This window comes from Muscardinus avellanarius (genome assembly GCF_963383645.1).
Source record: "Muscardinus avellanarius genome assembly, chromosome: 4".
NCBI lineage: Eukaryota > Metazoa > Chordata > Mammalia > Rodentia > Gliridae > Muscardinus > Muscardinus avellanarius.
In genome coordinates, this window is record NC_137789.1 from 149,531,289 (window position 1) to 149,603,377 (window position 72,089).

Consider the following 72,089-nt stretch of genomic DNA (forward strand, 5'->3'; position numbering starts at 1 on the left):
ACTTAACTGAATCTATTAAAGTTCATGCATTACCAGTCAATCAAAAAAGGACTTATAGATCTCAAACAACAGAGAAAAAAATACCCATAGAGATCAAGGTAATAATGATTAGGTCTGATTACCAAATATTTCTGGCTCTCCCCTTTCAGACATATGGTAAAATTGCATTTCCTGACTCTCCTGGGGTTAGAATAAAGGTATTTAACTAGCCCCAGTCAATAAATTATGAACAGAAATAATGTGTCACTTCTAGGCTGGAAGATTTAACTAGAATCTCTAGAGAGATCTCTTTTCTTCTGCTATAGCAACTAATAACATTGCAAAGAATATCATCTCTGTCATCAGAGGAGCATCATCTCTGTCAACAAGGTCTTAGAGTAAGGACATGACAGAGAATAGGCCTCAACCAACCTGATATGAACACACAGCAAGGGAAGAAATAAGGGTTTGTTGTTTTAAGCTACTGAGATTTGGGGATATCTTGTTATTATAGCATTGCTGGAACTGACTGATACCATCCACGCTTTCTATAGAGCTCCCCAACCTAAGTATGCTGTTTGTCCTTAGGACTCCATCTGGTTTCAAGAGTGCACAAATCAATACTTTGAGATATCTAAATGTCATTGAACATCCAACCCATACAAACAACTCCCCTGGCTCTGATTCCAGATGCATCAAGTGCTCTTCTTATCACAATTAGGCATCACATATGCAATTGCTACAGAGAAAGGTGACAACTGTTTGGGGGCTGGCTAATATAAGATGAATCATCTCTTACTGGTGATTAATCATATCTCTGAGTCTGACAGAAGATAGATTAAGAAGAAAAGCCAACTCAAAGTAGAAGGGTAGGAGGAAATGAACCAAAGGTGCTGCTGACTGGCTTGATCTAAGTCATTGGCTGCATCATGGGGAAGGAGACTGGGAATCAGCTTGTGATTCTCCCCCAGAATCACAAGAAACCCCACTGGGAATTATTAGTCCATCTTGTTTACCGTAGCAGAATACCAGATCCTGAGTTACTTGTGAAGGGCATGAGTTTGTTTCTTAGAGCTCTGGAGCAGGGAAGCCCAAGGTCAGGGTTCTGTGTCTGGAGACAGCCCTTTTGCTCCCTTATCCCATAGCAGAAAGCAGAAGGCTCTTGACATTTGCAAGGGAGGGAGAGAGAGAGAGAGCAAGAAGGCCGAACTCATATTTACAACCAACCCACTCTGGGACACTGAACCCGGGCCTCAGTAATGGCAATAATCCACTCATGAAGGCTCAGCCCTTATCACTGGTCACCTCTTAAAGGTCCCACCTCAAGACTCTTGCACAGGGAATTAAGTTTCTAACATGTGAACTTTGGGAGACAAGGTCAAACCACAGCAAAGTTTGGAACATAGGCAATTTGCCAAAGTATTCTGTCTCCATGAGAATTCTACACTACCAGTTTGTTCTCTCCTGGTAAAGGCACAAGGAGAATCAGATGACCACCAATAGGAGCAACAGGTCACCAACATTCAATTATTTTTAGTTTCCATTTCTCCTATGCCCCATCAACCATGTCCCTCCTGTAATATTAGTGAACAGGGACTGTATCATGTGTGTATCATGTGTGTATCATGTGTCATGGGTATCATGTACTTGTTGACATGTTTCACATCTATTAGCTCATTTTATTCTCATGATAGCATAGTTATTTATTTTGTATGTAGGATTGGGGATTGAACCTCATGTATCTCTGAGCTACATCCCCAGCCCTATTTTATTTTTAATTTTGAAAAATAGTGTCTCACTAAATTATTGAGGTTCTCACTAATTTGCTGAGGCTGGCTTCCAACCTGTGATCCTCCTGTCTCAGCCTCCCAAGTACTAGGACTACAGATATGCAGCACCATGCCCAGCTATTTATCTCACTTAAAGGTGAGGAAACTGAGGGTCCAGGGTCTGAGGAATGCAGTATCTCCTCAAGGCTCCAGAGCTGGGAAGTGTGAGGGCTGAGATGCAAGTCCAGGAAACCTGGCTCTGATATCCACGGCCTTAGCTACTATGCTGGCTTCTCCATCTTTCAGAGTTGTCAGGGTATATAATTAGTCACAGAGAAGATGGTAATGGCCAAAAGTCACGGACACTTACTATGCGCTCAGCTCTGTGCTCAGCCCATGGAACATAAAGTTGTTCATGAGCAACAATACTACAGGGGTAATGGGGCTGAGGAAACTCGTTCAGGTCATGGAATGAGTTAGTGGGACGGCCTTGGGCTGTGTGCTACCATAATGCTCCATAAACCCAAAGAGTATATTCAGGAGAAAAACAGTAATTTTTTTGAAAAATTTTAAAAACTCACTGTGTTCCTCAGACCTGAAAGAAGTGATTTCTCCTCAGGTTTTAAGTGACTCATTACAGACAGAGAAGCAGGGTTAATATCTTTTCTTTCCCAGTGAGGAGTGTCTCATGACATATACCTGTTCAGTTCTGACTTGCCCCTACTGGCCAGGAGGGAGGGATAAAGATGATCTTTCCTCTTATCCTGCTCCTTCATCTGGCTACCTCCATATTCTATAAAATTCTTCTTGAATAGAAATATTCATAATATTCTTAATATACTTCTTGAATGGGAATACAAAGACATTCTTCCTAATATGATGTTTTGTAAAGTTCAGAAATGAAAGTTTCACAAATAGAAATTCAAAGCATAGTTTATAAGGTGAACCTTTTCAAATTCACCTTTTTTTTAAATGTCACTTTCCCAAACTGAGACTGAAACCACTCCAGACACAAGAGAAGTCACTGGAGTTTAATAAGAGAATCGTAAGACTCTCTGGCCCAGAATCTTCAGCAATTCAACCGCCCTGTTGTGAGAGAAGTTATTTTCTTCCTTAGTAGGATGACATAGGCAATCTTCCAATACTCAAGGCACTTAAAACACTTTTTCCCTACAGCGGCAGGAGTGATTATCATAAATGGTAAGTAAATTTGTCAGCATTAGCACACCAAAATAACTGCTATCAATCTGCACAAAGATGTGCCCGCGGCTGGAGGGCATTGCTGACGCCTGGGCCGTCTCTGGAGAGAGGTGTGGGTGGGTGCTGTCTTCTGTTTCTCCTCTTCACATTGCAAGAATATTTTGTGTAATCTAATATTTGCTAACATATTGAAAACTCTTTTTAATTGAATAAATTTACCGAAAAGCCTCATAGATTTAAATGGTCTTACGAGTCATTTGCTAGAAAAGATTGATTTCTTTAATAGGATCCAGCTGGAACTTGCCTTGAGAATTATACAAATTCTTTAGGGGAACTGATGATTTTTTTTTTTTTTTTTAGTTTTGTCTTTTGTCAGCATAGTTAAAATGATACTCAATAGCTCTATTTATCAGTAGGGAAAACTTGTTTAAACACATTCAGAATGCTGCTCCTGTTTTTATTGAATCTAATCCTTCTGTTTCCCTTGTTAAGAAGGTTTAAATATAAACACAATCAAATTTGTTCTTTGTGCGCTGTTAAAGCCTGCCAGTAATGTAAAGTGGACCAAAATCACTCCCCCAGAATTCATATTGGAGAGGTAATACTGATTTGGAAGGTAGGATGACAATATCCAAAGAGACCAAAAGGAGACTGAGGCAGAACTGAACACAATTAAAACTGAAATGATTGAATTTCAAAATCCTAGACTGCAAATTCTTATAAACAGATACCAAGTCTCAACACCTCCTCCTCCTCCTCCTCTCCTCCTCCTTTCCCTCCTCCTCCTCTCCTCCTCCTTTCCCTCTCTTCTTCTTCTTCTTCTTCTTCTTCTTCTTCTTCTTCTTCTTCTTCTTCCTCTTCTCCTCCTCCTCCTCCTCCTCCTCCTCCTCCTCCTCCTCCTCCTTTTTCTCTTCTCTTTGTCCTCCTTCTTTGGAAATTAAAGCCAGGGGCATTCTACCTTTGAGACACCCCCCCCCCAGCCCTATTTTATTTCTTTCTATTTAGAAACAGGGCCTCACTAAGTTGCTGGGACTGGCCTCACACCTGCAATCCTCCTGTCTCAGCTTCCCAAGAACTGGGACTACAGAGGTGCACCACCGCGCCAGGCTTCAACCTTATTTATAGACTAAGTTCCGGAATGAGCCGGGCTCCCTGAGGCAAATGGTGGCTGACTTATTATGGAATTGTGGCGACAGCAGTAAATAACGTATTTTCCCCACCATGAACTGCACATGGGAGCAGACAACTGGAAAGAGAAACATCAGCTTGACCGAAGATGAGATTAAACTAGAGACATGGCTGCATCGTGCTCCTACAGAAGGCTTCTTAGTCCTTTACTCTGAATGAGATTGAACTGGCCCCTGGAGTCATTCATATCTCTGGGCAAGCAGAGGTTCCTCTGCACAAGTCAGCCCACCTCCTGATCCCGCTGAGTGGCCAAGACACCCCGGAGGGTGTGTGTCCTGCGGAGAGGCCATCTCCTAGTCAGGGTGCCCAGCTTCTTCCCCAGCCCACCAGACGGGTGGGTCCAGCCTCTCCAGAGGAGGGAGGAGACAGAGAACTAGATGATCCCTTGTGCTCTCCCTGCTGGGAGAAGAATGGAAACTGTTGCCCGTCTATCAAGATACACAGCCACGGAAATGAAAATTTGGTAAAAGGGGGGGATGGGATTTTACAATTCTGTTTTGTTATTCTCTCTGGCCTTCACCAGGGCTGAAATTCTCAACTTTATTCTTGTTGCAGTAACCAGAAAGAAAGTGTCAGCAACATCCCTGCAGCTGACCTGAGTACGCAGTCCATCACTCAGACCCATGCTTGGACTCCACTCTCTATTCAGATTCAACTCTGCCACCGTCCAAGGAATTGCTGGATTGCACTCGTGCACATTTGCATTTCCCTTCTGTTCTCGGTCGTGATTGATCTGCTCCACCTTTTCTGTAACCTGTTGCTGGGAGACTCAGTAATCCCAAGCTTAGGCAACTATTTAAATTGGGAAACTGTTCTTTAATGACCTTAATTGGCTGGAAAGAAAAATCCTTGTTAGAGTGTGCCTTCTATTCTGTTTTGGGTTTCAGAATTTCCGGATGTGTGACAAATATTAAACAAACGAGCACTTTGAGCTGGCAGCTCGGGCCCAGATCAAAGGTAGCATCATCAAACACTTAGCAAGAGGTGATGAGACCAGGCTGGCTCTGCAGTTAGAATGTGGGTGGAGGCAGGGCCGTCCCGAGACGTCTGCAGAGGACTCCTCAGAGGGTTAGATCAGTAAGGAAGATTCCTCCACCGTGATGTGCAGCAGGTGTCTCCCTGTGCACCGGCCTTTGATTTCTCCCAGGTTCTTTTGATATCATTCAAGCCTTGAGTTCCACTCCTCAAAACCGAACTACTAGATTTGTGCAAAACTTCAACACCTCCTCTCTCTGTTTAAAGAGGTATTTTCTAAAAAATATATATATATGGGAACAATGTAAACAAACAAAAAACCCAGACCATTGGATTTTATAACCCTGGAGTTTTACGGCTGAAGGAGACTGCCTGCTTCCTTGTTCTGCCAGGTAAGGAAACAGAAGTGAGCAAGCCGTTGGGCCAAAAAGACTCATCAGTGAATAAGTCAGGCCCACGACTCTTTTTGTGACCCCCATCTGCCTTCATGAATCTCTGATGCTCCAGTGTTGGAAACTTTAGAGAAGAATGCCCCAGGACCAAGAGCAGAAAGTGATGTGAATGATCCCTAGTTCCGGGTATCTACATATTGTGCTAATTTGCCGAAGTGCTAAGTTCGGCAGTCAGTTGTAGAAACTCCCATGAATTCTGCATCTGTGGATTCAACCATGAATTCAAAGTAGTTTTTAAAAACACTTCAGTTCTGAACATGTACAACCTTCTCCTTGTCATTATTCCTTAAACAATAAAGTATAACAACTATTTACATGCCACTTATATTAGAATAGGAATTATAAGCAATCTAAAGGTGATTTAAAGTATACGAGAAGCCCAGTTTGGTAGTACACACCTGAAATCCCAGTACTTGGGAGGCTGAGATAGGAGAACCATAGGTTTGAAGTGAGGCTATCAACAACTTAGCAAGACTCTGTTTCAAAATATAAAATAAAATAAAATAGGGCTGGGGGTGTAGCTCAGAGGTAGAATGCCCCTGGGTTCAATCCTTAGCATTATACACACAAAATTAATAATAATAATAATAATAATAATAATATTAAAGCATATGGGAGGATGTATGTAGGTTATATGCAATTATTACAACATTGTATATAAGAAGCTTGAGTATCTGCAGGTTTTTTGTTTGTTTTTGCTCTCAAAGAGTTTATGACCTGGTGAAAGAAGATAATTTAGCAAGCTATACAAATTATTATTATTACTATTATTATTTTGGTACTGGAAATTGAGCCCAGAGGCATTCTACCTTTGAGCTATACCTGCAGACCCTTTTATTTTTTATTTTGAAACAAGGTCATGCTAAGCTGCTAAGGACCTTACTAATTTGTTGAATCTGCAATCCTCCTATCTCCTCCTCCCAGGTACTGAGATGATAGGTGTGTGCCACCACACCTGGCTGTAGGTTTTGGTTTATGAGGGAAGCCCTGGCATCAATTGCCCACAGATACTGGGGGATGACTGTAACGTGTTCTAGACCAAAGCACGACTGTCCCTTGGTTGACACAGTCGCCCAGTGCTTGGCAGCTTTCATGTCCCTGATAGGATATGCTATAGTATAGGCCCTGCACAAACAACTCCCTGTGACAGGTCGCACACAGTTAGATCTGAGACACCAGATCGGAATTGCTCCCTGAGGTTTTTCTTCCTTGCCTAAGTAGACCCAGAATAGAAATCATGAAACTAACCTGGAAAGTTTACATTTGTTCGCAGAGTTGTGTGCATGGGCCTAGGGGTTCCCATGGGGTGACAGGGAAGGGAAGGTGTGGGCATCGACTTCCACAGTGCAAACGTGAGGAGTCCGGCAAGGGTCTAGGAAGGGTGGGGAGGGCGGGAGCACGCTCTGCGTCACGCGGGTGGTCTCGCTAGAGAAAGTAGCCCTGGGGATTGAGTGTTCCCACTGGGTACCTGTGTCTGGAGAGGCACAGGGTGGTCTCACTCCGGCCTTCCTGCTGTCTGCAAAGACCATCAGCCATCCCATGACAGTCGAGAACTAGACACCTGGGAGTCCACAGGTGCATTCAGCGGACGAGGCCACAGGGCTGACAAGAAGCTCATGACAGCCCCTCGGGGAAAGGAAGAGAGTGTGTGAAGAGGCCCAGGGAGGAAGGCTGCCAGGTGGTGCTACTTCAGTCTAATTAGACAGAGGTGGGGCGGGAGGCCTGATGGCAGACACCTGGTGGGCGGGGGAAGCGAGGCTGGGGTGGGGGTCAGGGGCTACGGCGGGACCCCTAATGGAAACACCCCCAGGTCAGTCTCCAGCAGACCTGGGGGAGGCAACCGGGGACATGCCCAGGACTGCCCTGGCTGGTAGAATAGGGGATAAACGCTCAGTCCCAAAGGGCGGCAGGCAGGAGAGGGGCCTGATCCAGAGACCTTTGTCCTTCTCTTAATTAATTAATTTGCTCTAGCACTTCACTCAGATTTTGTGAAAGATAATTTTTCCCCTTATTTCTTCATTCTGAAAATTTTAAACTTTCAGAAGAGTTAAAAAGAAAAATACACTCTACCTGTACGCCCTTCCCTTGTGCGTGCAAACTGCTCAGTTTTGATGTATTTGCTTTTGTTTTCCAGCTCTATACTATTTTTTTGGACCATCTGAACACACATTGCAAACATCAGAACACTTCTCACTCCTAAGTACATTAACTTGCCATTTATTTCTTTTTCTTTTTTTCTTTTTTCTTTTTTCTTTTCAGTACTGGGGATGGAACCCAGGGGCATTCTACCCCCAAGCTCCACCCCAAGCCCTATTTTTTTATTCTTTATTTTGAAACAGGGTCTCACTGCGTTGCAAAGGGCCTCACTCAGTAGCTGTGGCTGTTCTCAAACTGTGATCCTCCGGTCTCTGCCTCCCAAGCACGGGGATTACAAGCGTGGGCTACCACGCCCCGCATAACTTGCAGTTTCTAAAACGGCTACTATGTCACATAAATAGTAAGGCACTGAGGACAATTTAATATATACTTCATATTCAGGTTCCTCAACTGCTCCCCAAATATCTTTTTCTTTTCCTAAATCAGAATCCAGTGATATTGGTACAATGCATTTGGTCATGTCTCTAGTCTATTTTAATCTGAACACTTTAATTGTGTATTTACTTATTTGTTTTTGTGGTACTGGGGATTGAACCTAGGGGCATTCTACCTCTGAGCTACACTCCCAATCCCTTTTTATTTATTTTTTTGTTTTGAAACAAGGTCTCGCTAGGTTTCTGAGAGTCTCATTACATTGTTGAGGCTAGCCTCAACCTTGGGATCCTCTGTCTCAGCCTCCCGAGTGTTGGGATTACAGATGTGCCACCATGCCTGGTTACACCTTGTTTATTATTTGTTTTTCACGACACTAAAGTGTATGAAGACAAGTGGCTGGAATGGATTATATTACAGAATGGGAGAAGACCTTTGCCAGCTACTCCTATGACAGAGGACTAATATCTAGCATATACAAAGAACTTAAAAAACTTAACATTAACAAACTAAATAACCCAATAAAAACGGACAGTTGAACTGAATAGACACTTCTCAAAGGGATAAATAAAATGTCTGGTAAATATATGAGAAAATGTTCAATATCATTGGCAACGAGGGAAATTTAAATGAAAACTACACTGAAATTACATCTAGCTCCAGTTAGAATGGCAATCATTGAGAATACAAACAATAGCACATGGAAGGATGTGGGGAAATAAGTATTTTTATATACTGTTGGTAGGAGTGTAACAACCACTGTGACAATCCATAGGGAGGTTCCTCAAAAGACTAAGAATCCTTGGTATCTTTCTAAAAGAAAGGCAGAATACTGTAGCCATCTGTGAATATCCATGTTCATAGCAGCACAATTAACAATAGTCAAATTATGGAACCAACCTAAGTGCCCATCAACAGATGAAAGGCTAAAGAAAATAGGGTACATACACACAATGGGATTTTACTCAGCCATAAAGAGCAAAAATAAGTCATTTGCAGGGAAATAGATGGACCTAGAGAAGATTATGCTAAGTGAGATTAGCCAGTATCAGGAAGTCAAGAATCATGTTTTCCCTCACATGTGGAAGCTAGAGAGAAAATAAAAAACAAAAGGGACTTCAATTAAATGAGGGGACAAGTGGATTAGAAGGAGACTGGAGGAGAAAGGTGGAAAAAGGCTCCACAAAGGAAACAGTTCAAATAATGCTATGTTCACATAGGAAAGCATCACTGCCAATCTCACTGATGTGTTTGGGGGCATGGAAGGGTGCAGGGTGGGATGTGGATGGCATCACGCCAAGTGCCCCGCGCACGCGCGTTCGGATCACATGGAACCTAGGATGTATGATAACAATGCACCAGCAAACGTATATTTTACAGAATGACACTGCGGGGGGAAGCCTGGGTGGCATGAGCCCTGGGTAGACCTAATTGATCACGGGACTATTTCTCTCTGCCCATCTTGTCAAGCTCTGCATCATTAGAAAAGTGCTTTGTTTGCACAAAGCAGCTCTTTAAACCATATTTGCTGAGTGGAGGGAAGGATGGATGAATGGATGGACAGATGGACAGATGGATGGATGGATGAATGGATGGATGGATGGATGGATATTGGAATGGACTGATGGGTGGATGGGAGAGCTTAAGAAAGCCTCATCAAGTTCTACAACCCAATCCCAACTTTTAGTGGATCCATTGACACTCACTATGAAATCTATTTACCATGCCACACGGAGCTTTTATGCTGGCCTTATTCTTCCTGATTAGCTGTTAATGAAAGACATGCATACTAAATATGGCACTGCAGTCAGGAAAGTATATCTTGCTTGGTGTTCTTATCGAAACGATATATTTATTCGCATCACGGTATAGCTAAAGACACAGATTTTATATCTAGAATTTCTGGAAGACTCCTTAACAATAGGACCGACGCTCTCCATGTTTCAATTAAGGACCGCTCTAGGTTTCTTTCTTTCTCATTAATTACAAATATAAGTCAAATTAGAATGGGAGCTCCTCCCTCAATCCGGGACAATGGAAAGTGTTTTATAATAACCATGGCTGCAATGTTTTAAAGTGCAGATAATTAAAATCTCAGCATGCTGCCATCCAAATCACACACAACAAAAAGTAAAACCTTCTACACTGTTTTTCAAAGGACCAGCCACTATGCTCTTCCTCCCTTCCCTTTTCCATTGTGTGTTTACCGAGGACCTGGGACGTGAAATGAGACCCATAAGCAGCAGGGAAGCAAAGGTAAGCAGAAGCAGACGTCTCTTCCTGTTCAGTTTGCCTGCAGTTGGGCAGGGTGCACAGACAAGTATGCAAATGTCTGCCACAGGATATGAGGAGCCCTCACCAAGGTAAAGGGAAGGACAAGGAAGCTCCTCAGCCATCCTCAGCAATTCGTGGTGGCTGCTGACAATTTTAAATGGATACTTGTTTCTCTTGTTCCCAGTTCATTAGGACACTGTTTTTTGCCTCCATCATTTGTGTCTGTGCTCCACCTCCCTCTGCCTGTTAAACATGCTCATGTATCATGTCAGAGGATGCCCCTGCCTCTGTGCACAGAAGATGCTCATAAAACCAGATGGATTTTAATGCCGTTTTTTTTTATTTATCCAACAAATATTTACTGAGTCCCAACAATATGACAGGCACCTAGTACATTTTTATAAAATAACTATAAGACTCAGAAACAAGAATGAATAAATGCATAAGATGGGAGTTTGTTAGGTCAGCAGAGATCAGATGGAGTGATCTGAGCAGAACAGCATGAGCAGGATTGGAAGCATTGGCAGATGTCAAAAATCTACTCCTCAGGAGGCCCCATCCCACAGATTACTTGAGATGATTTACAAAAAGACGTGTTATGGTTAGATATAGAATGTCCTCTGAAGAGCTCATGTTCTTCTTGTTGTTATTGTTGTTGTTGTTAGTAGTAGTAGTAGTAGTAGTAGTAGTAGTAGTAGTACTGAGGATGGAACCCAGGGGCATTCTACCTCCGAGCTACACCCTCAGCCCAATTTTTTTATCCTTTACCTTGAAACAGGGTCTCACTGAGTTGCGGAGGGCTCAAGTAGCTGAGGCTGTCTATGAACTGTGATCCTCCTGTCTGTGATCCTCATGTGCACCACCACGCCATGCTTGAGCTCATGCAATTAATGCACAGAGTTGATGTAATTGAAGTCATGAGACTTGAAATCTCATCATTAGAAAAATCCATTGTAACGGATTGACTGAGTGGTAACCTAGGCTGGTGGGTGTGGGTGGGGAAGGTGGGTCTGCGGGAGTGAGACCTCGCCAAACGTGATTTGCCTCTGAATCCTCTTGCTTGCTCTCTTGCTTTCAGGCTCCACGATATGAGAGCAGAGCCCTCTTCTCTCCCCCCACCTCCGTCTCTCTCTCCCTCTCTCCGCTCCCCACCGCTGTGTCCCAAGGTCCCCAGACCCTGGCCTGACATGGGATGAACTTGTAATCTCCAAAAACTATTATTTGAGGTAACTATTCCTCCAAGTTGTGTGATCAGTCTTTCCAGATTATCGAAGTGAGAATGACCGAGGCAACACACAATTCAAAATGATGAAATAAATGAGTAAGAATGAAGAGAAGATATGGGTATGAAAACACTAAAGACAGGAGAATATGTGTCATCTGGACATACATCAGAAATCCACTCGGTTACTAGGTGATGCCAAACACAGAAGAGTGATTCAGATGAAGCCTATTCAACGCATCAGTGTGCTCAACAGATTGGAAGAGCTAGGGGTAAGATAACTGGAAGGCGTTCAGAATGTGATGAACGGCCAGTCAGTGGGGATCAAGAGAAAGGAGAGTTGTAGATTTTATTTTAGTTGGACAATAATAAATACTTATGGAATCTGTGATAATATTAATAAAGGATTGGACCAAAGGTTGAAATCATATCCTAATATCCTAGCACAGTGACATGTATGGAATAAACAATCCGAAATTAAGATCTAACACACTGCTGTGCTCTTTTTATGGGTTTTGACAATAAAAAGGAGATATGTAACTGGGCGTGGTGGCGCACGCTTGTAATCCCTGCGCTTGGGAGGCTGAGACAGGAGGATCCCACAGGTTCGAAGTCAGCCTCAGCTACTTAGTGAGGCTCTCAGCAACTTAGTGAGACCCTGTGTCTAAATAAAGTATAATAGGGGTCTGGGAGTATAGCCCGGAGGTAGAAAGTCCCTGGGTTCCACCCCCAGCACTCCAAAAAAAAAAAAAAAAAGGAGATATGTATTGAGAGTTTAGGGGACACCCATGAATGGAGTCACTGTGCTATTGTACGACCAAGTAAGGAGAACTAAAAACACAGACTTTTTAATTCCAAGGGGTTCTGGTTTAGGCATCAAAGCATACGAGTTAAACCGTAGTTAGGGAAGGCACTGTTAAAGGTGAATCCTAGAACTGAGAATTAGAACCTGCCTCTTGGCCTGCTTGGGACCACAGTTTGTCTCGTGTATCCGTTCTGGCACGTTCTTATAGGCATCCTGAGAGGCCACAGCTCACCAGGTTGGAATAACAACAGGCCCACGAGGTAGGGGACACTCCTTAGAAACACCCACGGCAGGACGAGGGAGGGTCTAAGGAGCCAGGTGTCTACATGCGGCCTAGTGACTTAGGAAACCAGACTAACTTCCCCCCTCCCTCCCTTTCAATCCTCTATTTCCCGCTCTCATTTTTTATGGTACTACCAATTGAACCCAGGGACATTCTGCCTCTGGGCTACACTCCCAGCCATTTTTACTTTTTTATTTTGAAACAGGGTCTCACTAAGTTGTAGAGGGCCTCGCTAAATTGCTGAGGCTGCATTTGAACCTGCTATCCTCTTATTGAAGTCTCCCAAGAACTGGGATTACAGATGTGCCTGGCTTGCAACCTTGATTTTCAGTCTTTCGCAAGGTCCCTTGCTCTGAGGACTCACAAATGGCCTTGATGTCTCCCTATCCTCTACCAATTCCGAGGGAAGAAATAAACGTATAGCTACCATGTCCAACAGGATTCAAGCATCTTTCAAGACCTAGGATCTCACGGTCCAGCTACTGTACCCAGCTCAGTGCTCCCAAGAGGACAACAGAAGCACAATTTCAAATGGTATTAATTCCAGTGTTTTTATTTAAAGTTATCACTTAAAATGACATTTTGATGCCACCCCAGTATAGCCACTTGCTTGGAATAAAAAGAAAGCCTCATTTTGGGGAAGAGTTACTGCTAGGTTTCGGACCACATTTCTTACAATTAAAACACTCGGGTTGTCTCCATCACAAACTCTTCCTGAATATTTCATGTGTGTTGTTTTGTTTGTTGTACATTATCTTCACAGCGTGTGTATTATTCAAATATTCCTAACAGATGGTCTCAAGTGCTACATATTATATAGCATTAAATGAATAGCTTGGTAAACAAATGAGTCAAGGATTAAAATATTTGACAGCTTATAAATCATGAAAGATGTTCTATAACAGTATACTAATAAGGAAATCTTTAGGTGTAAACATAAAAACATTAAATGCCACTATTGGTTTAGTTGACTGTTGATGAGAAATTAATTATTTCCTTAAAAGAAGTATCTGCCCTGTAGGGTATTACATATTATAAGCTAAATCAATCTAAGGTTGATAGCTAGTTTTCCGGTGAGCTAGTTGGGCCTCCTATTCCCTTCTCAACTCTTGTGGTTTTTTCTTTTTCTCTTTTAATGGTGCTGGGGATTGAACCCAGGGGAATTCTACCTCTGAGCTACACCCCTAGCACTTCTATATTTTGTTTTTTGAAACAGGGTCTCTCTAGGTTGCTGAGGCTGATCTCAAACTTACAATTTTCCTGTCCCAGCGTTCTAGTACAGGGGTTACGGGCGTGCAATACCACGCTCAGCTCGTTGTTTATTTATTTATTTAGTTTGTTTGTTTTGCCATTTCCCCCATAAACACCTTCACAACTAGAGGAAAAAAGCCCATACGCCTATTCTGTTCTCTTAAGATTATCTTATGCAAAGTTATTCAGAAAGAGGTTGAAACTACAGGTTGAAATTGACGATTCTGAATTAGCTGTGTTTGATCAGGGCTTTCTAATTCACCGCTACTGGTTTTTATGATAGGCTAATCTAATGTTTGGCACTGAAGTTTTCACTGAGTTTGCGTGAGAAAAAACTAGAAAACCAGAACTCGATTCAGTATTTGCCAGTGTCCCCGCATCTTCAGACCCATCTCCCACTGCAAATGCTCTTGACACTGTTCCACTGACTAAAACCCAATGAGACACTCTCCAACTGGATGTCCTCACTCGTGTCCTTATTGAACCTGTTGCACAATGAACCTTTCCTTGTTATTCAGTGTCTTCACAATTGGATGCAAGACCTAATGTTAAAATTACATTCTTTATTTTCTTAGAAATGTGACCTTCAACTCAGTATATATATATTTTTGTACCAGGGATGGAACCAAGGGGCATTTCACCTCAGAGCTACACCCCCAGCCCTACTTTTTATTCTTTATTTTGAAACAGGGTCTCAGTGAGTTGCAAAGGGCCTCACTAAGTAGCTGAGGCTGTCTGCTAACCGCAATCCTGTCTCAGCCTCCCAAATGCTGGGATTACAAGCGTGCGCCTCCACGGCCAGCATTCAATTCAGTTTTGATTGCAAGAAGAGTGTAAGCTTTTTATGAACAAACCATTTGACAAAAGGATCGGTATCATACAAAAGCTAGAAATCACCCATTAAGTAAAACCTCCCCTCCCACAGAGAGTCACATGCTGGCTTTTGTGTGTTAATTTAAGACCCATTACCGTTTCAGGCGTATATTCAAAACTTTACCACGTTGCACATGGGCTGCGTTCTCTATTTCCTTTCTACACTAGTGTCTTCTACCTCAAGTAAGGTAGGGCCGGAGGATTCATTCATTCATTCAGGTGCTGTCCCTTAGGCGGCACTTTGAGAACCAGTGATCTAACTACCCATCTTTCCTAATCTGCCTGGGATCAAAAAGGGTAGTAGAATTTAAATGGCTAATGTAAAAAAAACAGACCATGGTTTAAAATTATTAAATGGAAAATCCCAGGAAAAGAATAATTCATAACTTTTATACTGCTCGCCATTCTAAGAAGTATGATAAATTCTCTCACCAGTCTCCTCCAACCCAGAATGTGAATTATCCTTGTCCAGGGTACGTGTGTGTGTGTGTGTGTGTGTGTGTGTGTGTGTGTGTGTACTTGCGTGTATGTGTGCATTAGGGTACACAAGTGCAAGCCACTCGCCCATCGGTCTCCTCAGGTCATCTGTCGTAGGGTAGAAGTGCTCGTCTTCAAGGAACTGCTATTTTACTTAGTAATGGTCCCAGAACACAAGGGTACTGATGCTGGCAATGATAGCATATTGTTATAACCATTTAATTTTATTATTGTTGTTCATCTCTTACTATGCCTGGTTTATAAACTAAACCTTATCATAGGTATGTATGTATATATGGGGGGAAACATAGTAGATACCATGTTTAGGATTATATGAGGTTTTAGATACCTACTACGGGTCTTGCAACATATCCCAGTGTTGGTAAGGGGGACTCACTATCTCTGTAATCACAAGAATATATTCATTTTCACAACTGAGCACTGTCCTGCATCTACGTGATTTCACCTAAAACAGCACAATGTTATGTAAACTGATCTTTGGGATACTAATAAAAGTCAGAGCATCCATAACAGGAATTCAAAAAGTCACAAATACCACAAAGAGAGTCTGAATCAGGCTCCAGGGTAACATTCTAAATTGCTCTAAACACTAGGGTAGTGGGTCTAGATGGTATCTATAGTTACCTGCTTTTTTTTTTTTTTTTCCTTCTTAAAAGCAACAGCACAAGCCGGGCGTGGTGGCGCACGCTTGTAATCCCCGCACTTGGGAGGCTTAGACAGGAGGATCGCACAGGTTCAAAGCCAGCCTCACTGGCTTAAGAGACCCTGTTTCCAAATAAAAATATAAAATGGGTCTGGGAGTGTAGCCCAAAGATAGAAGGGTTTCTAGGAACCCCAGTACCACCCCCCCCCCAAAAAAAGCAACAGCACAACCACTCAGGGACAAGCCAGAGAAAGCCAATTTTTAAAATTTTAATAAAATGTTTTTTATAGAATTAAAAACTTTTAACAGAGCCAGGCATGGTGGCACTTGCCTGTAATTCCAGAACTTGGGAGGCTGAGACAGGAAGATCACAGATCCAACACCAGCTTCAGCAATTTAATGAGATTTCAAAAATTTTCAAAATAAAAAATAACAAGGGATGGGGATACAGCTTGGAGGTGGAATGCCCCTGAGATCAACCCCCAGTTTAAAATAATGACAACAAAACATTTAATATGAAATCTAGGCGGGACGTGGTAGCACACACCTGTAAGCTCAGTACTTGGAAGACTGGGACGGGAGAATCACAGGTTTAAGGACTTTCCATAACACACCAGAATTGAAAGCCATGATAAAGAAGCGAGCCTGAGTGCTTCCCAGCGTAAGTGCTGGCTTCAGCATGACAAATGGTAAAACCAGAGAGCACCGAACAACCCCAGGTTAGGGTGTAAGAAAAAAGAACGTACTTGCAGTTCCTGTAATTATGGGTGTATACGAATACTGCTTGTATAAGTATTGACTATAATCATAAAATATGAAAGCAGGATTTTGTGTTACCATGTGAAATTTGAGAAAAATATGTAAAATGTTGGGCATTTAGATCACAAGTCCATTAAAAAAAAAAACATTTCTGACAGGCACTAAAATAAAACCTATCTGAAAATGGCCACTTTCAACAGAACAGTAGCTTTGCATGCCCAGATTGTTCTAGATCTTTGTCTGAGCAGACTAAGCAGAAAGGAGTATGTTTTCTGGGGATACTCAGAAAGCAGAATCATCTAAAAAAGAGGAGCGACGTAAGTAAAGGGGCAGGTCCTCCAAAACTGAGAGCAAGTACAGGACAGAAAGGTACTTGTCCCGAAGAAGAAAAACCCCTGGTTCCAAATGTGTCTGACTCAGACATCTACGGCTACAGATCATCATGTCTCATGATCCAGAACAAGACACCTGCCTGCTACCCTGCCACCGACACTACATCTACACCCATCTTAGACGCGCAACTCTGATGGACGGGCATGTGCTTGGGTTGCCTCGGCGAGGGGACTGGCTGTGTGTCCCACCGGCGGCCTCAGTGCGAGCTGGAGGATAAAGAGCGAGAGAGGATATGGGTTTGCCAGCCCGCTGTACCCTCTCTTGAGTGCCATGTAATTTCCATTTAACTTTCCTCCACATTTTCGTATGCTCCTTACCTTACAGGGCTACTATGAGGAGTAAATAAAATTATGCAGAAACAGAAGCCCACTCAGCAGAGGCCTTAGCCCACAGGTAAACACTCAGAGGTCCTTGTCTGGGAGGGCACATCTTGTATGAAGATGGCGCTCACACACCCGCTGGCAAACCTTCACTCCTCGCTGCTTAGAAGCTACTCTGGTGCACGACTTTCAGAGCCCTCGTGCTGGTGAAGGGTATGCGCGTCTGACAGAAGAGGTGCTACATAAGCCAAATGACGGGCATCCTGGTATTTCCTAACAGACCAGGAGCCCAGGAGCCATGGTGTCCCGCCCTGTAATCCCAGTGTCTCAGGAGGCTGAGGCAGGAGCTTCGTGAGTCCCAGGCCAGCCTGGGCAGCTTAGTGAGACCCTGGCTCAAAATAAAAAATAAAAAGGTCTGGGGTGTCAGCTCAGTGGCAGAGCAGCCCTATGTTCAATCCTTAGTCCCCCCAAACAAACACACACGACAAGGAGGACTTGTGCACAAATGTATTACAGGAACACTTTGATCTGCAATAGAAATTCTGACAACTGAATTAAGTTTAAACACTTTAATCAACTACAATAACTCAATGATCACATATAAAAATTCCAATTCATGCATCAGATTACATAAATTATACAATTGCCACATTACACAATGCTTACATATCTGAATTTGTACCTGCAAAAACGTACACAAGTTACTAGAGCCTTTACTTATGAAGGGTAACACCCTTCAGTTATAAATAATGCTTATATCATTCAAACACCTCCCGAGTATATACATTCTAGATCTGCAGCATTTACTTTTTTGTACCTCAAAATACAAACCATCTGAAAGCTTTGGAGATTAATAGGCCTAAATGTACCGTTAGTTAGACTTCGATTCCATTGTAACAGAAAATAAATGAGATAAAATGTCAACTCTAGTTTAATTCTTGAAGCACTTCTATACTTCTTATTAGATACATCAAAAAACCCTTCATATGCAGATTAATTAGTTAAGGTGCTACCTATTGCATATTAAATACTTCCAAAGATTGCATCTGGATTATTAAAGTTACAAATCTGTGAAAATGGGGGCTCTCGACGTGTGCCGACAGACCCTCGCGTCTGCCACCGCGGGCCGGCAGTGTGAGCCCTTCCTCCTCCAGAGCGGGCGCGTGATGCGCATGCGTCCCACCTGGCTCGCAACAAGGGCCGCGCACGCTTCCCACAGGAGTGCGAGGACTTGGAGAAAGCTTAGCTTGTGTTACAAACCCAAGGCCCGCTTTTTCTAAAAAGCTACGGGAGAAAATAAAAAGCTCTAGTGTAACAGTTACTACAGATATATTAAAAACAGCATTTTTTTTTTTTAAGACTCTCCTTGTTAAAAGAATAAGCACCCTTACGGGGGGTAGGCAGAGGACTTGGGGGTGAGAGAGATGGGACGGGAGGATGTGGAAAAGCAAGTCTGTCACTAATGAGCTTGGTTTTACTTGGGTTTCCATCCATGGAACCCTTTTAAATACAAGGCAACATTTTCACAGCTGGAAAATTACAACGAAATCTTGATTTGCTGCCAAAAGCAATAGTTTTCGTTATGTATAATCTATGGATAACACTGCACTCAGGGGAGGACGCGAAACTAGGCTCAATGCAGCTACAGCAGGAGGAAGCAATACGGAAACATTTTTCATGAATGAGTTACACAATATTCTATGTACAGTTCTAAGCAGTGGCCCTGGTATTCAATAAGGGAAACTCCAAGCCTATCGGTAGAGTATTTTGGTCAATACATTCAAAGCTGAATTTTAGAACTAGGAGGCGAACGGGTGGTAAAACAATACTGCTTTAAAATAAGAGCAGAAGTACTTTATGTAACAGAAGTACATTATCTTAAGACAGGGTTGAGAGAAATATTATTTCTGTAATTTAAAAAATTTCTTGGTGGAAATTTTTTTAGGCATGCATTTTTTTAGACATAAAAGCAAAACTAGAATCTGCTAGTAAATCTATTATACCATGCATTCTTTAATGAGCTCATGTATTTTATTTCCACTCCTAAGCTACTAACAAAATATATCATTAGAATACTTAGAGCTACAGCCTGGAAAAATAAACTAAGGTGATCTTTTGGGCCTTTTTTCTACAATGGCAGAAATTAAAACGACTCTGTGCTTCTGCTCAAACCCAGGACACGTTGATATGTTTACTTGGGAACTTGTTTTACTTCTTTTTGTGTGTGTGTGTGGGGGGGTCTGGGGGTGGAACCCAGGGTTATTCGACCTCCGAGCTACACCCCCAGCCCTAATTTTTTATTCTTTATTTTGGGAAAGGGTCTCACTGAGTTGCAGAGGGCCTCACTAAGTAGCTGAGGCTGTCCAAGAACCGCGATCCTCCGGTCTCAGCCTCCCAAGGACTGGGATTACAAGCATGCGCCACCACGCCTGGCTCTTGTTTTACTTCTTATTTTTAGTTTATTACATTGACTGATCATGAAAATATAAAGTAAGTTTACTCTGAGTCATGAGTGAAAATTCATAAACACTGAACGGAACACTTCTAGGCAGTGGTAAATAGAGGCTGAATTTTAAGTACAGTACTTGTCTCAGATTTTGAACATAAAATTAATGATTTGGTTATAGCCTGTCAATTCACATACTGGTCAATTCGCCCTCAATTTTTATAGAGACAAAAAAATTGTTTCTTAAAAATAAATTTCCACATAAAACAGAATAACAATACTATAACCATACTTTTTATTGCACTTTACTTGTGGAAACCATATTTCTAGTAGTAAACTGACAGATCATTCTAGAAAGAACAAATTTGGCCAAAGTGTGTTACAGATCTGCAGATATGTCAGAACACACAGATTTAGTGTTTTAAAATATTTGAGAAAAGCCTCAATAATACTATCAGAAAAATACCTACATTTTTATAACATTTAATAAATGTTAATTTAAAATGTCACCATGTTAAAAGTAATAATTACTAAAACCTCAATTGGGCAAGTAAATTACACAGATTTTTGAGGTTTATTACAAAACTTTAATTATGGTGGAGGGAAAAAGGGTTAAAAGCTGTATTTCCTTCCCCATTTCTCAACATTAGAAAAGTGTTTAATCTGTTGTATTTGGGGATTTCTTTTCACAATTTAAAAATGCATGTTCTCATAAGAAAACTAAAGAAACTCAGAAAATACAAATAATAAGAAATTTTAGCTTAGGAAGCTAAAATACTACAATAAGCAAAATATTATATCTGCTTTTTATTTAACTTTCAATGGGAGGTCTTAATAGAGATTCTTATCAGAAAATGCAACTCATTAACTGGGGAACATAGTCTCCATCTCGAGATAAACTTTTCATTTTAAATTCAGAAAGACACAGATACTCTGTGTTTCAAAGTATTGTAGATTTTTTAGGCGGGGTGGGGGGATAAGCAGAAGAGTAGCAATATTTTTATATCATTGTTTCCTATTTAGATTTTAGAATAGTTTTATACAATCAATAAGGCTAATCCATGGAAGGAGTCAGCACTCTTGAGGCGTGGACTTCAAAATAAAGAACCCATCATTTTGTGATAAATCAGTTCTTAAAGAATGGGTGTACAATAATGTAATGTCATGCTAGTAATGATCTGCTCTAAGAGCTCACATCCCCTGTAGTAAGTTTTACTTTTGTTCCAGACCCAAAGGCAACCATCTGTTCTATTATTTATGAAACTTGAAACCGTGCCTAATCCTTCATTCCTAAAATTCGTCCACTGCTTTGCGTTATCAGGCATCAGAGGATCACCAACTTTCCCCCCCAAATTATTTTCAGATATAACTATAGTATTTTCTTTGCTAATGATTCAAAAGACACGAAGAATCTCAATACAAGCCGCATTAGCTTATCTTCTGCTTATACCTGAAACAAAATTCATGTTAGGTAAAAAAAAATCAATTCAAAAATTCATGCTGCCGTCAGGTTAACGAAGTTTCCTAAAATTGGTCACTCTAATAAAAGACCTCAGAGGACAACTTTTGGAAAAAGCAAACGCTTGATGTCAGAACCACACATGGCAGCTCATTTGGAAACCAGGGCCCACCCAGCCAAGAGTGACCTGAAGCAGTGTCCTTGGAATGGCAGGGCCATGGCGATTACTAATGGGGACTTCTCTTGCATCAATGTAGTGGACGTACATTTCAGAACTCTGACACTGGCATCCTAACACAGAGGAACCAGCTGTTTTTAAATGTTCCCCAAATACATGTCTATATGAGGTATATGCATGTATTTTATATACAAAGATACATGTATATTCATATATGTATGTCTGTATATGAAATATGAACCATTTTTTAGTAGTGTTCATAATGAGCAGTCTTCCAGAAGTTAAATACAACTATAAATTGACTTCTGATAATCTAACCACAGTATCAGTTCTGCTTTATGAAAATTCTATTCCTGAGGGGTTACTTGGTGGCCTTCTGGAGCAATTTCTCGGTCTGTGGCCCATTGGCAGCCCAGCCCCAGCACCCAAGGACACGAACCTTTCAGAGCTGCTTATTCAAGGACCTGGCCCTTCTACGCTTTACAGGTTCAAAGTATTTTGCTTGCTTCGAAGGTCACTCTTGATCATCCCTGCTAGTACTGATGGGTAAAACAGGTTGTCACAATGAAGGAGATTGTACAATGGAACCTAACAGTGTGGTCCCTTCCTTCTTCCTAAAGCCCTCTCTTGTGTGCGTTCTCTCCGAACGCCAAATGCAGCGCACTTGGCTTTCTTAGCTATTGGAGAACTTGCCAGCTTTCCTGGAAGGTTCGTAGGGCACTCGGAGAATACTGGGCGTTTCTTCCATCACCCTGACGAGGAGGTTATCGATGTAGTCCTCCAGCTCCCGGATGTGGGTGTCTTTCCTCCGAAGGAGTTCTTTGTGTTTCACCAGCTCCTGGAGGACCTCTTCGTAGGTCAGACTCCGGTACCCTGCGGTGGCATCAAAAGGATTGCTGTCCTGCAACAGGATATGAGCCAAGACTTTAGCAGACAATCAGGGACACAAATTGAGTATTGCTGGGAACTTCAACTTCTGGCTTTTCAAGCCGTGATAATGGTTTCTTCCATCCTTGGCTGGAGCTAATGTGCAGTTCCTAGACTAGCGAGTCAGTTCTGTGGCAGGAACCTGGGACAGAGCACCAAAGCCTTCCTTCCAATTCTACATCTTAAATCCCTTTTTACAGTGATTGCTTTCCTAATAGCAGAGTCTGATCATATAATTTGAGACTAAATTAAGGAATAAAATGTTCTGTCATTTGGATTTTCAGTTAGTTGCACTAACTAAAATAGGGTAAAACTAAAGAATTAACTTGAATTAACTTGGAGGACTACAAGAAGCCATCACAAATGACACATTTGGGCCTTAGTCCTTGTGGAACTGCTTCCTCTCCACTGTGTTTAACGCTATGCTTTGGCTTTTCACTGAAGATGGCTACGAGAGGCCGCAATATCAAATCTGCGCCTCCAATTTGCTATGGCATGTTGAAGACACCTGGAATTAAATCAGTGAGCATCCTTGTCAAACTCTCCATGGGAAACTTCTGCTTTAATTTGAGACTGGCAGAGACTCTCTCCCACCGAGTAACTGGTCTATTTCTACACCTCTACACACAATATCTATAACTTATCTTATTTCCCTTTTTGCCATGGCTATCAGGACACTCACAATTCAACTACAGCCATGTTAATACTTAAGAGTTAGTATACCTATATTTTCTGCCATTTCATTTGTTTAATTAAATTTATCCCATTGATATAAAACTTCAAAGGAAAGACAAGGATACTGACTTGATATTTTTAAAAAGATTCTAATATTATTGTGACGCTCAGGAATCAAAAAAGCACTTTAATGCTATCTTTTATTGATACTGTGCAGCACATAGATTTTTCTGTGTGTGTGTGTGTCTGTGTGTGTGTGTGTGTGTGTGTGTGTGTGTATGGTAGTGGGGTTCCTGGAAGCCCTTCTACCTCCAGGCTACACTCCCAGACCTACTTTATACTTTTTATTTGGAAACAGGGTCTCCTAAGCCAGCACGGCTGGCTTCGAACCTGCCCGATCCTCCTGTCTCCGCCTCCCAAGCACGGGGATTACAAGCGTGCGCCACCACGCCCAGCAGCGCTTAGATTTTTAATTATGTAAAATGTTCGAGTATAGAGTAGTAATTTTTATGGCTCTTTAAACATAGTTCTATCATTAAATTCATTAAATCTAGCAACCGAAAATGATTTCCATCACTCTTGTTCAAAACGTTGCCATTTGGTTTTAAAAGAAACCAACTAAAATATTAAGAAATTGGTTTTCTAGCTCCTAAGGACTTAGCGACTCTATTCTGATCAGAGGACAATGGGAAATAGGGACTTGTGACTATAGAAAGACCCCTCTCTTCCCCCACAGAAGTTAAATGTCCTTCACCATTTTCAGTATCTATTTTGATTGTGTCCTGTGTCTAGATCTTTTCATCAGTAAAGCCAAAGTTGAACTCTTCACAAAGCTCCTCACCCCAAAGCCCCGTGGCTGGCGGCAGCGCAGGAATGGAAGACGGAGCACAGATATTGACCCGATTGACCTGATGCTCTGGGTCACTGAAACATGCTTTTCTCCTAATGAACAAAGAAAGAACAAGAAAAAAAAATCCCAGACTGAAAAACTTCTCACATTCCCTAGAACCTCTGAGGCTTACTTGGCATTCAGAGACTCGCAGACAGAAAGGCATCATGGGCATTTCATGCAACAGAGTCTGCGTGTTCCATTAGGACACAAGGTCTGGAAGCAGACTGGACCGCATTGGGCCATCAGTAGCGCAGGCGGAAAGTAAGGTCGGACACAGAGAGCGGAGGCCAAAGTGGCAGGTCCCAGCTCCTCCAGCAGGGGTGCTGAGAGCTAGGGTAAGGAGTCTTAAGACTTTATGCTATGCCAAATAAGAAACTGCTGAGGGCTTCCAGGAACCCCAGTACCACCAAAAAAAAAAAAAAAAAAAAAAAAAAAAAAAAGAGAGAGAAACTGCTGAAGGCTTCTCAACAGAGAAATGATGTGATTGAAGCTATATTCTAAGAAAATTAAAACAGCAACAGTGGCTAAGATAGTTTGGATGAGCTGAGGTTCGGTACAGGGCTACTGAAATGCTAAAAATAAGAGTTAATAAAAATGAATAGAGAAGATATTCAATGGAAGTGAGTTTAAATTCTGTATGATATAGCTTAAACAAGTTATTTCATTTTGGTATTGGAAACTGGGAAAATATTTAACTTTATCAGTTAATATTACCTCTGTCCCTAAAAGCACTTCAAAGACTGCTCTGATACTACTGAAGGACAATTCTAAAGATAATTGTTAGCTTATTTTTATCCTGTTTCATACCAATTAAGTCTATACACACACACACACACACACACACACACACACACAGACTCATAGAGTAACTAGTTTAATTGGTCAGGAGCAGCTTAGATGTATACAACATATTAAAAGTTCTTATATTTCTGCAAAGAATTTATGATATTAAAAAGTCCTTTATAGTAAACACAAGGTATACCACGAAGGTAAGTGCATTTCTTAAATTTCTTAAATATACATGGAAGTTTCTACTTCAACCAAGGTAATACTGCGTGTATCTGAGGGAGAAATCAAGCTAGACCTCCTTTCCTTGTCTGATAAATGAGACATTATTCAGAGTCCCTTTTAACTCTAAAATTGTTCTCTATGGAGTGACTTTTCTAAACTGCATCTAAAAGCAAGTCCACAAACTTCCTTTTCCGAATGAAACATTTACTGAAAAAAAAAAGTTCTTGTGAGAATTTCAGGGGTGAATGAAACTAAACTAAACGGGGTTCGCTGGCGATTGCTGACTCCTTCGTGTTTTTTTCCTTAACGTCCAGCTGCGTCTGCTGGACTCTATGTTAAACAGACATGCGCTGACCTCTCTGACCACTCAGGTGATGATACACAGTTAAGTCACTCCATTTAATATTCTATCAGTAATCCTGGCTAACAGAGTTACATTTTCTTTCAACATTTCCCTAAAGATACTGAGGATGAAAGACATACCAAAAAAAATCCTTATTTTGATAATCAATCTAACAACTTAATTTTTCAAAATAATCCATTTTCTCAGGATAATGTTCAATATTTACTTGACAGCCGTAACAGAAAACACGGATACATTATGTCTTATTTTCTCCTTCAAACTGATCTCATATTAGTGTAGAGAAGATTTCCTGGAAATACATTTCTTTTTCTTTTTTTTTTCCCAGTTAATTTTCCCTTTGTCCTTTTATATGAAAATTTTACCCTAAATTTCAGCATCAAGTTTCTGGGCAGAAAAACATCTTAGAAACACATGTACTATAAACTATATTCTGGAAAATAATATAAAATAATTGAAACCAGTTTCAGGCTTAGTTCCAGATTTTATTTAATATTTGAAAACCATGTAAATCTTCTAATTTTAGGCAAAAGATTCTTAAATTGACAGATCTACTAATATATATATATATATATATATATATATATATATAATGTGTATATGTATGTTTGTTGGTATAACTCCAAAGAAAATAATAAAATGTTAATATTAACAGAAACAATAGAAAATGAAAATATTTTGTTTACACAAATTACTTCCCTTTAAGAGGAAAACTCTCAGGCCAGTGGTAGAACTGTTTTCTCAAAAGACTCATTTACTACTGTTCATGGAAAAGCTTTGGAAACTGGGAGACTCCACACCGGGCAAGACCAAGTGCCATCCCCACAACGAGGCTCCTGAGTTCTCAATATTGTTTCCTATAGCCCTTCACATAGGCTGCACATATGTTTTAAAGATGCCTTCTTACTTCGAAATTTAATGTAGATTGTTCATTCTCTCCTCCTTTCACGGCCAATCCTTTCTCATCCCTACCTCACCTCTACTAAAAAATGTCCATGTGCGGATATAAGAATATAGGGGCTGGGTGAAAGAATCACAGAATTATTACGTGAAGTTTTTTCCCACTGAAATTTTAAATAACAGAGTTGTGCATAAGACTGAGAATGGCGAGTGATCTATTTTTACTTTACACATAATCTAGACTTTTAAACTAGAAAATATACATTTTTTACAATATTTAAATTTAAACAAAAGCAAATTATCAGGACTCAAAATAACTGAAGACTTAAAGAAAGGTTGTCCTGGTAACCAAGTATCGGTGGGGTACTGACTGACACTGAGGGGCCGGGAGGAGCGGAGAGAGGAGATGAAGGCTTGGCATTCTCGGATCATCTCATTATTGTTCTAATGAGGAACTCCGCTCTGGGAATATCATCGCAGCTACTTTCACATCTTTTGTCCGATTCCCTTCATCTCCCTTTCAGTTCTTAATTAGGCCTTAAAGAGCTCGCACTGCCCTTTCAACTGGCTACTGCTCCTGCTTAAACACTGCGCTTTCACAGACAGGTGTTGGCACCAGCATAGACGACATACAAACTTAATTACAAAATACTACGTCCAGAAGGGGAAAAAATAACTCGGTGGATGGCTATTACTGGAGAACTTAATGTAAATTACTTCAAACATCTTATAATCTTCACCATAAAAATTGTTCAAATACTTTTCCCCTGGAACAATCAGTGTGAGGATGAGCTTTCTCCTCTTAATTGTATCTTGCAGTAAATTAACAACACCTAGTAATCCTGTAACTGTCATTTAGAACAGTTAGTTATTCCAGAGAAAAATAATCACACATCAAGGATTCTTTTATCACCTTTAAATCCTTTAACTAAAACAATTTTCACATTTTCTTTAAAGAATTATTTCTTTAAAGAATTCTAAGGATGCTTTTACAGCACTAAATTATAAGATTTGGAAAAGTACATTTACAAGCACATAGAAATTGTAATTAAGGTTACTTAATAAACAATGGCTACACATTAAATCGATTTTTTGATGTTGCATTTTGTTTGAGATTAAGAAACTGCCTGATAGAATTCATTTTACTATCTGATCAAAGGCTGACTTCATATATTCTGACATTTCTTGCCAGACTGCCATATTATAAAGACTTGAGTATTTATGAAACATCAAAACTTACAAATCATTTACATAAAACGGCAAAAACACAGTACAAAGTCCCATGCCTCTCGAACGTGTTGTGCTATTTTAAAAGCAGACAACCGCACTGAAAATGGTTTATAAAATAAGCTCTAACCCCACCTCGACTTCTTTTAGACATATCACATCCTAAAAATTGTGATATGTGATCGCTTAAAAAATTATTATACATCTGGATCACACACATTAAGGGCAGATGGTTGAAATGGCAACCACCAGCCTCTCTCTCTTGAAATAAAAGCTCTATTTCTATTATTCAGTGAGAATTTAGTTTTCTACTAAGAACATTTGCCCATATTTTGTCAAATAACATATTCTCTAGGTTTAATATATTCAGAATTGATTGCAGATGCAGTGAACACTGCGATCCCACCCTGGACTTCAGATCATAAATAAGTGAAGCTAAGATGTATGAAGAACCCTTGCAAAACATTTAAGTCCACTTAGCAGCCCCTTCCGATCCTGGTGATATGTATGTTTTCGTTCTGACTAGAAAGATAAGTGTCCTCAAATATGAGTTTTTCTCAACGCCTTCCTGGTTAACGGGGTCTCTTGGCCGGCTGCTTTTCCCCATTGTTGAATGCTAACAAGCAGCTTTCTCCTTTCTTCAACCCCGTCCCATCAACAACAAAAAGGCAGTCTTCTCCACATGCTCTTACTTCTTAACTACAATGCTGACTTTGACACACAGCTTTCATGTTAAACAGTCTGCAAAGAAAATATGTAGACCCTGAATTGGCTTCAATTATAGCTGTTGCCTGAACTTTCACTGATCATATGCAGAAGTCACATGCTCTGGCATATTAAAGGCAAAGTCTGAATTTCACTTTCCCTGTTCCTCGCCAAAGTGCCACGCTGATCTGCAATCCTTGGGCAACTGCGATTTCAAAGGGACAGAGGCACTTGTAGGCATGTGTGCAGAGAGGAGGCTGGTGTGTTCTTGGTTAATTCTCTAACCCTCAGCAACTTACCGGGATTCTCCTGAGGTCCTCATTGCTCATCGGATTCCTATGAAAACTAGGTAATAAAACACAAACACAAACGTTAAAAGTGTGTCATAGTCCACATAGGAGGAAAAACAAAAATAAAAAATTCTTAACTGACATTGCACTAAATATTTCTAAAGTCCTACCTTATTCAAATGAGCAAAGTTTGATCTGAGATGCAGAAGAAAAATAATATGTATCCAACCTTTTAAAAGCAGCTATCTTTTTAAACTCTAAAGGAAAATCCTTCAGGTACTACCAAAACTGAAGAACCATACATTAAAATATATAGTTCTAAACATCTTTAAGCATGGTGCTTTACCTGAATATGACATTTTATAAAAATAGTTTTTTATAACTATGATTCATTTTGTGTACACATGGTCACCTTAAGACTTTTGATTTAAAACTACAGAATTAAGCAAATTAAATTTGGAAATTTAATATAAAAGTTAAAATGTTATATAAGTATAAAAGTTAAAAATGTTTAAAATGCTAGAAATACTAGACATACTTTCAAACACTACCTTATCAATGAGAAGTAATTCAGAGTGGTAGATTTGTTTATTAATGTGAGTTCTAACAGCTGGATTTCAAAATTTAAAGACCCAAACAAATGAAAACAAAACAGATTTCTTCCATACAGAGAATACGAAACATCACAGCTGAATGCTATAACCATCTCATCTTTGAAACATGTCCATTAGGAAGGGGGCTCTAACCCAGGAGAAGATCAACTTCAAAGCCATTTGGTGAGTAAATATTTCATCGGGGCCTTTAAGTTTAGTTTTTACCCAGCACTTAAGAGCATTTGCCTTAGAATCGCTACAAAGCAGTACTGTCCTGGGAGCATTCTTATTTCATATACATAAAAAGACAACTGTAAGATATGTATTTTTCCATTATCTGTGCATTACCAGCAAAATAAGTGAAATCCTTTGAAGACTTAAGAAACTTACTTTTAAGACTTCTGATTGTGGGACATAAATAAGGTGTGGATACTGGATATCCTGTCTGGACAATAATTTTCACTACAGGTACACATTATAAGCTGTAAAACATATAAGGCATACATGCATGTATGACCACATCAAGGGGTCTCCCACACAGTCAGGGCTTCGTCTGCTGTGACCAAGACTTGTGGTATCAGCTCCCAAGAACTGCGGACCTTTCCTGGGTGGAGCTCCTTGATTAATGCAGTATTTCAGTAGACCTGGGCAACGCAGCCCAAGAGTGACACATGCTTCAAATGCCCACAATACCCACAGCGCACCCCTTTGGGGCTTGGGTGGCTACCACGACTTTTCATTCCCTGAATCTCACCGTCTTTGTGGGGTTTTCTATGGTCCTGGAATAGTGTCACTGCACCAGCAAAGTTTTAAGGGCCTGGAAAAAGTGGCTGGGGGAAGAAAAAAACCTACAAAAATGAAATCCCAAACAGCATCATATAGTCCACTATGCCCAGAGAGCCCTGCTAGCGGCTGCTGCTGGTTCCCTCCTCTCCATTTTCCATCCAAGGTCGTCAACAGAAGGGTCGGGGACTAATCTCTCCTCCCCCACTATCTTGTGGGATGTTTTCTAATGGGTCAAGAAACACAGTCTCTGTCCCTCTCCATCTGACTGTGACAATCTCAAGGACAAGATAGTTTACACTAGCTCCGCAGCGTACTGACATGTTCGTGATCAGATGTGCTGTGTGACGTTAAGCGAGTGACTTAACTTTGTGTCTGGGTTCTTCATCTGTAAAATGGGGATGGCAAAGTATCTACCACCTAAGACTACTGTGCAGATTAAATGATTGACATGTGAGCCACCTAGAATGATGACTTGCATACATGACTTGCAGACATGTGTGAGCCCTTTGTGCTCACACACGACAGACTCAGTCATTCAAGGCTGCCTTTTTTGATCTGTCCTTGAGGGGGAAAACATGCGCAATAAATTACTTGTTCATAAACATTACATAGCACTTGGGCTGTGCCTGACACCATTTTAAGCACTTGACCAAAACTAACTCAGTTAATCTTCATGACATTGAAGGGGTCAGGCAGTCCCGTCTTTTATCTTCCATATCTTCACCTTAAAACTAAGGGAACCAGGCACAGGTTAGGCAACCTGTGTTGGTTCTTCTGTTGGTACTGGTGAGGATGAGCAACCATAGACCCCGATCTCGTAGTGACACTGAACCCCAGCCCTTCTCTGTGAGCAGATCTGCGTAAGCCCTGGCTGCACTGCCAACAAGCAGCCAACGACTCCTTGCTGCAAGAGTGCCGGGCCCGGGAGCTGCGCTGGCAGAGGTGGGCACGGCGTTCCTCATGACACCATCTTCCCAGCATGTGGAGAAGAGCAGTGTTCTAGCAGAGCCAGTGAGCGAGGGGGTCTACTCCACAGAATGAGCAGAACGTGGGGTCCTCTGAAGGACAGGGTGGGCAGGCTGGAGGACGACTCTGTGGACCTCTGGCTCGGCCGGGGGCTGCTAGACAGTCCTGATACTGAGGGACACCCAAGAGATTGTCACAGCAGCAGCGGGGGGAGGAGCCCCCGGAGGACTGAGGCCACGATGCGCACTCCAGACCCCACCCACAGGGTGACAGGCAGTTTCCTGACGATGTTGACCTTGTCTTGGAAATACTATGCTTCATATATGATGGCCTTATTCATTCCATGACATGCTTAAGAATGAACGGTATTAAGACTAAAGATTTCAGGGCATGCCTCGGGAAGAGATCGTGCAACTAAGAAACAGAAATACCGGTGTGGCATTTGTTGTAAGAAGAGTTTTTACGGCACAGGCATTTGGAACAAAGAGCTTATCAAAATCACAAAACTTAACAGGATATAGTATCCAACTGATTCACTTATACAACTGGAATGGAACTCAACGGCCACCTAAAAAGTGTCTGGGAATTCTTGAGAACGGTTATAAGTGTGAAGGGCTGCACTGAGGGGAAGGCCCCTTCCCAGTGTACCTGGTGTGCAGAGCCCCCCCCCCCCACGCCTCCACAGCTGGAGCAGGAGCGCTGCCCGAGAAGAGACTCAAAGGCCAGCCCCTCCCTCGCCACCCCTTTGTGCTCCCACATGACAAACTCAGTCATTCATGGCTGCCTTTTTTGATCTGTCCTTGAGGGGGAAAAAGAGTTAACTGAACTGGATTGAATTAGCTTGGTGAAAAATAAAATGTCTCTATTTATCGAAGTGTGGCACCAATTTGTGATATCTTTCTCTTTGGACTGCTGTCCTCATGTCAGACAAGATATCGCATAATACTGCCTGACTGCTCAACTGAGCTGCTGACAGGTTAAGGAAAGTGGTGTTTTAATCAGGTGCCAAATAAATGTAGACATGCTCACACTGAAAAAGGAGTCTATATAAATTGGAACTCCAGAATTTAAGGAATCAGAACTGAAGAAGTTTGGAGAAGGTAGGAGATTTTAAGGGAACTTTTAAACTGATAAAATTATTTCAAATTAATAGTTTTAAAGTATTTTAAACAGATATTTTAGCATTTTTAAGTTTTTAAGCAAAAATTTGATTATTTTTGCTTTTTGATATTTGAAAATTTTAGTTTTTTCAAATAAACTAATTCTACAATTTGAAATTAATAGTTTTAAAATATATTTTCTAGGAATCATTAATATCTCTTGCACACTATTGCTTATTAATTTATCTCAAAGGATAACTATTGAGTAAAAAATAAGTATGTTGTTGAGAAATTGAAATTGTTCAATTTTTGCTACGGACTAGTCTTCCATATATAGGTCAGAAAAACCAACCTTTACAAAGTGATAAAACTGAGCATTAGAGTAATCACAAGGTATTTGGCAATGGCCAATGTTTTTCTCTCTTTTAAACATACATATATTCTTTTAGAGGAAGAGTAAGAAGGAACCTTTTAAACATGTGCTTGATAGATTAGAAGCCACGATACAAATCAGAGGACAAGACAGAGCTAGTTCATAGTATAGAATATCCGCGGTGACTTGTATCATATGATCTTCTTTATGAATTTCTTAATCTTTAATGTGTTTTTAAGAGTTGACTGAGGAAAACATAAATCTCATAAGTAGTTGGATTAATCAAAATAAAAGGTTCTGTAGTACTTCTATTTTACAAAAAGACAGCTAAAGCAACATTGATTTACAAAAGTCTGACACATCACTGCGTTAGCGGCATCCTGAATGTCAGGGAACCACAGTGGATTTACCAAAAGGTAGAATGTAGCTCATACATAAAGTCTCAGACTCTTCTGACAAAACATTTTCTGAGAAACAAAATTTCATCTGTGTTTGTTTAAAATGGTTCCTATGAAACAGCATGCCTTGCACTTTCTTCTCCTAAGGCATGTTTAGTTCAACTGCTATTTTGTCTTCAAGAGATGATGGATATCACGTGACTTACAGCTCTGCGCACAGCTATGTGTCCACTGTTTAATCACAGGCAAGTTTTTTTTTTTTTTTTGTGGTACTGGGGGTGGAACCCAGTGGCTTTTCTACCTCCGTGTTATACTCCCAGACCTACTTTATACTTTATTTGGAAACAGGGTCTCACTAAGTTGCTGAGAGCCTCATTCAGTAGCCAAGGCTGGCTTCGAACCTGTGCAATCCAATCCTCCTGTCTCAGCCTCCCAGGCGCTGGGAGTGTGAGCCACCATGCCTGGCCACAGGCGAGTTTTTAAGTTACGGTTTGACTATGCAGTTCCTGTTTGTGGCATTGTCGCAAAAGGGGTGTAATACTTATCAATGCATTCCTCATTTCCCCTCAGTTATTTGGAGATAAAATTGACTAATAAAATTGAATAAAAAATAAGGAGAACAGACTCATAAGAGTGAACAAGTATGAAAGTGCTTTATATAAAGGGGGAAACCAACTCTACACAGGACTAGTAAGACTGGCTAAGGGTGCCACTGTGGATCAGGGCAAGCTGCGGCCTTCCAGGCTCTGGGATTTAAGTCTCTCGATGAGAAGGCATGCAGGGACACACAAAGCTCTCTGGAAGACAGTCTTAAACAACTGTAATCAGAGTATCACTGCACCTTCTGTAACATCTCCTCCCAAACCCAATACTATGGTTAGTATAAAGCAAAGTGGACTTGGGCCCACAGAGCAATCCATTTTGTATTTAGTAAGTAAACTAAAATGATTTTCAAAGTCCAGAGGTGTGCCATCAGGGAGAGAACGGAGGATGGAGGTGGGGAAGTAGACGAGTAATTTTCTCAAACACAGGCTGTTTCCTTATTATGGATTGGAAATACAAAGGAGGCCTTCTGACATTATTTTCAAAAGACAGCATCCTACTGATCTTGTTATTTAACCAAGAGAGCGAGCTCGAGAGACCTGAGGCTTCCCTTAAGTGTCAAAGGTGGGTGGAGGAGGTATATATTAAGAACAAGGTAAAACCTTTAATGAGTCTGAAAAGAGGAAAAGAGAAACACCCCATGTATAGCTCACCCACGCTTCACCGACGATCAGTCCTAACACAACTGGTGGCTGGTGGACTTTAACCATGCCCCCGGTGCCTTTCTGAGCCCTTTGCAAAGTTAACTCACTCCATCCTTATAAAAATCCTGTGAAGACAGTGCTATTTTTACTTCCATTTGCAGATGAGGAAACCATCAGAGCACCAGCTTGCTTCCCCAAGGTAATTAAGAAAGGCAGCCCGACTCTGCAGCCTGAGCCCTTTAACCGGCTAATTTCCTTCCGCAGAGGAGCTCAGAACTGCACGGTCCTACTGTGAGCTCCCTGGGGGGGTTTCCAGAAGTCACTGAAATCTTCTCAAGATTCTTCCAACCAGAAATAATTAAGAAAAACCTTAGACATAGTGTTAAAGACAGACAGCAATGGCTGGTCAGCAACAGGACTTGAAATAACCATGTCTATTGCTTCCTTCTTGCCCTCCTCGTCCCCATGAGGCTGGCCTCTGCACATGGCACCCTGCCCTCTGGCTCCCTGACGACCCTCCCTGGGAGGCACCTTCAGGAGACTGGAGCAGCCAGGGGCCCTGGCCCCAGCCCCACCTCGCTACCCCCCACAAACAGCCTGTCCCTTACACCTAAGCACGCAGCAGCTTCTAGACGTTGCCAGGTCCTGGAGCGACGCTGAACTTTCTCCAAGCATCCACTTTGGAGTCTGACACTTGCTTCCTGCTAGAACTCCACAGACACAAGAACATAAAACACAAGCCATGAACTCGTCACTGATCATTTAAAATGACTGAAGACAACTTTTGTTCTGTTTATTAGGAAGAGTCAAAGGAAAACAATGTTATCATAATTACTCACACCAATTACTATACTTCCCTTTTCCTTCCATTTCTGGCTTATTTGAGCATCATTTTTTTTCTCAAAACATATACTCTCCTACCTGCAACTGGCAGCTACTGCTAGCCATTATGTAAATAAAAACATTTATTTATTTTACATAAATAAAAACAAAAACTCCCTCCTGGCCTTCATTTAACAACACCTTTCACTTTGGCACGACTAGAGCAGTTTATATTTGAACTTATTTTAGATTTAAGATTGTATATTTAAAGGTTCATTGCTCTTGCAGCTTTGAGTGGCTAACTATGTAAAGTGACTTGGGTTGGAATACCACCTTACAGTTACAAAGCTTTAGATTTACGAAACATTTCCACAGTTTCTCTGACATGTTTCCAAAGGACAGCAGCCAATCAGGTAGGGTGCACAGCTCTTTGTAAAAGCGCGTCTGTGCTCAAAATCCCATCTGACCAGTGGCTCCTGCAATTCTCCCACTCCCTCACCCCAACGCCCCCCAGTCCAGTCACCTGTATTCCCCCACCTCTCTACATGCTGTGCGCAGACTCCCGGCACATCCTCTTGGACGTGCCTCCAGTTCTATGTGCCATAGGCCCCGAGGCCATCTCTAAAAACCTTGTTGCCCCATGACTCTGCCCCATGACTCTGCCCCCTCACCTCCTGTGCCCTCACACGCTCCTGAGCCGCCAGATTCACTGCTTCTTGTTGTTGATGTACTGGGGATTGAATGCAGGACACTCTACCCCTATGCAACACCCCCAGCCCTATTTTACTTTTTATTTTGAATGGGGACTCACTAAGTTGCTGAGGGCCTTGCTAAGCTGCTGAGGCTGGCCCTGAACCTGCGATGCTCCTGTCTCTGCCTCCCGCACACCAGGAGTTCATGTGCTTCCTTGGTGAAGGTCATCAACAAACCACTTTCAGGAGGGCAGTCGCCTCTTTCTGCGCAACCTCTTGGCTGCATCCCAGCCGGTCACTGCTCCTTCTCTTTGAACCTTGTTTCCTGGTGTCTGGGAGCCTAGGTTGCTCCTCCTTCCCGGGTAGTGCCTCCTCCCTGCTGCCTTCTCTTCAGCCTTGGGCAGGAAACACTGGCTCTTTCCTAAGGTGGTGTTCAGCCCTTTCTCTACCTGGTGATTTCATTTTCTCCCACTCTTCACCTGTCACCACTACATGGATGGATGACTACTAAAGCTTTGCTCTCCAACCACAATCTCTTTAATCTTTATAATACCAAGCTTACAACTGTCTGGTGAGAGCCTCACGTCGGAGACGCTGCCCACACCTCTAAGTGAATGTGTCCCAAACCAATCATCACCTCGAGTCTTTTGGGCCCGCTGCCTGGCTTGCCTCCTTCGAGTCCAGCCAGTCTCCTGGGCACTGGAGTCACGCACCGGGGACGCCCTGCGCCGTCTTGAGCTTGCACGCTCACAATCCCAGCCCACCCAGCATGGGACCTGGGCCTCTCGCTGGCTCCCTGCTGCTGCTCATCTGTGCTACTTTCTGCCCTCAAGACCCAAAACCTCTCGCCCAGAGCAGGGCGACAGCCTCTGAACAGCCTGCCCACCCTCCTCGTCCGCTCTGGCCTAGGCCCGGCTCACCACGACCTCCAAGTTCAAGTCTATTCTTACTACTCAGCTGTCAAAAACCCTGGACTCTAGCTTCCTCTGGAATAATGACACAGTGTTTTGGCCTGGTTTTCAAAGCTCTTTGGATTATATCCAATTTTTCTTTCCAGATTGAATGCCCGCCTCTTGGTGCCCAGGTACAACCTATTTGACTATTAACCATTTCATGTTCTTTTTAAATTTAAGAAATAGAAGCGATACCACTTAATTAAAAAAATTAAGACTAGAAGGGGGCTAAAAGAAATGAGCATGAACATTTTAATGACCCAGTATGAACCAAATACAAGGTACCGAAGCTGGCCTTCCTGGTCCCATCTTCATCCTCGGGGCTTCCCACCTTTTTTACTGGAAGCCACTTAAAAGGAACCTTATCTCACTAGTCTTTTCCATCCTCTCTGACAGTGTCCCCAGCATGGCAGATGTATAACAATGAATGATGAATAAAGTAACATCTAGTACTTAATAAAAATGTGTATAAACTGGAATAGTTGAATGAGTAAATAAACAGTAAGTCAACAAGATATCAAGTCCCCAGAGAGAAGAAACTGTCTTCCTAAATAACAAAGATTACTTACATCTGGATCTGAGAGTACATCCCTGAAGTATTTTTTCAGTTCATTTTTAAAGATAGGAAGAATTATTCTAGTCTTTTGCCTTGCCAATAAAAATTAAAGTGACTTTTCACTTTGGTGGACTTCTAATGAGATAAACGCAAGTAGGCAGTTTATCCAGGACACCAAATAGATCTATCAGATTAGCTATTTGATCACAATTCACATTAATTTCATAGTCTTCTAGTAAGCCCTAAAAACAATTATTTTTACATTTCTTGGTCCATATTTCTTATTTCATAGAGGTTAAATGTTAGAGGAGTTTTTGAAAATGTTCTTCAATAATCTTCTTTCCAAAGCCTTAAACAAATGAAATGTCTGTAGAGAGATTCTACCAGTAAACACAATGTTTAGCACATTTCAATTACTTTCATTACATAGGCAAATAGAGCTTAGGAGACAAGGCAAAACTCAGTATTCTTTCTTTCTTTCTTTTTAGGAAAAAAAAATAAAACCTCAGGACCAGATCAAATTAAGAATATTATAGAGTAAAATGCTGTATATTCTCTCTCCTGGGACTGGGCACATGAAACCCCAGGATGACAAAATACAACTAATACATGAGCGCGATGGGGATCAACAGTAATATACTTATTAACAGTCTCACAGGTATCCTGATGAGCTCTCAGAGGCAACACCATTAAGAACCGTGGTCAGTGACACCAAAGAGCCTGGACAACAAATTCAGATCTGGTTGCTTTTCTATAATGAACAGTATGTTGTTGTTGGAAAAAGACCTAAAACGTGAGGATTTAAGGATGTCTATGAAATGAAGACATGGTTCATCAAGAATTAAGTTTAATTGACTGCTTTCAAATTTAACTAACTCCATTCTTCTGGTGAAGAGAAAATACACAGTAATTATTTCAAAGACAGTGAACTTAATAATTCACAGGTATCCAAACCTAAGCCCTATGGATCCCAAACTCCTTTTTTTTTTTTTGCAGTATTGGAGATGGAATCCAGGGGCATTCTACCTCCAAGCTACACCCCCAGCCACTTTTTTTATTCTTTATTTTTGAAACAGGGTCTCACTGAGTTGTAAAGGGCCTCACTAAGTAGCTGAGGCTGTCCACGAACCTGGATCCTCCTGTCACAGCCTCCTGAATGCTGGGATTACAAAAGTGCGCCACCACGCCCAGCTCCAAACTCCATTCTTTGAAGTTTTAGCTTCTTAAGTAACTCTAATTTCCATCTTAAGTATCCTAATACAGAAGAATAATTCCAGCAACAAGCATAACGTTTCTTTGACATCTCATCTTGAACTTAACACTTTAGGTGAATTTCTGCATTTTACACCTGATTATAATCAGGTGTCTCTAGATATGAAAAGAATCTTTACCACTCTTGGAAGTTGTATTGTGTTATCCTGCTCTTCCGAGTAGATTCTGGCCTACCATCTGCCACTACCTACTAGTCAGTGTGTGTGTGTGTGTGTGTGTGTGTGTGTGTGTGTGTGTGTGTGTGTGTGTGTGTGATTAAGACCTATTTATTTTAGAAATCGAGCAGTAGAGTTGAGAGGGTGTGATGAGAACAAGGCCCCGGCCCCTGTGAGGGGCGAGGACCAGCACGGCCTCCACCTGTCTGTGTGGTCCAGTCAGTGGCCTCGACCTGCCTTTTTCTGTGAGGAGGAGGAAGAGAGAGGACAGCCTGGGCAGAAGCGACCCTGGTGTGGTGAGTGCAGTGAGGGCCTACAGCCCCCTTGGCCAAGACACCCCACCTGGTGCTCCGTGCCTGGCAACGCCATGGTGCCCTCTGCTCCACAGAGGCCTCCGGTGTTTGGGAACCATCTGCAGTGAGGGCGCTCGCTAGCAAGCAGCCAGGTACTCGCCAGCCCTCTCTGCAGAGCCTTCCAGGAGGGGAGAGTTCCGGGCCCCTCCCTTGGGTGACACTGCTGCAGGCTAAGTGCACTTCTGCTTGGAAGCAGAACTGCTGAGAGGATGGGGCTTCCTGCCCCATGCTTAGCAACGGAGAACTTTCTTCAGCAAGGTTACTGAATTATACTTTCGCTGAAAAATAGTACAATTTTTGTATGAAAATACTTTCCAGCCCCCATCAACAAATAATATTTTTATTAGAAATCATATAATATACAGCTCTCCATTTTTTTCTTCACGAAGAAAAAAGTACTATTCAAAAACAGCTGCTAACTTAAAGGCTGCACCTTTAATACCTCCAAGTTTCCTATCTCACAAGAATTTCTCCATTATATTGCTCCTGAATGATGTAAGGTGTAAACACTTCTGCTCTAATCTAACATCACATTTAAAAGGCCCTCTTGTGTGGCCTTGGGACTCACCATCTCTTCCCTGTGAGGCCCGATCGTGCATGGACCCGCAACGGCCCTGTCCAAAGTCCCTAAAGCAGGATTTCCTAACATTGCTCAGATGCCATCAACTCTTCATGGTCTCTATAGGATCAGGGCAAATCCATCATTCTGGCACACCACATTCCTAATATCAGGGTCCCACAGCTCCAATCTTTAACAGTTATAGACAGGCTGGGTCTGTGGGAGCCCCTTAAAGCATGCATTTTTCTTTCCCTTCCCATAGGTCTCTCCTCTGTTTTCACAGATACATCCTTTCACAAGCTGTGAATTCTCTCTTCTACATTGCCTAGACTGCTTGAGCTTGTGGAGTTTTTATCCTCAGCAACACTGACCACTGTACCACCCATTAGGACTCTTAATGACATATTTTGTGTCTACCTGCCTACGATCTTAAAATCAGAGGTTTTGTCCTGTTGTACTCCTTCTATCATAGTAGAAATAGTATTCCTACAGGAGAAAGAAAAGCAATGTGTAACCAACTAGGGGAAAATTTTTCATTCTTTATTAAAAAGTTTGAAAACAGCCAGGGGTGGTGGCGCACACTTGTAATCCCAGCATTTGGGAGGCTGAGACCGGAAGATCGCAGTTCACAGACAGCCCCAGCTACTCAGTGAGACCCTCCACAACTTAATGAGACCCTGTTTCAAAATAAAGAATTAAAAAATAGGGCAGAGGGTGTAGCTCAGAGGTCAAATGCCTCTGGGTTCCATCCCCAGACCCGTAAGGAAAAAAAACAAAGTTTGAAAACAAATATCTTTATTTATTTATATTTATTTATTTATATATAAAGCCTAGCAGTATAAAGACAAAAGGTCCAAAGAGTTGACATAAGATCCTACCCATTTCTATAAGAGATGTCATTCCATAAATAACTTGAGGACAATCTAAGAATATGTAACATTTGAATTTTAATTACATATTTTTCTATTATTTTAAATAATAGAAGGAATATTTTAAAAACTAAGGAATATTTTAAAACTAAGGAATACTTTAAAAACAGAATATTAAAAATACAATTACTATTACTTTAGGCATATTAACGAACCTTGAGTCCAGAGACTATTCAAGCAGTATCTTCTACTCTTGTTAAAACAAAAAGGGCACTTCCTCTGACAAAGAAAAAAAAGAGCCCACCTTCAAATCCTAATCAAAAGCGATATACTGGTGCTTGCGTGACTTTCCTAAGACAGGTGCTCTTTCCCAAAGGAGACTAAAATATTTTGAGTTCTCAACACACTGCATTTATCCTTACTATGATGGTTTTAACTGCCTTCTTGAGAAAAATTCTAATTTTACTAGATTATTTTTTCAGTTGAGAATATACTATTAGTTAGAAAACTTACATCTAGTTTATTTAAAGCAGTACTTGAGGGTTACAGAGATGCTGTGTAATAAGACCATGGCAAGAGCTACCATTTCCGGGCAACCTATATGTCCAACATCATGCTCAGCATTCAGCTCCTCCACATCAAGGCTGGAAGTCCCATTTTACAGCTGAAAATGAGGCCTTGAAAGGCAGTCGGGTCGTGCAGTTATCAACAGAGACTCAAGCCCAGATCTGACCCCTAAATCTGAACCCTTAATATTAATCTACCCTGTACTCCTTCAGAATAGTCTATTAGTGTATTTATATTTCCATGTTATATTATAAAATTCTTCACTGGAAGCCGGGCGTGGTGACACACACTTGTAATCCCCGCTCTTGGGAGGCAGAGACAGGAGGATCGTGCAGGCTCAGAGCCAGCCTCGCTGGCTTAAGAGACCCTGATTCCAAATAAAAAATATTAAAAAAATACGTCTGGGAGTGTAGCCCGGAGGTAGAAGGGCTTCCAGGAACCCCAGTACAAAAAAAAAAAAAAAAATTCTTCACTGGAAGAAGTGAATGGAACATACCTGTGAATCCAAATTTAAATTATGTTCAGTATCATTTTCATTTTTAATAATTTAGGGCAATTGACTTCTTTAAGATGAAAATCTATATGAAACAAATATACTGTGTGCATCTGATAAACAAAATATGTGATTAACCTGAACACCTCCATTCCCATACCAGGCTCCATAACAAAGAATTCATTATACTTAATGCGGAGCTGCAGCAGGGCACGCGCTAATTGGCTCCCCGGTAGCCTACAGTAACAAACATACTTCCTCAGGAACCTACCAGGCAGGGGACGACAGAGAATATAGCTCTGTAACGCCAACCAGACAAGAAATGGTGTGATTACTCAGTGGTTACTAAGAGCTGATGATATACTAGTATAATCACCATTTATAAAGTATTCCTTCAGAATTTATCTAACCACGTGCTTTATGAGCTTTCTAGCCATTTACTAAAATGGAGGTGTCTGTGGACTCATCCCCAACTAGCAAAATCACGTTCAGTGGTAAAGATCGGGCTTACAGGCTTCCTCCTCGAAGCAGCACTTTCCAGTTTCCAGCAGACCGAACTGCTTTCCATCCACCTTTCCACAGAAAACTCCACATTTTCCTGCTCGGCACAGTTTACTGTGTTGATTATAGGTCGTTTCTAAATCTCTCTCTATATAGCTGGTGGGGCTAGGACTTTAGCACTCTATAAATCAGACTTTCAAACCTCCATTCTCAGCCCTAGGAGAGCTTTACAGACATTTGTTCAACCACAAAGAAAAACTGGGAATTTTAATTGTTTTACTCTAAGGCCAAACTGATTCAAGTAATTGCTACTTAAGTGGTTATCAGTATTTTTATTGGAAAAATTTCTAAGTTTAAAATAAGTACATAAAATACATAAAATATTTTATTTGATATGTTTATTACATAAGTACTTTAACATTTATATTATATGGTAGTATATTTAATATAACCAAAAAGGAATAATTTGCCCTTAAAATCTAAGTTCAAGGACACAAATGTCAAATATCTGGATCCTAGTACTCTTCGAAGCCAATTAAATGCATATAAGAAAAACTGTTTCAGTATCAAGTTAACTGCTTTATTATTTATATCACCAGCAGCTATTTAAAACATTCTGGACACGAGGTAACACTACTATCATAAATTAAATATACAGAAATATTGCCTGTATCTCAAAAGGTAAAGCTTTATTGTCCTGAGAAAAAAATAATCACAGGTGATATGGTTCCAGTGGCCCAACTGGAACTGTTCTAAATGCAGCCGCGGGAGGCCTGGAGAAGTGGTGCTCTTAGTGAGAAACTGACGGGAGCCCGACAGGAACGAGACTGGCAAAGCCAAAACCACTGGAAATAAATAGGCGTAGGAATTACAATACTAAGGTGAAACTCCTTTAAATGCATGCATCCATAAGCAGTTACTGGAACTTGCCTTCTGGATTTGAAAGAAGCCAAAGTTTGTTACAGTGTTGAAAAGAAAAACTGTCAAGAACTGTTACTCTTTTGATACTAATTTGCTAGTCTCAACCCAAAACACATAATTCCTATTCTCCAAAACAAGAGAATAACATAAGCAAGACAGCACCCTCATGGAAACACAAAAACTCCATCAAGACTAAGTCTGGCTCAAGACTACAAACCTCACACTATCATACTAAGCGAAATAGTTTTTTAAAATATAGCATTTCTTCAAATTTAAGACACATCACTGGAATACTTCTGATTACTTCTCCCTCACCAATCCCCCACATCACCCCATTTACCCAAAAGCGGAATAGATGTCCTGTGCATTTTAGTCCAGAAATACTTCTCAAAGATGTCCTCCTTTTCCACCCTCTCTGCCAAGCAACCTCCACTAACTCACCTCCACAGTCCCAGTACCTTCCTAACTGCTTTCTCTACCTCAGCTCCTTCCCTCCCATCCCTGCCCACAGGCACTCCACCTGAGCCCATCACATCACAGCTCAACCTGAAAGTGCCATCGCTCCCCAGTGCCCACACATGTAGTCCTTAGCATGAAATCACGACCTAATGTTTACACTTCTTCTCTTCTATAAGCTCAAAGAGAAGGATTTATGTATGAATAATCAGTTTCATCACCTTGCATATGATAGATATTCAACAAATAATGATAATGAAATTGTCAGTTGATTATCTGAACTCAGGAAAAGCGAAACACGTCCTGATGGCCTGGAGGAGCACGCTGAGCCGGGAGGCCATGGGAGGAACCAGAGACTTGCATGGGTCTTCTTCACATTGAACCTTTCACGGAGAACAAGTTTATAATAAATTTAGCTTGCTGAGCGCGGGTGTTTTCTGAACCAAAGATTCAAGATCTTACCCAGCAATATCAAACTTACACAGGAAAAAACTAGACTAAATGTTTGCAACCAGAAATAAAAACTCTGTCAAACCTGATGGTAGCATAGGAGCCTGATGAGCAAAACCCAGGCTGGCACCAGAACAGACGGGAGTCTAGGAGCAAGGTTACAGGCCGCAGGTAGAAAACGTTTGAATAAATGTTTAAAACAGGGAAGCCAGGCGTGGTGGCGCACGCTTGTAATCCCCGTGCTTGGGAGGCAGAGACAGGAGGATCGCGCAGGTTCGAAGCCAGCCATGCGCGCTGGCTTAGGAGAGCCTGTTTCCAAAGAAAAATGTAAAAATAGGTCTGGGAGTGTAGCTCAGAGGTAGAAGGGCTTCCAGAAACCCCAGTTTCACCAAAAAAAAGGGGGGGAATCATACAATTTGCATTTCCAGTGTATTTTTCTTAAAACATACACCTTCATTAATGGCAATTAACACAGATTATTAATCTGCACTAACAAGCTCCCTGCTTCTTGGTTTTACAGACATAATTCTCTCAAAACTCTACCTTAAAATGTTAAACCAAAAAGCTTACATATTGATTTACAAAAATTAGCACATGGAGGTCACTGGAATACAATCTTAATACCTTCCTATCAGAAACCTCCAGAGGACTTCTCTATCTTGTATTTGATCATACCGTAACAACCTGTTCTCTTTAACTATCGGACTTGCTATGTGTTATCCTATGTCCAGTGCCTAAGAGCTCGTTAATTACCTAAACTATATCTCCATAGGTCTTGTTAATTACCCGTCTCCTGTCTCAGAGGACCTTGTTAATAACTTGTACAGTCTCTCTAAAGAGGTCCTAACAACACATTAAAATTAAAGATGCTTTTCTTTTAGCACCTGTCAAGTGCTGTAAATTGAGAAATTTTCACATCAGTTTATTAGCCTACAGTAGTTTTTGTGGGGTTTTTGGCTTGTTTTCTTCTCTCTCACATAATCTCTCAGTATCTCAATCTTGTTGCTCAAAAAAAAACTTAGTAAAGTTTGTCTTTTTTTGTTTTCAATTTTGAAGACTATAAATATCAATTTGCATTAGAGAGTTAGCAAAAGGATGGCATGGTTAGTATCTGCAAATTAACCCACTGGGAGAGTCGCCAGCTAATGAGACCTACATAATGAGTATTAGGATGACAAAGAGTAAAAAAGTTTCACGTGCTCTCTGGGGAGTTCAACACACAAGTTGTAGTTAGTGTTATGGGAACTAATCACACCGCGTATTTCATGTTCCCAGTCAGTTACACTGGAAACATTCTGTAAATCCCCGGGTGCTAATGGATTAATGGCTCTAAAAATCATCAAAAAAGTTTGTTTTTTGGTCTCATAAATGAGGCTACACATTTTCAGCTATGAAAAAGATTTATGGCCTCCCCTGTATAACAGGAAAATAACCTGGAGAGGAATACAAACCAAGAGTGTTGTTATTAAACCTTATGTGTAGTACGGTTTATCATGCCAAAGACTGAGCTTTTAAAGACTGAGGGGAAAAGCCATCATAAGGATCATTATAAAACTGAAGGTTTGAGATTATGAATAGCTCTCTTTGGGATAATTTGTTTATAACACTTTCTAAAGGCAAAATGTAATCTTTCCTTTTAAATCCATTTATTCATGGATATGTTCTCAGCTTCATAATAATGGCTACATGCTAATAGATCTAATGTGGGTTTTGATTTGTGAAAATTTAGAAACACACTTATATATACATTCTGGAAACCAATGTTTTACAGGTCCTAAGAAAGATATGACAAAATCATGGACAGGAATTGACTTGTTAGAGGAAAAAAAAAAAGGGAGGGAAAATATGTAGTCAACCTGACCTAAAAAGTAGAAGCAATAACAAAATATTAGTGATAAATTGGGATCTCAATCTTAGTACTGCCCCCCCAAAAAAAAGTACTTGGCCTAAGTTCACCAACTAAGGAGGCAGTACCTTGTACAGCACATATTGTAAATGGGAATATACGCCTTAATAAAAATCAAAGCAGGAATAATGTCATTAAACACACCAGTAAGTAGCTAGCTAGTACTCACAAATGCAATAAGGCAGAAAGTAACAAAGCAAACCCACACTCCTTGTACGAGTCATAAGGAGATGGATGTTCTAAAACAAAATTCTCTAGTAAAAATATCTCCCATGAGTTCTTGCTCTCTGATCAGGTCTCCTCCAGCCCCAAACTACATGAGCTCATCACACAGGACAGGCTTTTATTACTGACCTGGTAAAATTTTCAGAGTAAAACACATAGCAATATCTCAGCATGTCAATGAATTTCCTTAACTAAGCGGAATTTGGACTTTTTCAGGGAGACTGAGTAGCATACACGTATCCGTGTACCGTAAGTTGTCAGTCATCACTACTGAGGGCCGGCTTCCCCCAAACCCTCGGGAACAACTCATCCACACATAACACTCAACAGCAGGCATCTCTGCCTAGTCTCCAATGCCCACTCAAGTCTTATTTTATCTATTCAGCCATATCTGAGTCCTCTCTGCATCTGTTTAGACAAGCCACCTTCTCTACTGTGCCCTCTCTGTTAGCGTCTGCTCCTGTAGCAAAGTTACGGGATGAAGTTGCCTGTTCTGTTCAAACATGGGTTAATCAGCACCACTCCCAACTGCCAGTCACCAGAAAGAACTTACTAGATGCCTGTGAAACAGGTGCTAAACCTAGATCAGCCAGTTGCAAACCTGACTGATATTCAGTGGAAAACTTTTTAAATAGGGCCTACTCACCAAATATTATAATTCTGTCTAAGTTAAAGTCCAACATACTTCAGTTAAAATAAAACAATCCCCAGGAGCTGGTGATGACCGCACCAAGGACACACACTGATCCAGGCGCTCAGGGGCCCTGAGAAGGAGGATGCAGCACAGCTCCTAGGAAGCTGACCCAGCCTGGTGGCGAGGGCGCTAAGAACTAGACGTGATGCACATCACACAGCAATTATGACATCCGCACCCAACAATGGGAACCACCAGGTTACGACTCGAGAACGCACTCAAGTTTTTAGCACCAAGGACAGATGGGCCGATGCCACTGGGGGACACGTTAAGAGTACACCTGCACTGAGCCCAGGAGGGTAGACGGCAGGGCTTGCTGGTGCCGGGGTAGGGAGGGGCACAGAGGCAATTAACTTACCTAGAACATGGTCATGGATAGAAAAGAAAAGCTGGATAGTTAAGAAAAATCTAAAATACAAGAAGCATTGAAACTTAGAGGAGTTTGGAACTGGTGTCCCACACTATTCATTCTTAAACATTCTTGACCTGGGCTTTTTTAAACAGAATGAAAGTACTATAGTCTAAATGCCCTGTGGTAGTAGGGTAAATAATGTTAAGTTCTGTAATAAACAAAAATCTCAGTAACTTAATACACAGATGAAGTCAGACACAGTCCAGCTGGTTGCTCCTGGTCCACGGTTCCCACGTGCGCTCAGAGAGCCAGGCTGCTCCTGTCCCTGGCTCTGCCTTCCCCCAAGATCTTCTCCATTCAGCTAGTGCTGGGGTCAACACACTGTTTGTTTTTCTTTTTCTTTTAATTGGTGCACTATAATGTGAAACTTGTTGACTACAGCTATTTCTATAAAAGGCCAAATAATATGTTGGCTTTGTAGGCCAGATCATCTCCAACAGAACTACTCAAGTCTACAGCCATAAAAAGATGAGTGTGGCTGTGTTCCAATACACTTCATCTACAGAAACAGCAGCAAGGCCATGGGGCTCTGTTTCATTCACCAACCCCCAGGGCCAGGGTGCAGGTGAAGGACCACGTGGAGAGGTTTTCACCTGGAAGTGAGCTATACATCTCTTCCCTTACTCCGATCTTTGTTTTTTTTTTTTCTTTTGTTTCACTAGTGATTGAACCCAAGGCACTTTACCACTGAGCTACATCTCCAGTCCTTTCTGAGACAGGCTGCCCTAAAAGTTACAATCCTCCTGCCTCAGCCTCCAAAGCTCCTCAGATTGCAGCCTTTAGGCCTCTAATAAGCCAGAACGTCACATTCCCTACCAGAGTGAAGGGACTAAGCTATGGCCTAGTTTAAGAAAAAAAAAATTAGTTCAAGGAACACACACTTATTTCCACTTTTCAATTATATATAATTTGTTTGTTAAAATCATTTGTCTTAAGCTAATTATTTAAGTACTTACAATTGTATACTATAAAAATACAAGATATTTATTTATTTATTTATTTATTTATTTATTTTGGTGGTATTGGGATGGAACCCAGGGGCTACCTCCAGGATACATTCCCAGACCTATTTAAATTTAGTTGGAAACAGGGTCTCACTAAGTTGCTGAGAGCCTAAGTAGCTGAAGCTGGCTTCAAACCTGCACAATCCTCCTGTCTCAGCCTCCCAAGTACTGGGATTACAAGCGTGCGCCACCACGCCTGGCTTATATTTGTTTTTAGAAAATGTATTCAACTCATACAAAAAAGCATTGATTTACAAATAAATAGAAAACCATATAATGGACTAGTTAATAAGTGAGTTGATAAGTGGTCAAGATAAAGTTTGTTGATGATGCTAACCAGCTTCTTATTTTTATCAGCAAAGAGCCAGAGTGGCAGCAATTCTCAAACACAACTCGATGCCAACCGACGAAACATTTTTTCCAGAAAGTACAAGAACTTCAACTGCACCTTCACGCACACGCACAGAAGCTCTACAGAAAGCTGGGCTGGCGTCAGTGGTGCACACGATGCCAGGCACTCAGTAAGCGCAATCCCATTCCTTCTGGGTACACAGTTTCACTGTCTCTGACTGACTGCAGAGGGCTCTAGCCAATGGGACACAGGTGGGAATAACACAGAAAGTGGCCACCTGCCAACCTCCCATCTTACCATCCCATCCTGCACTGGCCCTTGCACTGACCCTGGAGGCCACGTGCCAATGTTAGCAGCGGCAGCAGCAGCAGCCTAGCTCTGGAAGGCCTGGGTGGGGCAAAGCACCCCTTTCTCCATTCCCATCTTCGTGAGCAGTACAGTCACCCTGCAAAACTGCAAGGCTCTCGAGTTGTCACAGCTGAACCTACCCCAATACGGGTCCCTACAGATTCCAGAAATGTGCTGTTTCCTTATAAATATTAAATTTAGTAATCCTTTAGAACTCACTTGGGTTTTTCGCATTTGGTTGTACAATAGACGTGCATACCTTGGCCTTTACGCCCTGTTCTCAGTCTATTAGATCTTCCCGGCCCACATTGGGCTAGAAGCAGGAGACTGACAGGACAAAAGTCGTATTTTAGGGAATTGGTCTGCTCTCCTGTGTTCATTTATACAAAATTTTTAACACCTTACGCCCACCAAGCATCATGCTGGAAGAAAAGGGCAAAAAGATGAATGAAACGCAGGCACTGCTCTCAAACCGTTCAAGGTGGTGGGAGAGAAAAGCAACCAAGCTCTCGGTGAGCAACACGATGCCCCAACTTGTGAGAAAACACTGCCGCTCAGGAAACTACTCCCCTTTCTGGAAGACTGAGGCAGGCTTCAAAGAATCGTGGAATTGTTCAGAGGGAAGATGCTGTGAGTTACAAACCTCAGGGAACAGTGCTCCAAAGGGCCTGCTCTGTGTTGAAGTGATCCAGCATACAGCCTGACTATCAGTTTTCCAAGGGGCTGTGGGAACCATTCCAAGAACAGAAGCAAAATGAAGTACGTCGTGTCACTTCCAACATGATTTCTTCAGGTACTTACAAGAAGAAATAAAACTCTAACTTAAAAAAAAAAAAGGTTCCTTAGTACATTTATAATGTGCTGGTATAAAGAAAATTCTCTAGCTTTAATCACAGTCATTATTCACGTAGGGGTAATAATATACTTCCTATGTACCTGCACTCACAGGGGAGCCAGCTCGGTCTCCTACGTGTCTCACTTTCGCTCCTGTTCAGCGTTCGCCCAACACTGGTCACGCGAGTCCAGGAGGCTCTGGACATAGATCTACTAAACACCACCGGAAACATAACTCATAGCACGCATGAACTAAGTGATACAAGTCTATCGCTTCAAAAATGCACTGTTTGGATGTTAACATGAGAAATTTCAAATGTCTCCTGTAGCTGAGTGATGTGATATTAGAAGGATAGTTATTACTAAACACTGTTGCGTAAACACAACACTATCTTGACAATATCCTTCCAAATTCGACCAAAGATGAAGCTGACTGCTAAAAATGTGAACTATATACCCTTTCCTATGTCTACTTATAGTCAATTCTTCTGTTTTACACTAACAATCAAATCTACCCATTTATTGCAAATGTTGGACATTTTCCACCATGGTAGCTTGTGATACAAAAGGAGTAACTTTTCAGGAATTTACACCTTTTATCTCCTCATCTGGCACCTCCTAAGTATGAAGAAAACCCTTAAAATTTCAAGAACCTGTCTTTTTTTTTACATACTTGCAATTTTTCATGAATATATGATGAAACAACTCTAATTTTGGTAAGAACAGTATTAATATTGAAATAACCCAAAACAAAGCCTAAATATATCAAAAGGTCATGATCACAATTAAAGCCTATGGTGGCTTATGTATACAGCCTAAATTCAGGGCAATTAAATTCAGGGCAATTAAAGATTTAAGTATATGCTGACATAACTTTAAAATATTATATTACTTTCCTGCCATTTTCCATTTTCTTGCCTTAATTTTTTTAACTAAAAAATTACCTAAATTACTCAATCTCTAAGTTGTCTCAGTTATTTTCAACGATCTTCTGAAAAAAAAAATTTGGTAAAGTGGGAGAAAAGCAAATATATTTCCATTTATCCCTGTAATTTGGGATTTAATGAAATATGTGAAGTATACTACATGAAATACCAATATAAAATATTTTAGAATAGCACTTCAAGTCTATGAACTTTTCAATAAAACGTTAATCTCATAAGGCAAAATTAACTTTTATGGAGTAGTCTATAAGCTAAAGAGATGATGCTTTCTAAAATCACAGCAAATACGAATTTGTCAATAAGAGACAACAAAATAAGTGCACACTTCCCTTGGAGAACTTTAAACGCATGTTTTTAATATGTCATAGAGGATATACGAGAGCAGGAAGAGCAAAACCCAAGAGGGTGATTGTGAACACTACATTTTATTTAAAGTGGGACAAAACAAAGGGCTGTTCCTGAATATAATACATGGCAACATATAAAACATAATGTAGGTCAAAGTATTCCTTACCCAAGATGCTTAGGACCTTATGTTTCACATTTGTGAATGTCTGGGATTTCAGAGTATCTGCACAGATTTTACAGGTTGAGTATTCCTAATTCAAAACTCAAAAATTTAAAATGCTCCAAAATATTAAACTCCAGAGTTCTATTACAAAACCATTAATGGTTAAGCCAGTATTTTTCTTAATAAAAAGCATTCTGAATTTTGGATTTTCCATTAGGGATGCTCAACCATTTAGGAGTTTCTTACTCGGGGCCTGAATTTGTGCTATATACTTCAGGTATTATTTAACTCCCTAACCCTACCAACCAGGTCTCATTGCCCTTGTTTCAAAGATGAGGATGCTGAGGTCCACAGAGATTAAGCACTAAAAGCCAGGTTCCCGCTCGGGTCTATATGCTAGACGTTACAGACTAGACGGGAAAGCTTCCAGCACACAGCCATCATCCACATGCTCTTCCACGATAATTACGTAAGATCTCATTAAATGCATCTTATTCTTTGCTTGAGGTTTCCTTAATCAGTTCTTTCATCATTCGTGTCTGCAAAATCCAAAACTGTATTTAAAGTTCTACAGTTCCAACTTCTAAGGAAAAGGAAAAGTACCAGCATATACATAATTGAAAACTCACTGTGAAAATTTAATCTTTATTAAATTATTATTCCCATGACTATAAATCATATAGATGCCTTTTGTGTATTTACAGTACTCATACAAGTCACCAAATTCCAATAAACATTGGCAAATAGAAATTATTTTTAACAGTATTTTATTTTACTGGAGGGAGGTACTAGAGAATGAACTCAGAAGTGTTCTTCCTCTGAGCTATACCCCCATCCCTTTTTATTTTTTATTTTGAAAAAAGTCTAAGTTGCTGAAGCTGGTCTCAAACCTATGGTCCTCTTGTCTCAGCCTCTCAAATACTGGAATCATAGACATGTAACACCTTATCAAGCTTAATAAAAATTATTATTTGTGTGTGTGTGTTTGTGGTACTAAGGATTAAAAGTCAGGGGTATTCTACCTTCAAGGTACACCTTAAGCCCTTTTATAATTTTTATTTTGAAACAGGCTCTAAGTTGCTGAGGCTGGTCTTGAACCTGTGATCCTCCTGTCTCAGCCTCCCAAGTACTGGTATCATAGGCATGCACCACCATGCCCAGCTAGTAAAAACTATTTCTAAGCAGCCATTTAATAAGGATAGCTAACATCCATTATAAAATTATTAATACTGACACCATTACTTCTTAAAAAAAATAGCCCATGGACCGCTGCTGATCTCTTAACCCACTCCAAATTGCCAGGAATTAATCCGTGGGAAATATCTAGAAATGTATTTCTGGCTTAATTTAACATGCATGCATTATTCACCCTCACCATGTCTCATCAAAAGCCACACTGCTTTCTCTAAAACTTTTGGGGAGTTTCTGGCTCAAATAAGTGGAAGCAGACTAGGGAAGAGAATTAAGAATATTTTGTCCTTGTAAGATAAAAATTTCAATTCCAAAGATGTATGCAATATTGCTTGGCTCTATAATTATAATAATAATTTTATCAAGTAGAATAAGTCTTGCACTCAAGTACAAGATTTTCCCAAATAGAACAACTTCCCCCCTATCATGCTTACCTTGAAGATGGCATAATAGTTGAAGCCCTGAATTTTGTTGTAAACGGATTAGTTGACTCATAATCAAAATAGTCCTGCCGATTTTCACTAAAAGCATTGGGTGATTTCAAGTCACAAGGGCTATCACACCCCCCGTTGTTGAGTTTATCAGATCTTCTGCTATCTTTTTTCCCAGTCACTCTTTCAAATAGGCTAACTTTCTCCCTTTTTTCTCTCTTATTTTCTTTCCTTACTTCAACTGATTTTGAAAATAAATTCACACTGCTGTCCCATGATTCACTGCTTTCTTCAAATGGGTTTTTCTTCCTTGGCAGTGTTGCAAACTTTTGGGGTAATGAAGCAGTCACATTTGTAAATAGATCGTTTTGTCTTCCAAAAGATGCTTCGCCTTCATCCACAATGCTGTCAGGTTGGTTCATTTTAGAAGTATCAAAGCTTAATGTTCTTCTGTGCGGAGATTTGAGACTTCCTACAAACAATTTTGTAGTTAGTACATAATCAGTGACACATTACATCACACTATTTGACATTCTGTGTGCATTCTGCTGCTTTCAGAATGAGTGCAATTAGCTATTTAAAGGTATTAACCTTAAAAATAATCAAGGAAAACAACCTTAAAATGGCAAGGTATAGCCGGCTGAAGTATCTAGGCTAATAACAATTAGTGTATTGTAGACAATTAGTAATTTACTTGGCTCAGAAACTATCACATAAACAAACTATAATGTCAAAACTAGAGGATACTGTGGCATGATAATGCTGGGAATTCTCAAAGACTTCTCATCATTAGCATTAAATTTACTTTCTTACTCCTAAACATAAAAGTTTTTTTCTAGGAACTTCATCATAAAATGGAATGTTCACTTATTCTTCAGGCTTTCGAGACAGGAAAAACAAAAGTAAAAAGAAGCAAGGGCAGGAAAGGAGACCGAGACATAGTTTATTATCACAATAAAATATATACAAATGCAGACAAGCTCTGCCTTCAATAAACTTATCAATCGGCATCGATATGTGATAAATGAGTAAATTTTGAAAAGACTACCAAGAAGTTGCAATTTTTATTTTCCAACTTTAGAAGTTGTAAAAACTAAGAGGGTAGTTACGGCCACTGAAAGAAAATGCCACTTACCACTTTCTGGAACTGCTCCAAAGGAATCTATGTGGCGTCCCAAAAGATGGGTTTGACCTACAGCGCCTGACTTCAGTTTCTCAGAAGATATGTGGGACCCAGTTAAATCAGACATCGAATGCGCAGAAGAGAGTCGCTGAGGACCCAAAAGAAAAGGCTTTTTTGGTTTTGATTTCATCTGTGTATCACCACTTGAAAATTCAGTCCTGGCTTCAGGCATGTGAGTACTTGGAATGATTGCAGAAGACGTATCAGAAAAAGTGCCGTCGTTTTTTCTCCCTTTCACCTTATCTTTCAGTTTTGCAAAAGGAGATCTTGTTTTGTCCTTCATCGACAAGTCAAACATGCTCGCTGTCATATTATTCCTCATAAACTGAATATTGACCTTTATCTCACCCCTGTTTTTGACACTTTTTCCTTGTTTGGATTCTAATCTAAACCACCTTAAAGAGAAGGAAAAAAACCGGGTTGTAATATGTAATGAAGAGAGGACAGTAGGCTGTTACATACAGACAGTTTTCTAGGTAAAGCTACTTACTACAGCTCAAGTCAAGCTGAGCTCTGAATGAGAACCTGTCGCCAGAGGATCTGTGGTTTTACTCCCTGTTAAACTTCAAAACCTGATCATTGCTTCTGCGATGTGACATCTACTGAAATAACAGGTCTTCCTGTATGATAACGTTTGTAGATAAGCTTGTAGATAACCTTTTCTTTCGTAAGTTGAGAATCACTCATCATCAACAATAGCTAATATGTTTTCATAAGGGACAGTGCCGGTAATGGCCTGAGGGCATTTTTCAACATTAAAAGACACTGAGGTGAAGACTTTGAAAGAATTCATTAATTCACATTATTTCTCAGTATTATACAGTGATGAATAATGATGACATCTTAAGAAAATTAATACTTCTATCTCAAAATATTAATTATATAAAAGTATTTAAAAACTAACAGTGGAGACCACTACTTATTTTAATAATCATTAAAATGGCAAATTATATAATTTGGATTCACATGAGTCAAAGTTTTTTTTGAACAAAATACACAAAATGAGTAAAATGAAAGAAGTGACAAATAATAAATCTTGAGAAAATTTCAAAGCAATAAAAAGCTAAACTGCTTCCGAGTAGAACTTATTCGTTTCATTTACTACTGTGGTGGTACCAAATGAAAATTATTTTTAACTAGAACCAAATCTTACGCTTTCAATCACTTCACTGAATTATGCCGTTCATTTTAAGTGATATGTAAGAAGCTAATTCTTTCTGTTTTGTCTACAGTATTTTTATCCCTGAGAAATTCTCTAGTTGTTGGTGTCAAGGTGGTCATCTTAAGGGGCAAACAGCCAAACTTCAAGATCAAGCCTATAAAAGTTTCTGCAAAGTGTTCACATTACTTAGCAATGAAGCATGATATCCATTCTCACAAACAAGTTATATTTAAATATAGCTCCAAGCACGTGTAACACATTTTCTCAGCTACAAAAGAACTCAGTCTAATTTTACATCAGTTCTTCCTCTGATTGTTACCAAAAAGACATGCACCCACTAGCATCAAATGGAAGACTGCTTTTGGGTCACAGGCCTTTCCAGGAAGGACAAAGAACCAACATCAAATATATATATATGCATGCACACACACACACACACACACACACACACACACTCCATATACACGCCAGCTACATCACATCACTGCAAGAAACATGCAAAGAAAATATTTTCTTGATTAACCAAATTGGAGTAATTAGGTCAATTAAGACAGAGGGTGGTTATATTAAAGAAAACAACTTTCCAGAATAGAATATTTTATAATAGAAAGTATTATTCTGAGATCCTAAAATGAGACAGTGCCTTATACAAAGTAAAAGGTGAAATTTTAAGAAATAGGGGCTAGAAATAAGAAATGACAGTAAATAGACTCTGTGGAATAGAAAACCATGAGCAATACAAAATCAAGTACTTGAAATGCCTAGAAATAAAGCAAGATTATATACCCAGCAATTACCTCACAGTTCTGGAAAACAGAATCATTTGGTGTGTGTGTAGGGTGCTTCTGATGGATACCTCAGAAATACTCTGCGACATCTCAGACTAGATAGACAACACATAATGCACTGTGTAAGGAATGTACCCCAAACAAACAGACCAAAGCGAGCATATGAGATGTCCGTGGGTATAATAAAGCCAATCTGAGGGAATAAATCAATAACCCAAAACACCAAAGATGGTGAAGAGAGTTAAAACTCATGGAATTACAGAAATAGGATCAAATAAAATCATCTACTCTAACATTCTTAGTTCATAGACAGGAGATTGAGGCACAGAGAATGATACATAATTTCCCCATGTCAGAGCAAAGTCAATAAGGAAAACATCTAGAGCTGATGAATAACATCTGCAGGAAAATAGAAGTTCTTCCTTATTTGAGGAACCACATGTGTTAATAAGGTTAGCCACATGGCTGCTGCGGATTACAGGACACCATATTTATTCAGGAGACCTGAGAGCCAAAAAGGAAGGCAATACAGATTTTCTGATTTTCTAGCCCTAGACTATAAGCTCCTTGAAGGTAGTTTGCCTTGCACTACCTGGAATAAATAAATACTTATTCCAGTTTATTTTTAGAACCATATTCTTAAAAGCACTAAGCTATCATTCTATACATGTGTGTCCTGTAGTTTTTAGTAGGGACCACTTAAGATTCAGATAAGCTTAAAGAATAAAGAAATTCTGTCTTTGACTACAAATAAATACAGTGTATTTTCCACACCTCCACACCAAAACCAAAAAAAGACCTGCAAAGAACTCTAACAAATACATGAATTTAGAAAGTGGGCATGACAAGTAACTGGCTGCTTTGTTTTGGAACTGATGTAAGAGGGAAGTCTTAATGAGACCTTCAAGAATCATTCCTGAGATAATATTTGTTTTCCCAGGCTTCAAAAAGATAAAATGAAGACATAGCATTTGGGGCTTAATGGATTAATGCTAATTTTTTTCCACTTCTGGAGTTCTGGATTTAAACTATATATGGCCTCTGTTCAATTTTTAGTGGGCATAAATCCATGTTCAAAAACCACCACACATGTGGGAACTATTCCCAAGCAATTGGTGCTGTGTGGTCAGAAATAGGACAAGATTGGCAGTAAGGTGCCAGAGGCCAAGACACAGGTGCAATGCAGGGACCCACACAAAAGTCCTAAACTCGACATATGTTGGAAGTCTTACCTAACTCTAGGGACTCTGATTGTTATTACTTTTCACGAGTGTTTTAAAAAAGTCAACACCACCTACTTCTATTGTTAAAAAAAAATACACTCACACACACACACACACACACACACATATATATATATATATATATGGATATTACATAATAGCATTGCCAATTTTACCATTCCATTATTAAACATTGTATTATTTCCTTACATCTCCTGCCAAAACCAATTCAGACATCCACTAAAGGGGCAGATACAGAAGTTCTCTTTCCACTTAAAGGGTCCTGGCTCAAGCCCCTTTTCCCTTCTTCCTAAATCAAAAAAAAATTTTAAGGTATAAATATAAGTAAAATAAGAATTCAAACCATCACATTTCTTTGCCTTTCATGACACAACTGGAAGACATTGTCTCCAATGTCAAAAAGTAAAAAAAGTGTCACACCCAGCAGCTTCATGGGACTGCTAGTCAGCTGGCCGCCTTCACCACTCAGACCAGTTTTCCAAAAAGCACTGGGGACTATGCGGACAAGTTTAGCAATGTGCAGAATATTAAATCTCTTTCTTGCAATACACCAGTGACTCAAATCTGTCTCGTACTGTACAGCTGTACTGGAAAAGGAAGCTATTAAATATATTAAAAATCTAGAAATATTACCAATAAACATACCTCATCAAATACGTGGTCCCCACTTATCCACAAGGAAAATGTTAAGAGTTTCATAACATACAAAAATCACTTTGAATGCAATAACATCACAAGCCCTGTTGATAGCATTTCAAAGCATTTCTCCCCCAAAGTCTAATCAATTTTATATAGATACTACAATGTGAAAATATTGCTCACATCCAAATTTATTGTAAATCTGATGATGCCAAAGACATAAATTAAAAAAAAATTAAAAGGTTATTTCAGCCTCAGAATTTTTGGGTTCACACGTGGGCCTACTTTAGCTTGAAAAATTTATGTTTTACAGGCCTGCAGTACATTATCCATTCATAAAAATACTGTTTAAGGACCGTAAGATATTTGAAGTTATATCTAAAATTTACATCTAAAACACTTTACATAGTACATACTGAGCCACCCAAATTGGCTATTTGAAACAGATTATTTGATAATTATCCATTTTTTCACTTTAAATTTGATGAGAAACCCTTCGGAGGAAGCCAATGCCATTTTTTAAATATCAACTAGCTCAGTTATTAAAGCCATTGGTAAACATGCAACTTTACACTTTTTAAAGAACTTTTTCTTCTCTTCTAAAATGTTTTCATGTCCGCAATAAGCTGAAATATTTACCATTTTCCCTCTTGCATTCCAAGTATTCTTATCTCTCTACCCCTTTACCCTAGAGGTACTAAATCAGGTAAAGACCTGATTCAGAACAAAACAACAAAACACTTCAACCAAGAAAAATCTGCAAATATGTACAGAAAAAAGAGATTTTGGTTTCAAAATATAAGAAATTAACATGAATTTAAAGGAAATTAATATTTTAAAAAGTTTTTAAAGGGTAAATAATTTCTGGTTATGGCTGAACCACCAAAGTTGTTTTGCTATCTGAAGTCCTCTTATAAGTTCAATCCATTTTTCTCCCATTAATTCCATTAATTATAAAGTTCTCTCAAACTAGGAAAACTCTAAGTTTAAGAATAAGGTATTTTTATCTATAAAAACATACTATTTTTTCAACTTAAGACATAATATCCTGTGTTAATTTATATCATTGTTTTTAAATTAAAATATCTCCAACTCATGCTTGGAAATCATACTAAAAGACCATGTTTTAATTGAAAAAGTCATTAAATCACTTCATAAGAATTTAATCATTTTCTCTAGTCTTGCTGCAGTTAATATGGTCTAAAGACACTAGCTTCGCGGAACTAATTTTGAAACAATACAATAGTTCCACTATATTGCAAACCAAAAGAAAAATGTTAGGGGTGCAGGTTGAAGTTGTATGTACATACTTTCAAAACTTTTTTTTAAATCTTTTAACAGCTTTATTCTCTATCAAGATGTGCTGACCCTGGAAAAAGGTTGTGCTAAAATAAAAGCCAACTGTGTTTGTAATACAAAAATGAAATATCAAGTTTTAGATTTGAAAATTTGTCTTTTGACAGCTAGGCAATTAAAATAAACTGGCAGCCTTAATTTTCTGATTTCCATTTCCATGGGAAATTGTGTTTGTTAGTTTTAGATCAACATTGGGATACAAGACTTATAAAAAATGAAATAATGTGGACTTTCTTAAATAATATTCATTTTCTTAAAATCCAGTGTAAAATACTTATTTAACAGATGCTTATCCCAACCAGAAATGAGAGAATAACGGGTCTTTAATCGCTCCATTTTAAAAAATGTTTCCGCACAAGGACTATTTTTACTTCAGAGTCATGCAAATAGGGTGCTTAAAACTGGTCGGATTTCAATTCGAAAACCAATGCCCCCAGGATACACACACTTTCCAGAACCGAAAATCCATATATTAAGATATAGTTATGCTCCCCAAAATTCAAAATAAATTACGTAACTTACTCTGTTTTCCTCCTTTGTTTGTCCTCAAAGATGTCATTGAGATTGATGGTCACCTGCCCTAAAAATTTATCCAGCCCCACCAGGGACCTGTGCATCACTATGAGGAAGAGAATGTATTTCTCCGGATTCCCCTGCATGAGCAATCCGGGCAGCTCAAAGGAGGCCTCTTCCTTCCAGACTGGCTCGAGGGTTTTCTCGGCTACAGAGGTGGAATACTTTTCCTTGCCCAGCTGAATGATGGTGTATGTGTCATTGGTGCCACTTTTGCCTTTCGGCTTCAGATCTTTGGCTTGGAGCACTGTGACCTGCACGTGGGTCGGGAACCACTTTGGGGCTTGCTCGGACAGCATCATCCTGCCCTTTCGGGGGCGCCGAGCTCGGCGGCGCAGGCCGTGCCCTCCCGCGGGGAGAGCCTGTCACCCCTGCATCCCGAGGGCGCCTCCCGGAGCCGGGGCCAGCCGGCCGCCCGGCCGCCCCAGGGCGAGGTCAAGCGGCCCGGCGGGGGCAGCCCGGGGGCGCGGCGGGCGCGGGCGGCCCTGGGCTCCGCGGAGGCGCGGCGGCCCGCATCCCCGGCCGCGCCGCAGGCCTCGACGCCGCCGTGCCCGGGCGGCGGGCGGCTCCCGGGCCGGCGGGGAGGCCTGGCCCGGCCGGGCCGCGGTGCAGAGGCCCCGCCCGACCGCGCGGCCTCGCCGGCCTCCGCCTCCGCGCCTCCCGGGGGCCCGCCCGGCTCCTCCTCCCGACCCCGGTAATACGAACCGCCGCGGCCCGCGGCCCGGCCGCCTCTCGCCAGCTCCCCTCCTCCTCCTCCGCCTCCTCCTCCGCGGCCTCGCGGCTCCTCCTCCCGCGCGGGGCGGGGGCCCAGGCGGGCTGGCTCGGCGAGGCGCGGCCGCGGGGCGCCGGCGGGCGGCGGGCGCGGGGCTCGGCCGGGCCGGCGGCTCCTAGCACCGGGCGGGAGGCGGCCGCGGCACTTCCGGGTTGGCCGGCTCCATGTTGGTTTCGGGAACGCGAGGGGCGGGGCCGTGGGGTCAGAGGTCGGCGCCTCCCCGGTTGCCGTGGCGACCGGGGGCGCGCGTCGCGGGGCGCGGCTAGCGGGAGCGCAGGCCTGGTGCGCGCTGCTGCTCGGGCCTGGCCCAGGGCTGGGCCCTGAGGACGCGCGGGCCTACTTAGGCCTACAGCGGTGATGGAGGGAGTCGAGGCCTCTCCTCGGAGGACGTCCCAAGGACCCCCGGACTGCCCGAGCTAGGGGGAGACCCAGTTTCAGTCTGTGAGGGCGGGGAATCTATCCTTGCTCAACCCTGCGGGCCCCAGAGCTGGGCACAGAGCTGGTTCTCTAAGTGTTGGTGGAACTGATCGACCCTCTTCGTTGACCCAAGCACACTTTGCACCAACACTGTAACCATCCTTTAAAAAATGACACCTTCACCCCCACTAAGGGTAAGGGAAGCAGATAAAAGATTCCAAAACTAACAAGGTGATTTAATCATGATCGCGGGAAGCACTGGACCAATATCAGAAGACCTGATAACGACCTTTACCCCCATCAGTCTGCGTGACCTTGGCTAAGTTATTTTCATCCCATGAGCCTCAGTGTTTACATAAGTAAAATGGGTCTCCAGTGGGTCTCAGACTCTGTCAGGACTATGGAGTATACGTCAAAATCGCCCATCACCTGGGCTCTCTACCTGGAGAATGTAGAAGAAGGGGAGATTGGAAGGACCACTACCAATAAATGGATGGACCTTTCCTAGCACAATGTGACACATAGTTCTCTCCTTACCCCTCAAATTCTCAATTACAAGGGATGCTTCTGTGTCTACCTCTATTGCCTGTATTCCCATTCATATCTTGTCTTCTAAGGAAATTCTAAGTCTTTAAATTACCTTGCGGATCATACAAAACCTCCGTAAAGCTTAGCATGCGATAGGGATGCTAACCAAATGAGAGTATAACTCAGTGCCTTTTTTCCCTTTACGAGACTAATTTTGAGAGTTAATGTAATAGATCAGAATGTACATTCGTCAACTCAAAATGGCCACAAATGTGTAAGGTATCATGTTTATTATTTTCAGGCTAGGTTTAAAACTTCTCCAATTGAGGCAGAATTTTCCATCCCTGGGAGACAGCGCACTAAAAGGCCATGTGTGGAAAGCAGAAGGGAATTATCGCGCCGCGCTGCGCATGTAGCATCTGGATCCCAGAGTGGGCAGTTGTCAACTTTAAAGAAAAATATTCGTAGGGATTTTCAAAGAGTTCTTTGGAATAGTCAGCGGTGGACTTTCACCAGAGTCTCTGGGGAGAAATAATGTGTCACCTGAAACTTACAAAAACAAAAGTAAGTATCATGAAATCCCACTTAATTAAGTTTAGAAGTTTTATAAATTGCATTTTAAAGGCTTTGTGTTGCTATTAAACGTCGTAATTTAATAAACAATAGACTATTAATTATATTACTGAGTGCGTGTTTCTAAAGAGCTTAAATTGTTTGGAAAGCTTTATTAATGATTATAAACTTGTTTACAAGTATCATTTCACTCATCTCTGAAATATGACCATCTCTAGGGTGGAAGCTGGCAGCGGTAGTTCACACAGCAACGCATTAACAGAGCCCAACACAACTCAGAGAATACTCCAAAGACAAGAGCTGAACATCTAGGCTTGCTAACCTCCCCTCTTGTCGCACCTATATATTTATTTCGAGTTTCCTAAACCCTGCCTAGAGTCAAAATTGTTTTTACTAAGAGGCAAGATCAGAAGTCATGACTTAATGCTTTTAAGCCAGAATAAAATATCATATTTTATGCCCCTGGGGGAAGTAAACAAACAAATCACAAAACCTAAATAGAAGCCAGAATTTTATTATAGAAGGGAAATAATTTCCTAGTGCTTCTCTCCCTTGATTATATTAAGGGAATAAAAACATATCTGTTGGGTCAAATATAAGGTTGACTCGTAGTGAAAAAAATCGCAGTTACATAAACTCTAACATCAAATTGGTTCTGCCAAAATGTTTACTGTCTTACAGTTTTAAAACTTAATTTTTACTAATTCTAAGATATAGATGGACGGTAACTTTTAAAAAGGAAGAAGAATTGCATGCATAATGACAACATACTATAATTAAAAAGTCACTTTTTATAATTCTGTTATTAATGATATGTCTGGAAATACTTGGTACCATTCCAAAATCAAGGGATTGGGGGAAAGAGCATATTTTATGAGGGAAAAACACTAAAAATTCTAATTTTAAAACAATACAATTCTTGTTGCAGTGAATAAGGATGATTTTACCAGAAAGTTAAAATGGTCAACACTATTCCCCAGGAGTGAAGGATTTCACAGTTGAAAACATTTACTAAGAGCTGCTCTTTTCCATGAAGTCCCACAAGGGCACTTATTCCAAGCATTGTGGAAGATTTTCCCTTTGGACATCAGCATCTCTAAAATCATGTTTTGCAAATCTACTGTAGGACAATTATACCGCTTTGAGTGTTTAAATAGCCCACTGGGTCAAGAGTGTTAATGCTCCCATATACATTATGTAATGGATACTAATTATTTTCCAGATGGAGATGGGAAAGCATACGCCCTGCAAGAAGCTTTCCCAAGGTATCACTGCAATCTTCAGACTTCAGATACATATACACACTTCAAGTATATATACAACTGAAATGTATAGAAAATGCACACACACACACACACACACACACACACACACACACACACACACGGCAGAGTTATTTGGAGATAGATCGGTTTTCACAGGACCAGTCAAAAGCTAAGCTAAAAAAGTTATTTGACGAATTGATTTGAAGTTAAAATAGCAATGAACTAGAATTGGAAAATGTGATTATTTTCATCAGTGGACTGATTCATTTGTCTTCTGGGATTAGGCACTGTATGGATGTGTCTGTGATGTATGAGAAGTAACGCTGTCTGTAGTGAGCAGAGCTCTGATCAGCGGCCTGGGTCTTAGTCCCAGGTCTGCCTATTACTAGCTCATATCTTTAGGGAGGTGATTTTTTGTCTTTGGGCCATCTGTAAAGCAAGAGTCTATAACAGCAGCCAAGAAGCAGTCTCTAACGTTTAGTAATTCTAAGTAGTGCATCCACGAGGCAAAAAAGCAAATTTCATTATCATTATCTAATTGAATTTAGAGAATACACTAAAGTTGATTTCCTTTTCATGTAACTTATTAATGAAGGATCCTCTGATTCAGGGAAAAAATACATAGTCTTCAAAATGTCCTAATAGCTGTCACTCCCAAATGAAAGTAATTGATGATCACAGAGTGGAAATAAATATAGCTTTTATTAATAGACCCTGCACGAGGAAATTGATACTAACAGCTTAGAATTGGAAGAAATTACATTTAATTGCAAGTGGTTTTTGAAAAGCCTTCAAGTTTTCACTTATATTAAGAAACATGCCTTCTATTCATATTATTTGTAGCTTTTTTGAACTGTTGAGAATCTCTTACTCTACGCCAGGGAGGGTAAGAATTTATGGATTATAATATATATTTTCCATAGAATGTTTTGTATGGACATCTTTCAATTACTTGCTCATGGAATACCATCATGTTATACAAGTCTTATTCCCTCAACAAAATCAATGCATACTAGTGCACAGAACGGGAATTGATTCACTTTAATTGTTAAATGGTCTCAGACAAGATGAATAAGGCCCATTTGATCTTTTGTCTTTCAAAGGAAGTTCAAGTTGTTTCCAACTTTCAAATTATTATAGACAGTGCTTCATAAATATAATTTACATCTCCTCTGTACATGTGTAGGAGATTTTTTCAGGGTTTTTGTTTTATTGTGTTTGTTCTTTGGTTACTGTGCCTCTTTTTGACAATTGACAATGAAATTATTGAAAATTTGTGGCTGATAGTGTCGAAAGCCTGTGGTCCTGTCCATCTGAAGACCTGAGTTCTAATTCTAACTCCATGGAGCTGCAGATCTGGCAGTCCACAGTGTCTCTGCCTCTGTAAGCTCCTGCAACTCCAGAACTCTCAAAAAAATTACTTTATTTACTACAAAGCAAAGATAATTGTTCTTGAGAGAAAGTGTTGTGAATACTTAGACATTTGCCTCCACATTTCAGTGACCTCGTCATCATGAGTCTTTCTGAAATCCTCTAGAACTAGCTACTTGCATAAGTTTAGGTGAAGGTTAATAATGCCTGGAGAATCTTGATTGTAACTAAAATAAATGACTATTAAGAGTTATGTAAACTTACCATTTTTGTGCTTTGTAGCATCTGTTAGTTTTGCTATGTCTAATTAAAATCCAAATTGGGGTTTTAAAACAAATAATAAGGAATTTGAGTGATAGTTCTCAAATACTCTGGAATATGTAATGTTTCTAGAATTCGTTTCTGGAATGTATATTAATTCAGAGAATATTTAAAGAGTAGGCTGCTCGCAATGGTAGCATTTCTCTCCCTACCCCAGCTCTCATGTGCTTTAGATTTATGCTCACTTCATCTGTGTTAAACAGAGTAAAGGACTTCTAAAGTATTTGCCATATTTGCTGTATTTTCTTCTATTTGTTAGTGTTTATATGTGTGAGATAAAGCCTACAGGAATGACGTTTTAAGAGAGAGATCAAACTCTTTTTGTTCCAGGATCAGATTTTGAACTATTACTCCTAAAGCAATATTCAGCTGGCTTGAACAATCTTTAGTTCATTTGAATATCTGCTTATGAAACATTCTTGGCCGAGAAGTATGTGCCTATCTTTTACATGATCTTCTTTTTTTGTGGTACTGGGGGTGGAACCCAGGGGCTTTCTACCTCCGGGTAGACCTATTTTATATTTTACTTGGAAGCAGGGTCTCACTGAGTTGCTGAGAGCCTCGCTAAGTAGCTGAGGCTGGCTTCGAACCTGTGCAATCCTCCTGTCTCGGCCTCCCAAGCGGGGGGATTACAAGCATGCGCCACCATGCCCAGCTACATGATCTGTTTTAAGTCACCTTCAGAGCACCTAGAGATTTTGATACAGGGAAGGACAGTTGCAAACCTATAATAGTTTTCTAGCAATTGTAATAATCACAGATAATCCACACAGCCAAAACAAAGCATAGGACTCTCTTTGGGCATTGCTCGCGTCAGGAAGGGCAGGACACTTGGATAGATCCTCCATATCCTTTGAACAGCTCTTGTACTTCAATTGGCTTTAAGCATTATCAGAGCATCCTTGACGTGATGCCAGGGCCCCACACTGTTTTAGTGAAAGCACAGAGACAAGAGAAAAAAATCTAATTCTGCAACTCACGGCACACTCGGATAAGCAGCGGCCTGGGCTGTGGTGCACGGCATTTGCGAAGGGCCGCGGGATTGGAAGATATCATTGAACTTGAACATGGATGGAGGGTCATCTAGGGCATCACCCAGCTCTGCTGCTTACATGACCAAAGGACAGAATGCTGATAGAATGTCCCTTGTGGAAAGCTGGTGGGCTTTTAAAGCTCACACACCACCTTGATCTTAGACATTTGCTAGCAGGAGAATGTACCTAAAAGCCTTTTATAAGTGGTGAATAATTTGTTAAACATGAAATTTTATCATGATTTGGGGCTTATGTCTATTAAATGTATATGTATTAACATTCACACTTTTCTCTCTAGCATCAGTGTTTGCTTACAAAGATCTGAGCAGAACAGATTTAAAAACCAAGAAAATTCTATTTTACTATCTTTCAGACTATATTAAACCCAACTCAGCTTTATCAGGGAAGTCATTAGACAAGTAAGAATTTGGTAGCTACCTAGATAAACATATGCATTGGAAACAAACTGATTGACTATTGCAAGACAAAAATAATGCACTGTATTAAGAAGGGCTAAATCTAAATTTATCGTGAAAGAGCACACCCAGTGCCTTCTTGGACAAGCACGCCTTATCAAGCTCATGTGGTTGTAAGGTTGCTGATATATTAATAATAACTTGTGTGTTTCTTATTCCTAGTAATTGCCATTCCCCTCGCGACCCTCCTCTTAATTTCAGGCAGCAAGTCGGAGAGCCAGACTTCGCTGCCCCGGAGAAAGAAAGCCAAGGTGTACGGGAGTCAATTCTCAGCCTCCCCATTTCAAAGCAGAGACGGGAGAGGAGGTAATAAAAGTCAAAGTTTATGCAAAAGACAAATCTAGGCAGAATGCCACTGACAAAAGAGCTCAACTAGATGAAGATTCCACTGGCTACAGGAAGAACAAAGAGTTCTGCAGAAGATCAAGATAACTGGATGAGTGAAATGTCTCCAAGATCTTTCCTCTCTCCTCCCCACGTGTCCAGCTTGATGGAGACTCCAGGCAAGTATGGGCACCCAAAGGCAGATGTCACTTGTATTGGATCTTGTTTTCCAAGGGGGACCTCAAAAGTGAGGAAAGTCCCAGAGCTTCCCAATCCCACGAGCATGTTGGCTTGGAGGGTGCTAAGCAGAGAAGGTCTGAGCAGCCCCTAGATTTCCGGCTACTAGAGGTACCAGGAGACCTCTGAAGATTTCACTTCCCCCCGAAAAGCATGAAAATAATCCAGAGAGGGCTAGTAGACCCAACAGATCTTTCAGGTTGGAACTAAGAAGGATTGAAGTGTATGAATCGGGGATCAGGGCTGGACCAAGGTGGGTCCTTCACCTATTCATACAGTCAGGTGCTGGTGAGAACAGATGCCGACAGCCATAGACTTGCCTGCATTTCTTCCTTCAGCCTAGACATCAATCCTGCCCTTAAACCTTAGTTTTTATCCCAGAGAAACAGAAAGGGAGGAGAAAATTATTACATGAAACTATTAATATTTATAGTTTAAATTCAAAAATGATTGAAATTATCCAGATATGGCATTTTCTAGATAAATATTGATAGGAGCAGAAGCAGGGGAACTGGAATAAAAATGATGTTGACTAATAAGAAGACACGGTTACACTTTTTTTTATCTGTCACCTGAGTATGTGGCCTGAAATACTAGATCTGCAACAAAGGAGAATACATGATAAGCAAAGGAGAGTGGTGGCCAGAGCCCAGGGATTTTGAGGGCCGTCTCATGACGCCGTGAGATGGTGGTGGGTCCCCTATTCTGTCAGTTTCTGGGAACACATTAGAACCAGATGTTACAAACGCATAAACATAAACCTGCTTCGATGTGTTTAATGAACTTTGTCCTAAGCATTAATTTCATGTGGACTGAGTGACCTGCCAGCAGCATAAGTGGAGTCTGGTGGGTGTTCACTCTAGTAGAAATTGGTATCGCAGTGAGGGTGCTTGCAAAATTAATGCCAATTTGAGGTGCATCTCCAGAAACATATTTCATGAAGGTACCTCAGCACTCTCCTTCCCTAGTTCCTCTGCACAGGGACTAGATCTCAACCCTTCCTGTCTTCTCCATTTTCCCTTCTCCTTCCTGGATCTTCAAGTGTTTTCTTTTCTACTGGATCAATCTCATCAACACACAAATATCTTCTAATATTTCCCTATTAAAATGAGAAAAAAATAAAATTTGCTTGATGAGACATCCCTTTTAGTATTTTTCTGCTTCTTTGGGATAAAACTTTCTAAAAGATTTGTCCTTCCTAGTTTTTTTTTTCCTCCCATTTTCTCTTAACTATTACAATCAACTTGTTGTCTTTAAAACTCTACACCTACAAATTACCAGGGTCAATTTTCTGTCCTCATCTTATTTGACCAATTAGTAGCACTGGTATTTTTCATCCACTAGTAATGTTTATAAAGCAAAGACATCCTAGAAGAGCCCCACGGATCTGTGTGATGTCCCACAGTGCTATAATATTTAGTGTATTGTGGTTAGTGTCATTGGGACATATGGAGGTAAGTAATGAGGACATTAACCAAAAGCTGCTCATTTACAGTAATTTTTTGAATTATGTTTAATGTTCTATGTTTGTCCAGTGCACCCACCATAAAATTTATTAGGTGACATGAATAAGCTGCTTCTCTAAGAAGCATGACAGCCAAAAAGAACCCTAATTTGATAGCTCTCACAGGAGGCTTGGGTCTTGGAGTTCAGGCATACATACTTGTGTCCCAGGGCCTATCTCTGATCTAGTGACATATATAAGAGACTATAATGTTATAAATATAGTGAATAATATATAACATACATACTAGCTGTACTTTCTATATGTTTAGTACTATACATTATTACAAATATATAAATTTATATTGTATGCCGCTATATTATAAATAAGTCATAAATATGTAATGTATAATTACATAATACAATATATATCATATGTTATATATAGACTATATATAATTAATATGTTTGGTTTTTATACACATGTATGTAATTATAGGTTTCTTGGCTGCAGGAACCTGAGACTCGTGGCAGTTAATTTGTTTAGAACGGTTTTATTATATTGATATCTGTGGAGCGAAACGAGAGACATGGAATTTCATGGATATTTAAGCCTACGGGCTAATCCTGAGCAACCCAACTTGGAGACTGGAGCTGGGATGGGACATTTGGACAGCAAGCGCTCACGGCGTGCCTGGCTGATGGCTCTTGCCATCCCCGGACTCCTCCATCCACCGCCTCTGGCTGTATCACCGCAGCTCTGTCTCTCTCCTCTGCCTCAGAGCTCTTACTGCTCCTACTCTGTGTCCTCGTCCTCATGTTCCCTCCTCTTGCCAGGACTCCTCATGGCACCGACTTTGGGCTTCTACTTTCATGGGCCCAGCTCGCTTTTCCCGAGGCAGATCATGATGTCATAACTCAAGCTTCTGGGCCTGTGGCTGCAGCCAGATGGAGGGAGGGAGCCAGGACTCTGGGTCAGCAGAGGGGTTCCCTCTAGTAGAAATATAAAAGGCACCAGTTCCCAGCCAGGCATGGTGGCACACGCTTGTAATCCCAGTACTTGGGAGGCTGAGACAGGAGGATCGCAAGTTTGGGATCTCAGCAGCTTAGTGAGGCTCAGAGCAACCTGTTTCCAAATAAAATATAAAATAATTCTGGAGGTGTAGCTCGGAGGTAGAAGACCACTGGTTTTCATCCCCAGTACCAGAGAGAGAGAGAGAGAGAGAGAGAGAGAGAGAGAGAGAGAGAGAGACAGAGAGAGAGAGACAGAGAGAGAGAGACAGAGAGAGAGAGAGAGGCACCAGTTTTCTTGGACGGGGCTGTTGGTAGACAGATACAATAATTAATAAATATAGAAAACACATTGAAGGCGTTTGATGTAATTTAAAATTTCAGGGTCAGCCTTCATTTAGGAACAAAAATGCATTTCATTATTCAGCTTAAATGAAATACAGTGTTCAAAATCACCAAATGTAAACTCTTATAACATAGATAAAAGCACGTGATAGAAGTTCGTGTTAGAAGCACATCTTACTCCATGTGTTTCTTTCTACATTCTACTAATGTTTGTATATTTTTTCCTTTTAATTGTTGCACTAATAATGACTTTACAAATTATAATTGCCAATATTCTCCAGAGAAGAAGGCTTTTCAGATCACCTCCCAGCATTAATACCTATTTAAATAATAAAAAAAACTTGAGTTGCATTTGGAATTTCTGGTTTCTTCTGTTTGTCATGCAAATATTCAGTTCTGTTCTTTTTATGATAATATGAAATAAAGTAGTTTCTCATAGTAACATTGTAAATCATTTGCTTTCTATTACATGCAGCTGGTTTTGTTACTGTAATGATTTTCTATGAGTGCATATTGCAGAACGCATAAGATGCAATGTGATATTCCTTTATTCACAATTTATATGCAATTATTATTTACCCAGAAATAATGAAACAATTTGGAAATAGAGTAATTTATTGTAATACAATAAGTAATTCATTTTAATATGTATCTACATGAAGGGAAGAAAATCTAAATTTCTGAAAGTGACATGCCTTCTCTGTTTGTTATATAGACTAGAGTTTTCATCTCACTGAAAATTCAGAATCCAAATCAAAACCAGCTGAGGTAGTTACTCGGGTGCCTTCCTTCAGCTTACTCAAAAGAATATAGGATGAACGGTAAGAATTAAGTAAGCCACAAATTATTTTGGAGTGTCTGGTTTGTATTATAAATAAATTTTTCACTGCTGGTTGTTTTTTCAAAAATATTGCCTGTATTTTTGATACTCATTCCTATGATCTAATGTAAACTGTGTCCTACCAGTTTAATGTATTGTTAGTCCATGATTACACTTTTTATTATACTCATATGCTGTAAATATTTCTCACTCTGCTTTTTGGATCTCCCCCAAATAGCAATAGTCTTTAAGACATGTCCTGGAAAATGTTAAGAGAAATATCCCCCTTTTGTGTTGGCACATATTAATTTAACACCTTAAATAGAGTCTAGCCCCATCAACAACAAAGCAACTACTTTTAGGAGGAAAATTTTAACAAGTACTTTTAAGAGACTGGATTAAAAATTATTACGAGTCAACAACAACGTTGAAGTGGTGTGTCACTCTGGCCTCAACATCTCATTATTTTGCTTGACTAGAATTTTAAAGGACTTGATAAATTTAAGTTAGTTAGTAGTTTAATGAAATCAGTAGGTTAATTTTCAGGGTGAAAGTATAAATGCCGGTGAACCTTTTCTTAGATACCTAAAAACACTTCACTTAAACCATATTCTCATACTTTCATTCTCAATTACAAAGACAGTGTAAAAGGAAAATCAGAAGATGAGTAGTTACTGTCTTTGTGTCACATACTTAGTCATGGTTTTAATTCTTAACTACATGTTTTTCTCTCAGGTGCTTGCTGGTTCCTGTGGCTCCCCATGAAGCAGCACAGAGTTTATAAAGAGGAAGCAGAATGGGGTACTGTGGCACCAAGAAAGGCTTTTGGGGGACAGAATCCTTTAAGAGTGGTGTAGCACCAACAAGATGCTGTGTCCAGAGAAAGCCATACCACCCGCCACCTCCACAGGCCGCCAGGCAAGGGGAGAGGAGGACAAACAGAACCAGCCAGAGCAGCAAGATGTCAGAGTCCCTCTGCCCTGCTGACCAGTGACGGTGTCCAAGAGGGTCCTTCCCGTTTCCAGAAGTGTTAGGTCTTCCAAGGGGGTAGGGATGTTTCAAACCACCCACTCTCTCCTGTCTCTCCACTGTTTAAGAGAAGGGAAGTGAAGCCACTTCCCATTCCAAGACCTTCAAGCCACACATCTAAGGCGAAGTAGGGTTGGATGAATGCTTTAAAGAGGACATAAATCGAGCGCATGTATTTTGATTTCAGTGTGACGAGACTGTTATGAACCCTGCTGAAGACACTGTTAAGGGATGCGTTGATCACGAATGCTCCTTAAAATCCCCAGAGAGACCTCCTTATCAAGCCAAGAGAAGATGATTCTATTTCAAAAAGAGGGACCCTCAGCTTCCAAGAGAGGAAAGCAGGAAGGGAGCGAGTCCTGAGTGGGCGATGTTGAAGGCGGATATTGCAACGTAGGGGCAGGTCGCTCACTGAGATTGGGCCTGGTCGGACATCATAGCTTTGGATAAGTAAAAAATCAAGGCGAGAATCCCGAAGTGAATCCTTTGAGCAAGTTGCTTGTCTTAATCAGCAAGCGGTATGTTCAAACATATTATTTTCCAGAACAACTCTTTTCTAGCTTATAATATTCCAGAAACAACTCTTTCCTCAACCAAACAGCCAGGTTATTTTGCTTGTTGTCATTATTGTTGACCATAGAGAGAGGGGAAAAAATTATTCCTGACCTCAGAACTCTTTAACACAGGGACAAGAAACTATAAGGGTTTTAGTTCTTGAGCAAGAAAGGTAGGTCCCACTCGCCCTCCCCAAACAGTGCTT

The 72,089-nt window shown here is 40.6% G+C and overlaps 1 protein-coding gene across 1 annotated transcript; it reads right to left on the reverse strand.

Annotated features, from left to right (window-relative positions):
• Positions 1-22,169: 22,169 nt before the first annotated feature.
• Positions 22,170-59,665, reverse strand: RAB11FIP2 (RAB11 family interacting protein 2; the record flags this gene model as incomplete). The annotated part of the gene is made up of 5 exons (XM_080695218.1): positions 22,170-22,397; positions 28,494-28,539; positions 52,422-52,890; positions 53,554-53,996; positions 59,313-59,665. The coding sequence occupies 5 exons, from the start codon at positions 59,663-59,665 to the stop codon at positions 22,170-22,172; spliced, it is 1,539 nt and encodes a 512-aa protein (XP_080551344.1).
• Between the last annotated feature and the right edge of the window lie 12,424 nt (positions 59,666-72,089).